The sequence below is a fragment of the Aulonocara sp. 'chitande type north' Nkhata Bay genome, linkage group LG7 (assembly GCF_057382095.1).
Source record: "Aulonocara sp. 'chitande type north' Nkhata Bay isolate Kocher_YH1m ecotype deep benthic linkage group LG7, A_spYH_male_GT1.1, whole genome shotgun sequence".
In the NCBI taxonomy this organism is placed as follows: Eukaryota; Metazoa; Chordata; class Actinopteri; order Cichliformes; family Cichlidae; genus Aulonocara; species Aulonocara sp. 'chitande type north' Nkhata Bay.
Genome location: NC_141350.1, coordinates 7,071,420 through 7,143,508, shown reverse-complemented (window position 1 = coordinate 7,143,508; position 72,089 = coordinate 7,071,420). Strand labels below are relative to the sequence as shown.

At 38.7% G+C, this 72,089-nt stretch overlaps 1 protein-coding gene across 1 annotated transcript; it reads right to left on the bottom strand.

Annotated features, from left to right (window-relative positions):
- Positions 1-15,611: 15,611 nt before the first annotated feature.
- lrrc4ca (leucine rich repeat containing 4C, genome duplicate a) lies at positions 15,612-65,462 on the bottom strand. Its single transcript, XM_086298224.1, has 3 exons — positions 63,849-65,462; positions 31,872-31,944; positions 15,612-21,091 (listed from the first exon to the last, which is right to left on the bottom strand). Exon 3 carries the CDS (start codon positions 21,038-21,040, stop codon positions 19,097-19,099), a length of 1,944 nt encoding a protein of 647 aa, XP_086154350.1. The 5' UTR covers positions 21,041-21,091; positions 31,872-31,944; positions 63,849-65,462; the 3' UTR covers positions 15,612-19,096.
- Positions 65,463-72,089: the final 6,627 nt, after the last annotated feature.

The following is a 72,089-nucleotide window of genomic DNA, read 5'->3' as shown; positions in this document are numbered from 1 at the left end:
ATCAGAGTCTGCAGTAAATCTGCCGCAGATGCGACAAATATTGGAAGTAAATCCACAGGTGTTGTAGTCCTGTAGTTAAGAAGCTCTTCTCTGGTGTAAGAATATCCAGAGGAGTGCCCAGACACAGAAGTTATGCACAAAAACAAAACAGAAGTAACGCACTGAAGCACCAGGGCATCCACACGCGGTGCCATCTTGGATGGCCGTAGATCTGATCATACGATCACACAATCAAGCATGTCCCTTCTTCGGGGTGTGCCTGATGGATTAAGGCTCACCACCAGATGCTCGCCATTGGACACCCTCCCCAGGCCTTGATCCAGGGCAGGGAGAAAACACAACATATATATCATGACTGGTTGTTTGCTTCTGTGTATGTATGTGTGTTTTTTTGAGCCAGATGCACATCCTTGTTTTATTTATTCTCCCTCTCTCGCCTCTGCTCTCTCTTTCTCTCTCGCTCTCTCCCGCTCTCTCTTTCTCCTGCCGGGGCAGAGCTCAGTGTGGGCTCCCGCCCCTGGCCCACGCACCTGGGGATGATCAGCACACCTACCGCTGATTATGAATTAGAGTGCTACTTAAGATGGCGGACCTGCTCAAGTAGTTGCTGGATCGTTGAGCCATCAGCGTCAGTTGTCCTGCAATCTGCAAAGTTTAAGTCGTGAGTATGCCTGAACCTGGAGACTAACGGTTTATCTGTATGTGTGTAGATTCCCCCATGGACCCGTTCCCTGTGCACTGTGACTGAGTGTGAGCCAGAGTGGTGGTGGAGAGAAGAGGAGCTGTTGGTGTTTAAGAAAGCTGTGTGGAAATCTTCCCTTCCTGGACTCCTGCCCCTTTCACTCCCAGACCCTGGAACCCCGGCCCCTTTTCCCAAACACCTTTGTGTATATATTTCACTGTGGAGAGCACTGTAAATAAATTCACTCTTGTTTGAAGGAGTTTGTGGTCTGTGCCTGAGTCTGCTTCACTAGTCGTGACAGAATGTGTGCATGAGAATGTTAGGTAAAAAGCACTTACATTTCAAAAAATGAAATAAAAAAGATTGTGTGTGTGACTGGTGTCAGGCATATTTATGTGGTTTTGCGATGCACTCGCACAGCCCTCCTCAACGCTGTCTACTGTCTCACTCACTTACTGAGAGGACAGACACATGCTCCACTTGACTGTTGCGTCTCTCACCCTCTCTGTTTTTCACATAATGATATTATCCTATATCCTCGCATGTGATTGGGCACAATATGGGGGGATTGGAGCACAGCTGAGCCACTGTGTGAGAGCTGAGCAGCGAAAGGAAATTAAGTGAGGAGCCAGCTTTCACTCAATGGGTGTCGACTCTTCTGATTCACTACAAAGCAGTCTCTAAGCACGGCAGAAATTACTGAAAGATTTATTAGGCTGTGTTTTGAGTTTTGTTCAAAAAAGAATGACTTCATATAGGAAAAAATATATATATATATCACATATGCAGGACACCTTAAAGTAGTTTTTTAATTAAGCAGCAAGGCAGAACAAAATCAGGGCTGTATCTAGACACAAGGACTAAACCCCAATTCAACCAGACCCAGAACTGATCGGGAATTAAAACAGGACTACAAGAGTTCAAAATCAGTTCAAAACTTAACCAAGACAGAACCAGAATCAAAATTAGATGATAGTAGCACTAAAATTCATCATAGACCTGCACTACACTTATTTTTTAATTCTACCAAAGTACACTATTTAGATTCAGAAAAGTTTATATAATTATTTAGCCTTGTTGCGCAAACAAGCCTGCAAAACTTAATAAATATAGAATTTGAAAAGTAACAAATGGTATCTAAAAAGATACACTAGGTACTAGATACATGTTCTGATGAGTTTTGGCAAACAACCGTTTGACTAACATGTGTGTCTCACCTGGCTCTTGTTCCATCTCTGTTCTGTCCTCATTCTCCTCTCCATCTCCCACTCTGTTCCTCTCTCTCCCTCTTTGTGCTGACAAGCAAGCCAAACACCAACATCATCAAATATACAGTTGAAACCAGATATTTACATACTCTTCAGATAAAAACACAAACACTTTTTTAATAGTAACATCAAATCAGACTAAATGTTTATTTTTTTAGATTGATAAATAAAAAAAGACATATTTGTTAAATTTAAGAGTAAAGAGAGACATTGTATGTATTTCTTAATTGCAAATGGCACCCAAATTGTATTCAAAATTGAGCCACACTTATGGAGGTTTTGGTTGATATCTTTAGATTTTCAAATGTCAAAGAAACAGACTCTGTGTTTTGGGGGTGCCTTATATGCATCCACAGGTGTGCCACCAGTTTACTCAAATTGACTCTACTAGTCTAACCTATCAGAGGCTTCTTAAGCTCAGAATGGAATCGTCTGGAGTTTTATTATTACTTAACAATAAACTTAGTGTATATGTACTCCTAAATTTGATGAAAGTGATAAAAAATAGACAGCCCTCTCTCTCTTTATTCTGACATTTGACTAATTCAAAAGATATTTCAATATCTGTTTATCTAAAACAAAAAAGTTTACTCTAAATTGATGTTTAACAGTAAAAAAAAATGTTTTTATGTTTTTTCCCTAAAGTGTATGTGTATGAGTTTTTTCTGTGAAAGAAGCCCCTTATGTCAAAGGAGCTTGCAAAGAAAAGCGTCTGGACTTCTTTAAGTTACTTGAAGACGTTTCACCTCTCATCCGAGAAGCTTCTTCAGTTCTAAGGTCAAATGGTGGAGAGTCCCAAATATAAACCTAGTGGGAGTATCCCCCCACAGAGGGACAGACCTCTACATTGGAGAGACCAAACAGCCACTTCACAAGCGCATGGCACAACACAGAAGAGCCACCTCCACAGGACAAGACTCAGCAGTCCATCTGCATCTTAAGGATAAAGGACTATGGGCTCAAAATGTGGTCATAAATATTTTGTACTTGTAAAAAAGATTTGTATGTGTAAAAAAGATTTGTGTGTGCGTAAAAAAGATTTGTATGTGTAAAAAGAATTTGTGTATGTGTAAAAAAGATTTGTGTGTGTGTAAAAAAGATTTGTATGTGTAAAAAAGATTTGTATGTGTAAAAAAGATTTGTGTGTGCGTAAAAAAGATTTGTATGTGTAAAAAAGATTTGTGTGTGCGTAAAAAAGATTTGTGTGTGGACTTAGAAAAAAAAACCCTGCAAGTTACAAGTACGGATTTTTGACCCTATTTTTCTTCCCTTCATCTGATTGGTCAATGTCATGTCAATCACAAATGTAACAATCCAATCAGAGAACAGATGGGTTTGGCTGTCGGAGGGGCGCTTTTTTGAACTGCAGGTCCTTGAAGGGTGATACCGTTTGAAGCTGGAGGATCGCTATATAAATATCCGATAGCAGCTAGGTCCCCTAACTTTCAGTAGCTGTTGAAAGGAAAAGGTTGTGGTATATCAGTGGTTAGAAATAACATTATTGCTTTAGGATTAGTTTAAAAAAAAGTCAGGGCTGACCCAGGACCATTGCTGTGAGTCACAGTGCACAGCATAAAAGTCCTTTCACATCGGACGCAGGATGTGCTGCTAATGCTAACTGCTAACTAAAAGCAAAGGATCCAGAATTTGTTACGCTGGCTGCTGGGCTCTGTGGGTTTTTGCAGCAGCTCTACCTGTACTAGATGGACCTGCTCCTTGTCGTTTTTATCTCTGACTTTATGTCCTCTACAAGAGTTTGTTTTTTTTGCTAGTTCTTCAAATGTTCAATAAAAACATGTATGCTAATTCATAACGAAGAAAGCTTTGTAATAAAGACTGTCATTTCCAAAACACTGCCCGCCCCCACCCCGCGGTCCGCAGCGCTGTTGAAAAGGCTGTGGAAGTCCCTGTATTAAACACATAGACCTGTGACATAAAAATCACCAAACTCGGACGACCACAGACTGTTTTCCTTCGTGGTGATGAAGGAAAACGCTGGGTTGGCATGTAAAAGGGCATTTATTCCCTTCAAAGACCTGCAGTTCAAAAAAAGCGCCCCTCGACAGCCAAACCCATCTGTTCTCTGATTGGATTGTTACATTTGTGATTGACATGACATTGACCAATCAGATGAAGGGAAGAAAAATAGGGTCAAAAATCCGTACTTGTAACTTGCAGGGTTTTTTTTTCTAAGTCCACACACAAATCTTTTTTACGCACACACAAATCTTTTTTACGCACACACAAATTCTTTTTACACATACAAATATTTTTTACACATACAAATCTTTTTTACGCACACACAAATCTTTTTTACACATACAAATCTTTTTTACAAGTACAAAATATTTATGACCACATTTTGAGCCCATATAGGACACTCTTTCGAGGATGCCAATGTTCACATTTTGGACAGAGAGGACAGATGGTTTGAAAGAGGAGTGAAAGAAGCCATCTATGTCCACTGTGAGCGACCATCTTTGAACAGAGGCGGGGGTTTACGACACCAACTCTCTGCCATCTATAATCCAGTTTTGAGATCCCTTCCCAGACGCCTTAATGCCCACTCACATCCTGGGCCATCTGATCTCAGGAATTCGCATGATAAGGTGGGGCCAGGTTTCACAATGAACTCACCCGAAACTCTGGCTGATTGGGACCCACACCCAATTTCACACCTTGGCTCAGGCGATTAGAGGATCATCAGGGGGTCCTTTTGTCCCTCTGTGGGGGGTTACTCCCAATAGGCTTATATGTGGGACTCTCCACCATTTGACCTTAGAACTGAAGAAGCTTCTCGGATGAGAGGTGAAACGTCTTCAAGCAACTTAAAGAAGTCCAGACGCTTTTCTTTGCAAGCTCCTTTGACTACGATGACCTGGATGACTGAGAACCTTCACAGACAAGCCCCTTATGTCCATTGTTGTGTTCATCAGTACATAACTGAAACCGATTAAGAGTGCTTTGTTTAGCCGTGGAGGGTAACAACTGAAAATATGAAATAAACACATGCCCTGGCCTGTAAATGGCCTGTATTTATATAGCGCTTTACTAGTCCCTAAGGACCCCAAAGCGCTTTACATATCCAGTCATCCACCCATTCACACACATGTAAGCTAAGACTCTTTAAAAAAACAACATTGTTATTCGGCTTTTCATTCCATTTGTTGTGATCAGTTTGATATCAATCTTTTGTGATACACCGTCATATTTACATTATTTGTACAGTATGAAAGATTTGCTTTGGTACCTGGTCAAACTTAAGCCCTCCTCTGTCTGCCTGGCTGCGCTTCTCCTACAGCAAACTCGCAGGCGCTCACATGCGTATGTGCTGTGCTCAGTCGCCTAGTGCCTGAGCTCAGATTATACCAAAATTAGGGGGGATTTACGACTGTGCGCTATGTGCATCAAATATTGTGTGTAGTTTTTGTTTTATACAGTTGTCAGTCAGGCATCTAACTATAAAACAAATTACACTCCAGAAGTCCCCGGGCTTCTGATAAAATGACCCGAGCTTAAGCCCAGTAAACCCCTGCCGATGGTTGACTCCAAATCTCCCGAACACTATGTCAATCTGAGAAAGCAAGACTGAGGGATCCGAGACCAAGGCAAGACCAAGACCACGTAAATGTCTCGAGACATCCAACTCTATCAAATAGAAGGAAACACAAAGGATAGATAGATTGATGATATGTATGCTACTTGTCTTTCTTTGCTGGTATTATATATTTTAATCTGAATTTTATGAGATTAATTTGTGTCTTCTGTCAAAGTCTCAAAGAAAGATGAATTGGTATGTCTGGTTTAAAATGTTTTAAAGTGTCCCAGTTTGTAAGCATTGCACACTTTCTCCAACGTTCTTACTTCAGAGTCAGGGTCTTCTGACTCAACAAAATTGAAAAAGAAAAGGGTGAGATGGCACAAAGGTCTATTATATGTTAAAACACCACAACAATATTTCATTTAAAACTGACAATTAAGATCATACATAACCAGATTTCCACCATACACTCATTACATACTTGTTAGTTCCATGTCTGCTTCAGTGTAATTCTTCATATGCCATGTCTTACTATTTGGGCTGTTTCTGTTTGTTATTTTTTATAGTGCTTATTATTAATTAATTGATGTCATGTGTTCTACCCATGCTTTTGGCTTCTTCAGAAAAATCTGTGTATCAAGCATCGTTAAAACACTACAATATAAATCTGAAAAAAAATTACCTGGTCTAGTATCACAAATTAAATTCATAAAAAGAGCTAGAGCTTTACTTCTGTGTAATTTCATGCCTTTGGGGGAGCAAAAGCCTTTGATCTGGACATTCATCATCCAAATACATTTTGTTCCTGCATTGAGCTTTAGATTAATGAATTGGCACAGTTAGGAGGATTTTTCCCTCTTAAGACCTGACCTTCAAATATGTGCTTGCAGCAAGCTCACTTTTATAAAACAGGAGTTTATAAAAGTAGGTTGTTTGTAATTTAGAGATGTAATTTATATGTACAAATTTAGAGCGTTTAGTGATAAACTGAACAATGCACAATGATAAGCACCCCTATTAGTCAACAAGCAGAACATTAGAAAATGCAGCAAAATTACAAAATATCAAATGGAGATTAATATGTGATTTGTTAGCTGTGGTGAGAATACAAGAATGGTAAGAGTAAAGGATCTTTAATGAGGAAAGATCATGTTTAAAGTGCAGGCCAGATGTTTTTCTCAGCAATAGCAGAGATCAAAACTAAGGTAAAAGTACGATTTTCATAAGCTCCACCAATTCAGGTAGCCAGAAGTGTTAAAGCAGTATTATGCAGTCACTCGTATTAACTACTATTATATGGTAACTACCTGTTACTTTAATGCATTGCTTTACTTACCCAGCAAATAGTCTTGCAAGAGGAACATTCTGTCCCTGGCCAAAAATGATTGTGGTTTGACAAGTAAGGCAGCAATGTGTTTTCGAAGCAGATGGCCTACAGGGCTCCTTTCTCTATTAGTATGTTGGGTATGTTAGCTTAGTGGAATAAAATTAAATGGCTGACAGCACAAGGCTGTTTCATTACACCTCACATTGAAAACTATTTTTCATTTTCTCTTTCCATATCCTTGAATTTATTTATTTTAACTACCAAGGCGCTGGAAAGATTTTTAGAGATGTTGGTCCATACTGTTGTGATAGCATCACACAGTTCCTGCAGATTTTATTTAAATGTCCTGTTCTGGGACATCCCAAAGCTGCTGCTCTATTGCAGCGGTCCCCAATCGAGTCATTTGGTACCAGGCCACGAGAGTTGAAGCTCCGGTTTCCCTGGGTCTTTTCCCATGTTGTAGTTGTGTGTCTTATTTTGAAAGAAATGTTTACGCTCTACCATAGCGACCAGAGAAGCTCTTCTGCATACCTTGGCTGGTAATTATTTTAGGTTACTCCCTATTAGCTCAAAGCTATCTGGTCATTCTCCTCTGACCACTGACATTAGCAAGGTGTTTTTCACCTAGACAACTGACACTCATTGGATAGATCATCTTTTTCAGGACATTCTCTATAAAACCCTAGAAATGGTTGTGCACAAAAATCCCAGAAGATCTGTTAGCCCGTCTGGCAACAAACACTATGCCACATTCTAAGTTACTTAAATGACTTTCTCCATTCTGATGTTTGAAGTGTAGCGGGTGGCGATAATGTTGTCATGTAAATATAGTTGCTGCCATGTGATTGTCTGATTAGGCCAATAACCAAGGTGTATGCATGTAACTAAAAGATGAAGGTACAGTATCATCAGTAAATGTGAAGAATAAAAGAAAAAGTTCAATTATTTTTCATAAAAGCTTGACACTGGTGACAAACATGCCCAAAACTGATAGTTGCCCCTGAGGGCTGTAAGCAGACAAGTCAGTGAGTTGGTCAGTAATGCAAAACATAACCACTTGCTATAATACCATACAACCAATAGCAAATTGCTTTCCCCCCCCCAAAAAAACTACAAAATGTATAACAGAAAAGCATGTTATTAATTATTTATTTAATTTTTATATTGTATGTAATGTATATGACAGAATAAAGGAGCTAGCTGCAAACGTTCAATCACATAATAATAATACAATTATCAATTGACTTTAAGTGTGATATAGATGACCAACAACTTTTTAATTTTACTCCCTACATTTTAAAACACATTTATGTAGCTTCTACGCCTTTCATTTTGAGAACAGACTCATTACTTTAGGTTCATGTATCGTTTATAATCTAGGGTTAAATTAAGCTGAAGGAGTGCAGGTGTCCGCAAGTTGTAGTTGCAGTAATTCAGAATCTAGGTAGCGTGACAGAAGAAGAGGAAGCATGAAGAGAGCAATGTTTTGTTTTGGGTTTTTCTGGTTATTTTAAGTGGCAGGTAATTTCAAATTCAATGTTTCTAGCAGCTCAACAAACATCAGCAAACACACAAACTGTTTGTGTGCAGTTTGTCACATAGTGTGTTGTTAGCTAAAGGTTCAGATGCTGTATTTCACAGGGAGAGAAAAGAGTGTGAGATAAATTCACTCAGTTAAAAATGTAAGAAAAGACAGGACATGTTGAGAAGAGAAGTTAGATTTAAAGGTAAGGATGCTCAGTGATGCCTGATAAACTTTAAAAAATGTAAACCTTAAATGTGATGTGATGTCATAATTTTAATCATATATTAGATATTCCTGCAAAAACAAACTAAGGTATACTAACTTTGTGTTATTCAAATATTACCAGAAAATACTTTGTAGTTTGTATGGGATGCAAAGGTTAGCTTGTCACACCTTTATACCAACTGTATACAGTCTAATATAAAGACAGTATACAGTATTGTGGCAGTGTAGAGGATGGTATCAGCCAAAAAACATGTGAAAAATCTGCCGACATCTTGAATTCATTTGTGCAAATCCACAAAGAGGAGCGGGTCAGCTGATCATATCATGTATACCAAGAAAACCTACTCATGTAAAAATGATTGTGACTTGTGATTATTGTGCATAGCTATCTTTTGACATGCTAAAGAGGGTCAGTCATTCAGTGCATCCTACTATCACAGTTTCCACGGGAACACAGACGGAGAATACTGCATCAGGCAACACCACCTCCTGTGATCACCCACACAGAAAGAAGCTTTACCATTATTCCATCTGTGGTTAATGCATATATATGGTTTTAAGAGAAAAAAGAGAGAAAGGCAGAGAGAATGAGTTTGGCTGGTCACATGGCAGGTCACCTGTGTTTGCTGTACTGTATATGCAACTGGGCAGTTGGTTTACTGCATTGTTAGTTAGATGAAGCATAGTAAACCCCCTCTCCTGAAATAATTTTGCCATAATGGCTGTCAGTTTGCTTTAGTTTCTCTCTTTCCTCCAAGTCAATTATCCTCCATGCACTTTTCTCCCATTTGGGTGAAGCTTTGGATTTCACGTTCTTCAGCTGTGCACACCTAATTATCATCTTCTTTGTCAATGTCAGTAAAAGAAGACCAGCTGTGTTGTGCAGGTTCCCCCAGATAACCTGGTAAACAGGCCAAACCTAGGGCGCATTCAAAAAAGTACCTCCTATCTCCTATTCCTGGCCTCATCGAGGTCAATGAAGAGTGGGTAGGAGTATTGCTAAGGACTTTAGAAGGACCATGCGCTCAGAACTGGAACAGCATTACATTTGTCTCTCCTTAACAATGTGACGCCAGCTGTCCACCCTGCTGAAACTACAGTCATTACATTACAATCAGCGACAGAAGATGGACTACAAAATGTGCATATTACTTTGCCACGATGTGTTCTAACCCCATTGTTTTACAGAGGACACATAAACGAGAAGAGTCTGTGAAAATTTTTTCTTCATTACAAATGATGGAATTTGTTAATAAGAAAATTGTACTTAGTAGTCAGTATAATCTTTTAATGATATACAGTAAGTTTGCATATGGTAGAATGCTGCATGTAATCATTTGTGTGTAGAAGTATATAGTTGGTGGCATATTGAAAGAATGTCTCATCCTAGGAGGTCTGTAACATTCTAGGGTGTTCACCCCCACATCCTAGGAGCATGAGAGAGGTCGTACCTTGTCTTATTGTTTTACGGTAGGATTAACGTAGCTATGTTAGTTTTAGTCTAAGTGCTTTTTTACATATAGATGAACTGTTGGATTTTCCAGACCAGCAGGTTAAGGGAAGTCGGTTATGGGGCCACACTCTGAACACACACTCTGAACACACACACACACACACACACACACACACACACACACACACACACACACACACACACACACACACACCTCCACATTCCAATGTAAGGAACAAACACTCACTGAAGTATAAATAAAGACCAGGGCAGTTTCTTAGTGCGAGTCTCAGTCTGGAGGCTGCCCTTGCTAGCAAGAAGTTCTGAGTCTTTACTGAAGAAGTGTTTTAGAGTATATTTCTTAACAGAATTTGATAAAAAAGAAGGAACTTTTAGGGCCAGTTTTACTAATGTCAGCAGCCAAAAACCTTCTCTTGACATAAGAAAAAAAATTACTGGATTACTGGATTGCACCTTAGAACACACATGCATCAACACTACAATGAGCGGGTGGAGTGAGGTTTGGAGTCTTCTCCCACCCCCGTTCTCTGCGGCCTGCTGGAGCGGGATGGCTAGGAGGAGTTGGCCGTCCGACTGCGGTCTGGGGTGTGGGGCCTCCCTGCTGCTACGGAGTCGGGGTGGTCTGCCTCTCCCCACCGCAGGGAAAAGGGTAACACCACCTGGGTCTGGGTGCAGTTCCCCCCTCCAGGGGCAAGGGTACCTAGACCCGGTTTGTAGAGTACCCTTGGGGAGTGTGATCGTGTGTACAGCGTCTCTTTATGTCTGTCTCCACGTTGGTTGAGTGTGGAGTGAGTGCATATGAGAGCATGGGGGGGGGGGGGGATGGATGTTTGTGTCTGTGTGTGCCTGTATGTCTGTGTCTATATGTCAGGTTGGGTATCAGACGCCACCTCTCTGGGGACACCTCAGGCCCTCCAAGGTTTGGAGGCCTATCTCCGCCCACCACCACTTCCCCTGCCAGTGGCGGACTCCCTCAGGTGTCGGTGCGTTGGTGGTTCTTTGTGTCTGGGGGTGGGCGTCCAGGTACACACCGGCTCACTCCTTGGCAGCCGCTTATCGGGGCCTGGAGCCTGGGGCTCGCTTGGGCCCCTTCGGAGGTGGGGTGCCCCCGGCCTCTCGGCCTGGGGCTCGGTCACTCAGGCACAGCTGGGGGCTGGCGGAGCTCATGGGCGCGTCACTGCAACTCCCCCTGGCTTCTGCTCCGCGGCTGCTGAGTGAACCCTCATCTGGGACTCTCCTCAGCTCTTACTGGAACAGTGGCGCGGCTGCCCCTCTGTTGGTCTTCCATGGTCTCTTGTGTTCTGGGGGCCTCTGGATGTCTGGAGTTTTGATCTCCTCCATACCCGCTTCACACCCCGGAGGACGGGGCTGTGGCCCCCCCACACTCCCTAGCAGATTGTTACATGGAGAAACCTTTGGAATACAAGCGCGCTGATCCACACAGGTATGCACACGGGTGTTCACTGCTCGTAGACCCAAATTACACCTTTCTTGACTGCTACTCCGAAGCACATCTGTCCTGCGTGCTGCACAACAACATTGAATATTTAGTATTTACTGCTGTTTACACTTAGCTAGATTAATGCGATGGTGTTGCGTTTAGTATGTTGCTTTGGTTTTTTTTTTGCTTGTTTTCTATTCTTCTCTCAACAGGTGATCCAGGAGATTTTTATTTTTTTTCTCACTGTCCCTCTCCCTTTCTGTTTTTCCTTTCCTTCCTCTTTCTTTCTCCCTTTCCTATCCCTCACTCATGTCTGTCCCGTCTGTAACATCTGAAAATAAAAAATAATAAATAATAAAAACAAAAATCGACCAAATGGACCAATACGGCAATGCCACGATGATCCATTTGGCAAAGTAAATCCATTGGGTATCCTTGTTGGTCTTCAGACAACAATTCTGATGGCTAAAGAACCAAATGGGACAGGCAAAAAAAAAAAAAAAAGAGTATATTTCTTAACAGAATTTGATAAAAAAGAAGGAACTTTTAGGGCCAGTTTTACTAATGTCAGCAGCCGAAAACACAATGGAACACAATTTACTGCAAATTGCAAAAACTAATGTTGAAAAAAGCACAGATTATCCCTGCTGCGGTTGTGACAGTCGGTACAAGGAGAATTTATTTTCAGGAGAGAGATGTTGTCAGAACGTGTTTGTAATTGGCAAGTTATTTCAGTGCTAAAACTTTGGCTGTGTCATAAAACTCTTCATTTAGTCCTCATGCTGTGTGTTTAGAGACAAGCCTCACTTATTGTTCCTCAGCAACACTGGTTTCATGAAACAGAGCAGAAATTAACTGAAATTAGCTTCTTTTTCGCAGCAATTTGCACACTGCAAGCAACTTCTCTCTGTTGAATCTGTAACAAATAAAAGTTAGTGTGTTAGTTAATGCCTGAATATTCCAATGTTCTATTAATATTAAAAACTGATGCGCATATACATGCATGTGGTACAATAACATAGTAACTGGGATGGCTTGTGACCTGAAAGTGAACAATGTTTTTTGTCCTTCTGCATATTCAGCTGTTCTATAGAGACTTCAGGTTTATATAGAGAACACCCCAACAACAAATATATGGACACTTTGTTACTGATTAGTAGTTCATCTTATAAAATGTATGTGCTACAGTCTAGAAAAGTCTGTAGCATAACATGTCTCACATATACAGACATTGTGACTAAAACACTAAAGCCACCAGTGTGTCTCTCAGTTATCATGTAATGACTGTAATATTTAGTGAACAGAAATGTCCCATCTGGATAACATTTGTACACAAACATAAAGGGAATGACTGGAGAAAATGCCAGTTTATTTGTCATGGCAATTTCCATACTGGCAAGAGGAGTTGGGTGGTGCTAAGCTTTGGGGGATCTTAAAGACACAGAAAATGAAGCAGCTTGTTTTGAATTGTGGAAACACCCAGGGACTGCATCAGGATCCAGAATAAAATATTGTCATTATTATTATTTTTTTATGCTGTGAATCATGAACAACTACTTGTGTAGAGTCCAAGAACATAAATACTGAGCTGAAAATGAGCATAATAGGTCCTCTTTAAACATTTCTTGTAGTGACATATTTTTCTTCACAGTTTTATATGAATGCTGACATATTACATTATAAAAAAAACAAAACAAAAACAAAACAAACAAAAAAATGCCAGTAACATACCAAGCAATGCACTGTCAGAAAGCATCCATTAATTCATCTGAGCCTTAGGAACAGAATAAATAAGAAAAAGAGGAGTTTAATGGTGCATTAGTAAGGAGCCAGTGGAAAAGGCCCTGGGTTATGTTTTCAATAGGCAACCATTATGAAAACCAATTTATCACACACTTTCCAGAGAAGATCACTTGGCACTACAATTGAAATGGTTCCTCAAGAAGAAGACTTTGGGCTTTAGCTTGTTACTGATAAGAAAGTTCCACAGAAGTGGAAAGGTTGTATATTCAACCTTTAAAATAAATAAAAAGTATCCATCCATCCATCTTCATCCGGGGCCGGATCGTGGGGGCAGCAGCCTAAGCAGAGAAGCCCAGACCTCCCTCTCCCCAGCCACCTCCTCCAGCTTATCTGGGGGAACACCAAGGCGTTCCCAGGCCAGCCGAGAGATATAATCTCTCCAGCGTGTCCTGGGTCTGCCCCGGGGCCTCCTCCCGGTGGGACATGCCCGGAACACCAACCCCAGGAGGCATCCTTGTCAGATGCCCGAACCACCTCAGCTGGCTCCTTTCGATGTGGAGTAGCAGCGGCTCTACTCTGAGCCCCTCCCGGATGGCCGAACTTATATCTCTAAGGGAGAGGCCAGCCAGAAGCTCATTTCCGCTGCTTGTATCCGCGATCTCGTTCTTTCGGTCACTACCCACAGCTCGTGGCCATAGGTGAGGGTAGGGACGTAGCTCAACCGGTAAATTGAGAGCTTCGCTTTTACACTCAGCTCCCTCTTCACCACGACGGACCGGTGCAGCGTCCGCATCCCTGCAGCCACCGCACCAATCCGTCTGTCGATCTCCGGCTCCCTTCTCCCATCACTCGCGAACAAGACCCCGAGATACTTGAACTCCTCCACTTGGGGCAGGAACTCATCCCCGACCCAGAGTGTGCACTCCACCCTTTTCCGGCTGAGAACCATGGCCTCAGCTTTGGAGGTGCTGATCCTCATTCCTGCTGCTTCACACTCGGCCGTTCCAGTGCGAGCTGGAGGCCTTCACCCGATGAAGGCAACAGAACCACATCATCCGTGAAAAGCAGACTCATAAATAAAAAGTAAATAAATTGAAATATGTTATTTTTGAGAATAATGCAACAACCACATTTTCACTTTGGGGTAAAAACATGTTTTGGAACAATTCCATTTAGCAGTTTCCAATTATGATTACAGATTTATTTTAAAGGTTCAGATTGATAGTTTTCATGCAGTTTAGTTGCTTATTTCTCATATATTAATTTAAATAGATTTGGACTTCCACAGGACACAGACGTTTTCATTTTTCTATTAAGTTGGAAGTCTTGGGTGCAAATAGCAAATATTTTTAATGACATTATGCCATTACTGCATTATGTAAATTCTTCAATTATTGTGAATCTTCCATTTTTTTGTCTGCTTTTTTGACTGCCAATTTGTGGTTCCTTTACTCATACCTGGCTGGAATCTATTGTGCTATTTATATCTTAGAATCAAAAAACATTCCTCTAAGTTATCGTTTGTTTTTACGGCCACACATTTCAGTTGGGCCTGATCCTTACCATGGAAGTTTGGGGTTGAATCTAGCCCAGGTCCTTCACTGTAATCAATCAGCGGCATCTTCATCTATCCAAAAATAGCAAGCAAGAGTCTGATGCATTTATTTATTTTTTTTATTTTTTTATTTTTTAAATAACATTGGATGTTCTTGTTCTCAGCAAAACTGCTCGAAAGCCCCAGCTTGATGTTGTAGCTATTTCATTTGTTAACAATTTATGACTATTAGTTTTCACTTCCTCATATGACTTTCCATCAGTCATATCAAGATTCAGAATCTGACTTTACTTGGCTGATTATCAACTGGAACAATGTCCCGTGGATGCAGATAATGGAGAATTAAATTAGAAAAATACAATCATCGTGTTTGCCTTGTGCTTTGCTTTAGATAAGATATTTTTTCACTAATATGGTTTTATTAGTTCTCCATTTGTTTAGTTTGTAATGTTAAGCTACTAAGTAATCCAGTGCCAAATCAATTATATAAATTTAATTATCAATCCTGTTTATGTAGCATGCAAGCTAGTACCATGGCTGAGAACTAACTAGGACTAAAGAACACTGATATTTACCAAAAGTTTGTTTGCTTTGTCTTTGAAATTCCTTTTTTCCCTCAGACATTACTGACAGGATGTGAGAAATTTTATATATGATTTTGTATATTTAGCCCTGTGAGTTTTTCCTGGACAACTATGTATGCATAATTTTTTTTTCCTGATGACGAAAAAAGGTAAATATTCACATCAACTATGATATCTGTAATAAATTCAGAGGTTGAAAACAAGGATCAGACAATACAGAAAAACAACAATAGTTTATTTGAACCATATTTTGTGTATGAACTACAAACTGGTCTCTATAATCGATCTCCGTATCTTTTAAAGGTCATGAAAGAATGCTTACATGAAAATCGATCTCTTATTCTTTTACAACATATTTATCTTTTTTTTTTTTTTCAATTTTTGAACAGATTGTTGGCACATGTAAAATCAAAATTTAAAAATTTTTGTTTTTGTTATATTTTATTCTCAAAATGTATTTTATATAAATCTACCACTAGAACAGCATTCCTTCTCAGAAAAAGAAAAGGATGTGAAAAAAAGGAATATTGACAAAAATATTTTAGATATCTTACACACATGAGACAGCTTGACTAAAATGCAACAAAGTTACCATTGAAATTTTCAGACAGTTTACCTCCAACTAAAGGCAGAAGGGAAAGATGGTTACACTCTCAACATAAACTGAGGAGAATCGTGATCCCCTGCCTGCCAGTATGAACTGAAACAGAGAATGACACACACACACACACACACACACACACACACACACACACACACACACACACACACAATATGGTTTACAAATGTGCCAGTCTCCACATAAGGGCAATTATGGGGTGAATCCTGTCCAGTTGTTGAAAAAAAATTAAGGGGAATCATTCATTAAATCTGGACTAATATTACCCGGTGACCTCATTTTATTTAGGAATCTACAGTATTCCCCACGTCTGTGCTGTACACAGCACATCAGAACTTCTGATTTCAGAACGTCATTCAGAACGTCTTGGTTATCAAAACACCTTGAAACACTACATGCAATAACCACTTGCATCTCAAATGGCGCTCATCTTAAACCTCCATAATTCCTTATCTGGCAGAGAAAAAAAGCTGTGAAAATAAAATGACTTTAATAGAATTAATATTCTTAAATATACTCTGCATTATAGGGTGTGTGTGAGTTTGTGTGGAGTGCTGGAGTGTGTGTGTGTGTGTTTTTTTACACTACAGATTATGAATTAATTAAAATATATAATCTGTGCAACTGTAATACATATATCAGGTATCCCAGGTAATAAAAACTCGGTGTGAATCAAGCATAGATCATATTGTTCTGAGGCAAACTAACACTGTATCTCATTTAATCTCCATACTCTATGCATTAAGCTAAGGGGTGCAGCATTTTATTCTTTTTTTCAATTTAAGCTAAAATCTGTATTGGCTGTAAAAGGTTTGCACTTATGTCTGGTTAAAGCCGTTTTGTTAATTTGCCTTTATTCATAGTGACACATAACCACTTGAATGAGAGTGAATTCTTTTAAAACTTCTGTAAAAATTGGTTTATTTTGCTTGGCTTTGTGGAAGTTTTGAATGAGGCTTGTATAGTATACAAACTTGTATAGTAGACAGTGGGATCTTTTTGTTTGATTGTTACCTGTGGTAGCCCATGTGTTTGTGAAACAGGTGGTGTAACGTGCAGACCTATAGACATTGCTGCTTGTTATCTTGACAGGAAAACTGTGTTTTTTGCTATATTTTCTGTAAAATATGTAAATGATTTTGAAGAAAAGCCCACAGAAAATCTTTCACTTCTTAAATCATTATTCTGAATAGCTTTCAGAACTTAAAACACCTATTGCCACCATTCATCTAAAAGTGACCACAGCAGTGGACTGTTTTCATGTATTTTTTTCCAGACATGTTTTGAACTAATAGAGGACAATGTTTCAAATTCTCAGTGGAGTACCAGCTTTTACTTAAATAATATGCGTGGTGAATCCACAGAAAGCACATGACATCATCTTTAATAAAGGCATTCCTTTCTGGATTGCATTACTGCAAGTGTAAAAAACAAAACAAAAAAAACCCCCAAACCGAATTAAGAATTTGAGTGGCCTAACTTTTTTTTTGCAAATTTTTCTGTTGAATAAAAACCACAGTTAACTTGCTAAAAATAAACCTGTGCCATCTCAAATGTCTGCATAACCACTGCATTTATGGTGCTTGGCACCATTCATTACATTTGGGACTTTGAAATGCTTTCCAGGGTATGGATGGCAGCAGAGCTGTGCCCATCCAAAGCCCACAGGCACATCAATTAAAATGTAAATTGTGTTGTCACTAACGATGGAGAGAGTCAGGTGCAACCCAAACATCTGGTTGATGCCCGATCCCACACATTCACCCCATAAGCCTCTTGCAGCTAAGCCTTGCCACTCAGGGACAAGTTCTGTGGTTGGCGGGAGCAGGGTGTGAATCTGGGACTGCCAGGCACTGCCCATGTGGAAATATGGCACAAAGATGACAGGCAATGTGCTCAGACAGCTGTATAAAGGGTTTAAGCTCTTTCTTCCGCTCATCAGTCTACTTCTGACAGCACTCCTGCAGTACTGCAGATGAGGTAAGGGGTCCCAGCATGAAAATGGGGCTTCAAAGCAATCATCTTCATATGCAACACTACACAGCACTGCAAGGTAAAGGTGAAGCCATGATACACTGGAAATATTCTGAGGCAGTGGGTGTTTGCCAGAATTTGAGGTCATGTACATCTGTACAAGCATTATTCCCATCCTCTCCAGTCATAATTATGTTCTTTCTAAAGTACGTGTTAATGCTGCTTCTGTAGCATGACCTTCAGAATTTCAATGGTTCTTAATGCAATTTATTATATGCTTTCTATAATAATGCGATTTGTCAAGACAAATTTGAGATCAGGGATCATTTTAAATTTTACATATACAATAGAAACACAAAGACATATAGATCAACAGTATTTAATTTAACAAAACTGTCCTTCTAGCAGTGAGCTTCAACTTTTACAGTAGCAGAAATGGATGCATTTCCCTCTTTTCAGGTCCTCAGCCTATTGATGACAGCGCAGAGTGGCTAATGTATGTGACAGATAATTAAACGGTGAATAATGATCAGATTCCATCACTGACAGTTCTGTCACTCACTCCAAAATGATGAACAAGTGTTTAATTCATCTCAGTTAGAGATGGTCACAAAAGATTTCATCAATTAATCCACAGCTGAGAAAATCACTAATGTGCTCTAGGATTCCTTGATAAATGGGGAAAATGAGGTTACTGTGTCATCTGATCGAAAATCGGCAGCTATACCAAAAAAAGAACAATAAAGGAACAATACTTTGTTTCATGTTTTTTGACACATCTTTGAAAGAAGTTGAAAGTATATTAGTAAACCAATTTTGTGATATGCGAGGAAAAAAGAAGAAAAAAACCCACATGAATTAAGTGTTGAAAAAATAATTGCAGAATACAGTTTTCGTGATTTAACCACAACATTTTTTTCTTAAATAAATAACTTCTGCTTTGTAAAGACACTTTTTGAAACAGTAGACATACTCTAATTCCGAAAGTCACTGAATTAACATTGCTAGTCGCTGATTTGCCAAACACAAGTCTGTTATTCCGAGCGTCAGCCGCAGTCCTCGCAACCAAAGGTCAGTAATGTTCTGTCAATAATGCCTGTAAGTAATTTCATCAGTTTTAAAATGTCTCACAAAAGTATTAGATTTGGGTCTCTTGTACATTGTCTTTTGAGCTGGCCCGGATTAGCAAAGGTTCGTGCGCTGAGCTGTGTATAGAATTGATTGTGGAGGCATGGTTGTATGCAGTCTTATAGGTGTTATAGTGGTTGAGGTGCTCGTGCTCAAGAGGAGGCAGAGTAAGGTGGCCCTCCATGCCTGGGCCTCCAGTTACACAATCCTCGTCCACATTGATGATCTCAATAGTGCGTGTGGGTGCATGGTGATTCTGCTGGTGGTGTTGTTTGCGCATCTTATAGAAGATAATAAGCATGACAGCTGCCATGAGTGTGATTGCAACAAAGCAGCCAATGATGATCTTGGTTGTCTTCATTACCTCATCCAAGCCATTCTGCAATCCCTCACCACCCACCTCTGTGACGGGAATTGTATAAGTCTTCTCTGTGGCACGTGTGGAGAGTGCGGTTCGGACGGTGGTGGTTGTTGTAGAGGTTGGTGAGATAGACTCCCATGTACCAGCAGAGGGTGTGGGGCCAACCTTCTGTTGGACAGTAGTGGTGAAGCCTTCATTATGCGGGGTTTCTATTGTCTCCACTGTCACTGTAGTAAAGTAGCTGAAACTGCTTTCCGTAGAGGAAACATTGAGTGTGGCAGACGCTGTTGTGTTACCTGCAGAATTACTCACCATGCACGTATATGTACCTGTGTCCTGCATGGTAACGTTGGTAAAGTTCAGTGTGCCATCATTCAGCACAGAGATTCTGACCTTGTATGCACCGTGTGTCATGATGGAACCATTGGGTGTAATCCAGCTCACTGAGGTTAAAGAGCTGGCTCTGCATTTCAACTCTGCAGCACTTCCCTCTGTTACATTTAGGTCTGTGGGAGGCTCCACAATAACAGGAGCATAACAGTGAAAGTAATTCTGGTCCAGCTCACCAATGTAGCGTCCCTTATGGTGAGGAGGTGAACTGCAGCGGGCACAGCAGCTGGTGTTTGCAGGTACCATCTCCTTAAGCCACCAGCTTAGCCAGAGGATGTCACAGTTACAATTCCAAGGGTTGTGGTGTAAGTGCACTCTCTCCAGGTGATGTAGAGGAGTGAATAGATCATGGGGCAAGAGGGTAAGGTTATTGTGGGCCAGATTGAGTTCCACAAGTGATTGCAGGTCATCAAAAGCATTCCTTTCTATGGTCTGGATCTGGGCATGCATCATCCACAGCTTTTGTAAGTGTATAAGCCCTTTAAATGAACCAGGCCGGATGACAGATAGCTGATTTCCTGACATTTCCAGTTCATCCAGCTTCACTAGGGGAATAAGATTGGGAATTTCCTTCAGATTGCACATTCCCAGATTTAAGTAGCGCAGATTGCTCAGCCCTTCAAAGGCCCCATCAGATATGTAGTTGAGCCGTTTGAGCTCCCCAAGGTCCAGCCTTCGTAATGAGGGCACTCTGTTGAAAGCATAGGAGGTAATGCTCTCTATGGGGTTATTCCTTAGCCAAAGCTCTTTTAGTTTGGACAAGTACTCAAAAGCCCCGTTTGGGATGGTGGTGAGGCGGTTATCAAATAGCTCCAAGGTATTGAGGCTGGCCAGTCCATTGAAGGCCCCAAGCTCAATTTTGCGTATGTGGTTTTTGCTCAGCTGTAGTATCTCTAGATGTCTTAGGTGTTTGAAGCTGTCCACTTTTATGACTTGAATAAGATTTTCTTGCAGATTCAGGTAGCGTGTGTTGGTAGAGATGCCATCAGGAACATCCCGCAAGCCTCTGCGGGTGCAGATGACTTTGCTGAACTGGTTACTGCACGAACAGACAGAGGGACACGTCTGAGCGCGAACCAGTCCTGCGACCACTAGCAGCTGGAGGGCCAGGAGCAGAACAAACAAAGGGTCGGACAAGGCCCGGTTCCACCTAGGACCTCGCATCATCTGCTGCTGCTGAGAGGAGGTCATCTTGTTTAACATTCATAATTCATTGACTGGTCTTTCACTCTCTTAAAAGAGGATTTTGGCCCACTGGAATGAAATGAGAAAGAGAAAAGAGAAGACACCCATTAGGTAAGTGTGTGAACAAGTCTAATGCATACTAAAGTTTATCCCATGCCATTTCGAATTATTAGCACAAGGATAGCCTTAAAAAAAGGTATACTGTCTTGTGGCAACCATTAACCACATCCACACACAAACTGGGAACTTATATAGAAATGCGTTTTCAGGCACAATGTCCTTGTATCTCAGTCACATAATCCAAATTCCTGAAAAAACAAATGATTTCTGTGCTGTTTGTTTGCAGAAGAAGGGAACGAGTGAAAAAAAGTGAAAAAAAGCAGCCATGACTGCTGCGTTGTGATTTATATTTCAGTGTGGAGGAGCATAAAAAAATAATAAGCTCAACACCCACTAGTCCTTCAATCGAGTCAAGATATCTAGAAACCTCTGATTACAACTCACAAATCAGCAAACAAAAAGCATGAAAGCAAGTGAAAATATATATCTATATATATATATCTATATATATCTATATATATCTATATATAGATATATATACACATATAATATGTGTGTGTATATCGATTTAGAGAACGTGCAATGAGTTCAACACTACAACAGTGGCCTCTCCATTTGGGTTTATTTTCTTTATTTTTTTTTATAAATCACAAATTAAAAGCTCTGTTTAAATTTACAACTTCCTTAAAAAGATTAAGGTTAAGATTTTCTCTTTTCATGTTAACTGGAAAAGCACTGTGAGTTAAGGCAGGAACATTAAGCAGCTGAAATGTAGACTAGCAGTGAGGTCAACACTACAACAGTGGCCTCTCTTTATTTGCTTTCTGCTGAATATACACTTTACATTTTTTTTCTTTTTTTTTTAATAAACTTTACTCAAGGAACTTGAGTATTCCCAGGGCCCAAGTTGGCTTTTAAAGTCTGAGACATTTTACCTTAAACCATTAGACCATTCAAAATATTTTTTCTTTTTTACTAAGCACTTCATACATTTTTTCTTACATGTTTTATACAATATGGGTATTCAGCTACTTAATAAGTGAAAGATCAGTACAGTTAAATGCCATAAATGCCACTGATGCTCTGATGTCCTTCATTGTCAAATATCTCAGCCAAGTGTGTCTGTCACACAAAAAAAAAAAAAAACCCTGTTGGTTTTCTATAATCAATGTATGTGTGTGTTTTAGTGTTAAACATAATCATATCCATTCTGTGGAATAATAAACCCACTGAAAGACACATCGCTGACATATTGATTAATTTCATGTTCAGTATAACATCTCTGGACTTTACCGGCTTATTATTAATGACTACATTGCAACACCATTGTTCAAAAACGAATTCAAATACAATAATTACAACACTCTTATTATGTTGAGTCATACAACTTTCTCATTGCTTTGCTTATTATACAGTTCATTAGTATATGTTTTTTTTTATTGTCATTTTTTTCCTCACTACTATCTAAGTGAAAAACAGGGAACCACTCTGGGCAGGTCGGAAGTGAGTCACAGAGCTAGCACAGATAAAGGGAAACATTTATAGAGCCTCTAATCTACCTGACCTGAATGTTTTTGAATGTGGGAGGAAACTGGAGCATGTTCAGAAAATCAATGTGAACATGAAGAAAAAGATGTAAACTATACTGTTAGATTTTCAACCTCCAGTGAAATGTCAGCGATAAATACTGAACCACTGTGGAATATGTGTTGTTCGGCTATGAATAGCTCAGGAAATGTGAAACATTTTTGTAACGGAACACAATGTCTTTCACACAACAAGGTTCAATCTTTCAACAATAACAGAAAGAGCTCTCTGAGATAAGAGTTATCTTGAGATGTGTTATATATTAATTAAGTAAAATATCTTTTATATTTAAAGAAACTAATCACAAATGAACAGCTCTGTTAGTTGTCACTGAGTCAACATCAAAATTTAGAAAGAATATTAACAAATTACAGTGTTCAAAAATGTTTTATGCAAGACAATTTGTCTATTTAGAAGGAAAAGCACAATTTCCTTGTAAAAAAAAAACCCAGAAGATTTTCTCTTGTTGTGTTAATTGGAAAAGCACTGCGAATGAAGACATGCAGTAACATTGCAGTGTTGTTGGGATGCAATATTCATAGTTTCTGTAGGCATACAGTGTGTTCAACACACAGCCTAATCTCCAATAGAAAGCTCTTCACTTAAGAATGGGGAGGCTATTACTGTAACTACTGATTAATTGCTTGATTACTGACTCCATTAATTCTTCAATTGCAAAATTTAAATTCCAAGCAGCCAAAGCCTGGGGGTGGAAAAAGAATTTGTTTTCATACAGGGGGACTGAGCAAATGTGACAGAGCTCACACACCAGGCTGAAAATCACATTCCACTGTTGCAGTTTTAATTTGTTCGAAATTAAAACCTTGCACAAAACAACAGGGTTTAGTGCAGCACATGGTTTAATACAAGATTTATGCTTGGATGTTCTATTGACACTGCAAGAAGAAAATATTAATATATGAAGCTGAATTTTTGTATACACATCTTTATTATACACATCTTTTTAGGTGAAAACAATGTCTTTTCAATGCCATGAATGAATATAATGACCTACTAAAAACATGCTTCAGTTAAGACTTCTGAAAACTTCCTCACTCCCTGTATCTCCGCTATTTACTCATCCTCCTTTTCAACAGATCAAACCTTGATAAAAAGATAAACAATGAATCAGCAGAACAGAATCCAAACTGTGGCAGTAGAAAAGATCAAGTTGATTTACAGAGCAAAACAATATATCTGCACACTGACAATGAAAGCAGCAAAATTGGATTTACATAGTGCTGTGATGGAATTAGATGAAAAGAGATAAGGAAAATAGGATTAAGAAAAGAAAGCATTTTCAACTTTTGTCCTAACAGATTATGAACTGCCAGCTGTCTCTTTGTCTTGCAGACATACTGAAGCGCGACCCTGCTTAACAGAAGTGGAGACAATTAAACAGCCAGACCTGCAATATTTGTGAATTCATTTCTTGCTTTTACAGAAACTGTTATGTGGAGTTGTGAATATTTTCTTTTGTGCCCCTGTTGTCCACACAGGCTCTTCTTAGGGCTGCTTCTGCAGTATTTGCTCCAAATTATTGCCTCATCAAGCAGCCAATAATGAAAGATGAAAAAGTTTTTGCAGCATCCACCTGTGGAGTGGTTACTAGACCGCTTATTTCCCACTGGACTTTCACCCCGAGTCTAATGCTTGCTTCCATGCTCTCAGACTGGCACTCCCTCTGCAGTCTACTTGCTCCATTCTAGTCCTGTGCTCGCTTGGAGGAACTGCATCATTGAGCAGAAACCTTTGTCTAAGGCAGACAGTGATGGTACCTCTGTTACAAGTAGTATAAGCAATCATGAGACCTGATTTGACAAATGATGCTTGCCATCCATACTCTGACAGTAAAGCAGTCCAGATGTGCAAATAATGTTTGTCTACCTGCCTGTGTGATTCAATTGCACAAAAGCCTACAGTGCAGGATCAACAGAGCCTTTGCAGGACTAACTCCTAACTGCTAACTTCACAAGCACTTTAAATTCAGCCCTCATCAGAGGGATGGAGATACATCAGCCTCTTGGGCCTCTCCATGCCGCTTCATACATTTCTATTTGCGCATGTTTTGGAGTCCTCCCTGACTCAATCAGTTTTAAGTGTGCTAGACAGCCAATGACGTGTTGGGACTTTTATGCACATGCCAAGAGGTATTCCTCTAATCCCATCAAGGATTAGTGATCTGCATGGTGTGTAACATTACTAACATCCCACTCCTCTGCTGTAGAACTGTTTTTTCTATCACAAGGCAAGAGATGTTAAATGACCAAAATACAGCTTTTCTCACAGCGTTATTGCACGTTCTATTCATGGGTCATAACCTGGTGTACCATACTGTCACAATAGGGCAATGGCCAATGTAAGCTGAGATACCATTAGTATATTTATAGTCGTCAAAATGATGGACACCACTGGAATAAAAAAAAGAAAAAAGAAGAAAAGAGCCTGCAAAAATCAGGTCAGTGTAATTAAATGATGCTGAGGTGGAGTTAATGGGCCTGTTTGGAGCACAAGGGCATAAAGGAAAATCTTCAAGACTAGAACAACCAGTTCTTTACTGTATTGCTCACAGGCCCTGCCATCACTACATATACATGAACTGTAACAAATTTATTTAATATACAGATAATGAATGAAGTTATGTAATAAATTAACAAATAAAAATGCACAATGTCCTCAAAGATCAGAGAAAAAATATATAAAAATGTTTAAATAAAAATAATTATGACAAGAGAAAAAGGGGTATAAAAATCAGGGTCAGTATTTTAGATTAACTGCCAGCCGTAAAATGGTATATTTTGTTTATTTAAAAAACATGTCTCCAATAGATAGGATGGGACATTCGTAGTGGTAGTGGTAGTTTCCACATGGTCTTAAGTCTAGCCCTTCTTATGACTACTGTAATTCTGAAGTCTGTCATATTTTTACATTATAAATTGGGTAGAAAAGGCTGAATTATTTAGTTACACTGCAGGAAATTCAAGTGGGGCTAAAGCCCCCCAAAATAAGTCTGTGACTAGTTGGCACAAGCCACTGAGTTATTTTATTCTGCTTTCTTATTATGGACAGCATGAACTTCCTGTATTCATTCCTTACAAATGCATTAATTCCTTTGAAAGGTGGGGAAAATAGAGTGGACTCCTCTGACGCTTTCTACACTCAGTTAATGCTCGAGTACTTGCTGATTGTGAACTTTTCTGTAAAGAGTGACTGACAGAAGCTTTAGCTTTCACATTGCATGGAAGAGAAAAGATGATGAAAGATTGCAGAGTGTGAGGCATCTGTGAGAGAGGAATGTTGGTATGTATGCTAGAGAAAGAGAGAAAGGAGAAAGTGCAAGAGAGAAAAAGAGAAGGAGGGATTAATGAGATATAAATCAAATCAGGCCACTTCTTGATAATGCCAGCAACAGCTCCAAATATAAATCAGAATCCTTTAAGGATTCCAGTGTGGGAGGGATACCCACCACATGCATCACAAGCCTTCTTTTTTCCTTCTCTCGAGCCAGCACAATAAACCGATTAGATGTCTTTATATTTTCATCATGTGATCATAGTTTTGATATAGAGTCACATTTTCCCAGTGGTCTTTCATCACATTTAATCACACACATTATATTAGAGCCTAACTGGGGTAAAGACAGGGCAGCTTTGTCCCTGATGCTGTCACTGAACTCCATAAGAATTGTTTTTGATTTGATTCATTTTGTTTAATTACAAAAGGTTTCAATAGGTGTGTGTGTGTGTTTGTGAAGGGATGCCAAATGCTATCATTTTTCTGTAAAGCAAATTTACATATGGATATAAATAACGTAACCTTAACCAAATTTAGATTTAATTTCAGTTAAATAACAGCAATATCTGGAATATTTAGAATTATTAGGATGGCATAGGGGTGGCTAACACCATTGCCTGCCAACAGCAAGGTTTCTGGTTTGAATCTTAGCTGGGCATTTCTTTGCCAAGCTGGCATGTGCACCTTGTGCCTGCGCTGGTTATGGGTACTCTGGGTTTCTCCCACAGTGAACATGTTAGGTTAACTGAAGATTACAAATTGGCCAGAGATGTGAAACAGATAAAGTACTTGAAGTGCTGTATGAATGCTTTTTAACAATGTGACTCGTGGTCTAAAGTACTTTGTGTGTCAGTAAGGCAAGAAAAGGGCTTTTTAAATGCCAGTAGGTTACATGCATAATTATTTTATCCTACATTGTGCGAGCTGTTGGACTATAGAGTGTATAACAGGATGGATTTTAATTTATAATACTGATATATGCTACATGTATATAGCGACATTTATGATTTCATATGCACTATTACTGTGCCTTGTATTTCTGCAGTTAAGGGCACTTTAAGCTACTTTAAAATGTAATGTTGAGGGATGCTGGCTCCCCCCCCAAAAAACAAAAAAAAAAACAAAACAAAAAACAAGAAAATGGTCACACTGCAGCTCTTTTTCAGTGTCTTTCTTTTAACCACTCAAGTGAAACAGACAAGCCAAATACTTTGAATTGGTGCTAACTAGCCAAGTGAGACAAACTGGCAGCTGCTCCCATGCCCACAGCCTTACATTCTTTCACTCACAGCTTGTCTGTGTCATCTATAACAAGATGGTGAAATGAATCTGATGCATGTAACAAAAACTGAGTAACCCAGCATGCTCTTATAAATAAGCTTATCAAATGTGTTCAGTACACAAATAATGTTAATGTTAAAATGCTTAAAAATACTTAAAATACTTAAAAATGAAAACATACATATGAAAATGATCTAAGATACGCTAAAAAAGATAATTCCATCATACTAAGACTATTACTAAGACCAAGAATAATGCTTATGTATTGCAATTATAAAATTTTAACCTTAACCACGAGCAAACCTTTTTAAACACACTATGCATTTTGCAGTTCTTATCATAAAACCACATGTGCATTGAGAAAGACTTTAGAAATAGTTTGATATAACAAAGAATTTACATTAAAAATGTACATGTTTCCATGATTTTTCTTTCTGACGACACCAAAACATGTTTAAATAGAAATGGAGAGGGCAAAGAGGTTGCTGCCCGTCTGAGGAGAGCTGTATGTGTGATCATATGAATATTAACATTATCTCAACAGTATTTTGAGTGTCACAGACACACACACACACACACACACACATATATAGAACAAGAGAGAAAGATGGAGAGTAAAGACTTCTCTTTTCCAAGATTTGACAGCAGAGAAAAAGAAGTGACATTTTGACATTTTAAGTATATAGGCAACTGGGGACCTCAGATGTTAATAAATGGGATCCCTTCCAGACATTTCTTAAGACATATAAGTTAACTTGTCAAAAACTTACTTCTTTCTTTACTAAAAAAAACCTGGGTCTATAAATATGCTAATATTGTTCATTTCCACAGTTTAACTACTAGGCAAAAGATGTCTTCTGTTGAAAAGACAATTGTACATGCACTGTTGGTTTCACATAATAGGCTGTCTCACGTTAGTTGCATACTTCAGCTTCAAATTTTCCACATTCTTTATGAGATTGTGCACAATGAAAATTGAACATCTGAGGGAACTAAATTTTTTTTTTTTGCGATTAAAGATGGATAATGTACCACAGAGTTCAGACATTCTTCTGTCTGATTCTATCTAAAGTAACAGCTTATCTGTCAGTTTGTATCTTACAAAAACTATTAAAAAGGTCACAGAAGATGTTTTTTTTTCTTTTCTAGACAATTTTGAATGTTGTGTCTGTCTAATGTTCAGACAAAGGTCTTTATTGCTGCATTGAAAAAGCCAACTGTAGAATTTGGTTCATCGGGTCTTGCAAAAATTGGTGCTGAAGAAACAGACGGTTGCCTCGCTTAAGTCAAAAATTGCAGCCTTGCAATGATACAGCTCCCACTGTGATTCTGGCTGTGGCCATGGCCGTGCTTTGGTTATTGGATTCTTGTTGTAACACATAAATATTGACTTCATGCGGTCGTGTGGGTGCAGTCATTGTTCTGCTGGCTCTGTATCAAAACACCAGTGGTGTGTTGGTAATATATAGCTGATAGATTCAGTCCAGGTTCAACTAGTAGGACACCTGGACATATTCATATTAAAATGGATTTAACCACAGACGCAGGTGAAGTCATAATAACAACAACTGTATCCCGCCCCATCTTCACATGGATCAGTCAGGCAGAGTAGCTGCAGCTGTGTTCACAGCCAGGAGCTGTGGACTCTTGGAAATAAGCTTCACATCATGGAAAGCATTACATTTTCTCCCCTTTTACATTGTTAAAGGCAAACGTTATTGTAAGGTAAACATTCCCCACTTGTGACTTTTTAGAGGTCAGGTACTTCTTAAAGTCCACTCAACACCAAAGCGTGGTGTGTGATGTGGCATTATTACATCATAGTTGGACATGCAGGTGTGGGTCAGCTTAACATAAATGCAGAGCAAATGCAAAGGCACCAGCATCCCTCTCTGTCAGAGGATGACCCTTGGACTGTTTCCTGATGAATGAAACACACTCATTTTCTAGCCTCATTGGCTACAAGTGCCAAGGGCCTCATTTAGGTCTGCTGGCATTGAAAACGCATACATACACAACTATTGCACTCACTCATAACTAATGCACACTCAAGTAAAGATGTGCACATTTTGACTCAAATTAAAACATAAAAAACCTCTGCATATTTTCACACACAAGCTGTGTACGTGTGCAACTGTGGGTCTTTAATGTGTGCTCTTAGCATTTGCAGATTTTCACAAACTGGGTGACAGCTTTCTTGTTTCACAGTAAGGGCTGTGTCGGCAGTAGGGGCTCACGGGTGACAAGAGATATTGATAAAATCATTTGTCACCCTGTGAACATTTCAGAGAGGCTGTGGGCAGAAAATAGCTGCTAACTAGTTTTCAAGGATGTCGAATGAAGGAGTCAGTCTGTATACTGCTGTCACTCTAGTGTCTGGTTGAGGTCAGGGTGAGCATGCATCACTTTGAGTCTGTCCGAGCTGTGGAGAGGTCGTACTGAGGCTGTGAACCTGGTGATGCAGGCAGTATGGTCTCCCTGTAATTGAGTTTGGGATGGAGAGAACATGAGAGATAAGCGGGAGCACACTGATGGTATCTAAAAACAGAAGACAGTGCTAGAAGCTGCAATGTCAGAAAATATATTCAAATAAGACCGGAATTTGAGAATTAATTTATTGAGCTTTCGGATTAATCGTTACACACTTATAATCCAGTTGGACTAAGATCATTATGTATGATTATCCACTGACAAAATAAAAAGTGTTGTAGGCAGTCTAAAATGCTTGAACACACACACACTCCTGAACATGTGACTTACTTTAATATCATTTCAGTGTTAACATGTCCAAGGGCACAGTCTTGTAATGTCCCCTTGATTGATGTGTCACTACCTTTTTAACATCAGCTAGTCTGAAGGTCAGTTAGGCAAAGAATCAGCTAAAAGAAGCTTAGCTAGAAGGTACAGATGTCAAATAAAGGCAATGTGGCACAGATTAAACTGTTTTTAGAATAGTTACACTGAGGAAGAACCTCTAATGGTTTGAAAGTAAATTCAAAAGAACAATTCATGATTTTTTTTTTTACTTTAAGTAGCTTTCAACCTTTTCCTCACATGTGGTTTTGTAAATATTCACAAAGTGACAACATCCTCACTTTCTGGAGTAATATAAAAGCATGCACTTTTAAAATTAAGCTGCCTTTATCCTAATTTGTTGCGATCCATCGGGTTGTTTGCTAATTAAATGACACCAGAGACAGATTCTGAAAACACAGAGGGCTTCTTTGGAAAGGCATATTGTACATTTGCACTTGTTCTGTAATGAGACTAATTACAATATTTTTCATTCAATAACACAAAATCACTTGTGACTGCACACGTTTGGGAACATGTATGTAACCTGCTGTTTTTCTGATACTTGGCACCAAAGGCAAAGGGTGCATTTTAGAGGAAATAAAAACATGTCAATTGATTCCATTGCACAAATTCAATATCATTTCCATGAAGACTTTCAATCTCCTACCCCACAGGGATGGATATAAAGAGAAAATAAGAGAAATACCACATGAAAAGAAGCTTTGAAGTAAGTGAATCACAAAAGCAACTATTCATGCGAGTCATATCAAATAAGTTGAATGCCATGTAGCTTTTAAAAAGGTCTGACAGACAGCACTTTTATTAGTGAGCTTTTAAGACATCACTAGGGTTTCAAAGTTTCAAAGATGCCAAAGAGTCAGCGCCGGGTTCATGGTTGCATTGGTCAAAAAAAAAAACAACAACTCCAGGATGATTTATTGTGACAGGGATAATAGACGTATTAAATTATGACAACATATTGCCAATGCAGGGAAACAGTATCATCAGCCTAGAGGAATAGTGTTTGCCAGTAAAAGCTTTCTGACACTGCGACAGCAGTTCACACCAAATGTAGAACAGACATGTAGTAGAAGTTACATGCATGAGTTGAGCTGTTCACCCCAGAGGCATATATCTGTGTGCAGTCCAACAACGCTCTTAGATACAAAAAGAAAAAAGGAAAAAAAAAAAAAAAAACGCCTGACACAAAGGTAAAACGTCTAGTGAAAATAGACTTTTTGTGAACATAGGCACCAGCATAGAATAACTACTGAGAGTCATAAGCTTCTTTTTAGTTTTACACTTCAATAGTTCTAGCTCCTTTTTCAACTATATCCACAGCCTAAAATCAAGTCATTTCTCATTTCACTGTGATGGGGTAAAGTCTACAGGAGTATCAAGTTTCTCTCTGTCCATCTCCATCAATGAGGTTATTAACTGACCAGTTTATTTGCCAATGTGTTAACTGGACTTAATTCCACACATTTAGATGTGTTCTGATGCCAAACCTTGAAAAATTTATCAAAAGTGTTCTTTGATTTAAAAAAAAAACCAAAAAAAAAACCAGGCAAATTATCAGAATTTTCTCTGAACCAAAAAGATGTTTTCTTGATAATGTCCTTGTTTTCAATGGGTTTAGCGGTTTAGACATAGGTGTGAAATTATACATTATTTCATATCAATGAAATATGCATGACAAGCAAAACAAATAATTTTTTACACATTTCTATGTGTGCATCTTTTTCTCTGAAAGCATCAGACAAACCATGCATATCTCTTTGACCAGGAAAGAAAATCACCAAGGTTGAGCCAAGCTCTGCCTAAGTCTTACCTGCCAGCTCAGTCAAGATCCAAGGGGTTTTAATCATCCACATATTAGCTTTCAATCCACCAAAATGCTGGACCTGCAAATAAAAGAGGATAAATGTAAGCAACCTTTAAAATAGATTTGTAGCAATACAGTTTCTGTCCACTCCATTCCCCGGGCTCCATGGAATAGAGTCTATGAATAATGCACATTTTTGGAAAGATCATGATGCATCTACTCAGCTACCAAAAATGCAATTTTTTTAAACCCCCAGGATAGAGTACACCTAATTCAAAATTCTCTTTACTGTTTCTAAATAATCATTGAGTCATCTTGTTAGTTTTCCTTTCAACTACTTCCTCAGCACTCTCTGCTGATGCTGATATTTTAGTACCTCTGAGACCCTCCATCTAACAAGAGGGACTTTATAGTATGCTACTGTATGTCGGAAGAGCTCATTCCTCAGGGACGACGGGACAGTCAAAGCCATAAAACTTCACAAACACACTGCAAAACACATATGCACACAGCACACACAAAAACACTCAGAGCCTGAACACACAAACACGGACACACAGAGGACAGACCCTGTTGAATAAATTATGGGGGACAAAAGCAAATGGAGATAAAGCTCTCCATCCTGCATGGCATCCATTAGTATAGTGCAGGAACCCTGAATCTAAATAAGTGTATGTTTGATCAAGTGGGTTGTTACTACAGTAACAGGCAATCATAACAGCCATTCCTGATTAAAGATTTCTCATTTACACAAAATTGCCAGTAAGTATGGTCTCTGTATTACGGTTACATTGAATCCAAAGACATACCAGTTAATAGCCACAAAACACTGCAAACATAGATATGTCTTTCTCATATTTAATGCAAAGTTAAACTGAAAAGACTAGAGCGGAATAGAATGGACATCAATGAGTTATATACAGTTTAATACAATTGAATACATTTAATAATTATAACAGCAATAATAATAATAATTTCCCCCACTAGCCCCAGAGCTTTTTGACAACTGGCAATTGGCACAGATTTGGTGATCTTTGGTGAGTTGGTCTATTTATAGCAGATGTAGTTGACTCAAAATAAACTCATCGAAAGGAGGGGAGAGGTGACTTTGCACAACAGTGTAGCTCACGGAAGAAAAAAGGAACCTGAATAGTTTAGCACTCATGAACATGTCATGAATCTTGATGATATGTAGGAATATAAATAGAATATCATTTATCATCAATAATAAAAGTATACCTCAATCCAAGTCTATAGCTGTAAATAACACATACGTGTTTAAAATTGGTAAGCAATGACAAGATCCCTTACTGGAATAAGTAAGTTTATCAATAAATATTGTAACACAATTAGTTGAGGGAGAAGTATTCAGTGCTATCTGTCTTAAACTTTGCTAAAAATGACCAATTATGTCGACAAAGTAGATGATAGAGATGATGGATATGGACTATGTGCTATAATCATTATCACTGTTGTTATTATCAACAACATCAATATTGTAACCACCCTTCCACCCCCACCTTCTATCCTCCAAAGAGAGCACAGAAAACGCCTTCTGACTTTCCTCTTCCTCTGACAAAGATCTACATTATTACATTTTTAAAAAGCATGTTTCGATCCTGTATTTTAAAAGACGTATGTGTTTTTTTCTAATTAAGAAAAAAGTCTGGTCTGTCAGAGACAGCTGCGACTTTGATGGTGTTTGGACATTTGTAGGATAAGAAAGTATGATGTGTTTCTTCAGTCAGTATGCTATATTTTGTAATTTAACTACAAGGTAAGAAATAGCAACCCATGGATGATCTAGAATAATAGAATAAATGCCAAGCCTTGAAAATGTATCCCCAATGTTATCAAAATTATACATTGTTATTTTCTAAACATCGTTATGCAGTGTGTTATTTAAAAAAATGGTCTAAACAGGTAAGGATAGTGACAGTTTGCAAATAAAAAATAGCTAATAAGAAAAAAAAACAAGATAAAAATGTAGTCTAATACAGACAAGCAGCACTAAGGTGTTGTAGTTAAATTAAAAGGAACAACACTTATTTGTACCAGATTAAACCCATACTCAGCCTTAAAAAAAAAGAAAACAAGCCATGTAGCCTAACAAAGTCTTACTTCACTGTTTTCTGTCCAGGATCTCAGCATATTTTGACCAGCAGGTCACACTACATTACCCACTAGAAAAGACCAGAAAGGCATGTCAGGATGATTCAACTGACTACACATCCACTCGTTCAATTAAGGTCTTTGGTGGGGCTGGCCCGTGTGGTTTACAGTGTGGTAAATGCATCTCCCAAAGGAGCAGTAAGTGCTGAAATCAGCTCAGCTGAGCCTTCCATTTGTCATTATCTAATGGTAAATCCATGTGTGTCTAGTAGAAGGCTCTCACCAACCAGTAAGTGACACTAAGAGAAAAAAAGGAAAAAAAGAAACACGTTGTATACACAATAAACACCTTTGTTAAAAATTTAATGTCTATAGACATGTTAGAGCAAATGTGTGCATACTGTTCCTCTTTTATATTGTATTTTACTACTAAAAGCGGTATGATTATATCAAGAGCTTTAAAAGATCCATGAAATCTCTCAACTTTGCTTTGATGTGTTGTACAAGCACACATGGATTCCAAGCTATATTTTCTACTAAAAACAACAGAATGAGGAAGATAATGATGACGAGATAAAACAAATTAACAGACTTAAAAGTAGGCATTTAGATAGAATACAATTATCTGGAACAAAGAAAGCCATTTCATAATTCTCTCAATTACATGATCTGGGACTTAATTAAATTAGAATGTGACCAAATCTATGTTATTAATTAATACATGCCTCAGCTATGTGCACAGTTTGTTGGTAGACAATATAAGGGCTTACAGGCTTTTCTGGAAAATTCTGATTTTTTTCTCCATGTGTGTGTGTGTCAGTGTGTGTGTGCGTGCCTGTGTATGTTTGAATGCCTGTATGTGCTAGTACAGTTGATCATCACGCCTACTGACAACCAGACTTGCTTGAAATATGGTGTCTGATGGTATGATGTCATACTGCCAGATCTTCTTATCTGCAATTCAGAAACCGGTGCAGGATGAGGTCTGTCTATTGTAACAGAATAGTTTCATCTGTAGTGTTTTAGAGTGATGCAAAACATAGCTATTTTCAAGTCCAATAGAATTGGAAGCCCTGCAGGGCTGAAGGCTAAGAGAAAAATGGGATACATCACAGACTACAGCATGTAGCATTGTCCTCAACATATTATCCCTACAAAAGATTCACTGTAAAAGCATTATAATTTGCTGTTTAAAAGAAACACTTTTACAGACCTTGGTTAGCACAACAGTTTGAAATGCTGCTGAACCGAGGATGCCGCACAGGAACTCGTTGCAGAGTGGAATTAGTGCAATCAGGGGAGATATGGAATTAATATGTCTGATTAAGTGCCTGACTAAATTAGCATTTGGAGTCCAAAGAGATTTCAAACACGAGGGGAGGGATGAGATATGTTCTGAGAAGAAGAAAGGCTGACAGATTGCACTATAGAGGATAATAGAGTAGCTAAAACAACAAGACGGAGGGAAATGATAGAAGGAACAGTTATGACTCTTGGTTTTACTCAGATCAGTCGTTAAATAATTTTAACAAATAAAAAAACAACAACAGAATTTTGTTTTCTCCTGATCTGCTTGCGGAATGGATTCACACTCGCTGCCTTATCTTAGATTTTCACCAATACAGAAAGCAGCTGTCAGTTGTTCATGATGTGAGAGGTAATTGGTTTGGCCCCATCAAAAAAGTTAGTGCCTTCAAAGACACTATGATCTGTTTTCATGTAGACCCAGTAATTAGGAACTGAATGACTACATGGAGATGGTTATACTTAGAGAACAAAGACATTAAGAATTAAAAAATGTGACAAGTATTTAGAGACAGGCAAATAAGGACACAATACCAACACTTATGAAAAAAAAAGGTGATGAAAAACAGAGGGAAAAAGTAGTACGAGGAGATGAATGGAAGATGAAAGAGGAAACATGACTCGCCCCTCGGAGAGAGAGAGAAATAAGTTATCAATATGGTGTTTCTTCCTTAAAATGTCTAACTTGAAATTCTGGTGAAAGCCGGAGAAAAAGGCATGAGAACAGATGACGTCTTGATTAACAGAGGAGGCACAGAACAGTAAGCAAAACAGCATATGCAATGCAAATCTATTTGATCTGACACTGAAATTGAATCTGTGCGCGGTCCCTCTTAATTAACAAAAAAAAAAGAGAGCAAAAGTGAAAGAGAATAAAAAGAGGACAAGATTACTCTTAAAAGAACAGCAACTGTACAAGAAAAGCGATCAAGGTAAAAAGCGCAGCCAAGGAATAAAATGCAAGGTAAGACAGAGAAATGAAAACCTTCGAGCAGGAGAAAAGGTGAATACAAATTAAGAAGAAAAGGCAAAGTGGTATGTGGATTACTTTGGGCAAATGAGTGATATATGAGCAAAGAGGGTGAGAGACACATGGGGAAAGAGAAGAGTGGAGAGCAGTAGAATTCTTATTATTTATTTCATTTTGTGGTGTGATGGCTGTTGAGAGAAGTTTGCTTTCATGACTTTGCACCAGAAAGGCTTTCTAAAAGAAAGCTTTCAATTCTTTTATATTCGATTCAGTTTTCTCTTACAGTTTGAATAGGTTTAGTCAACAAAACTCTGGTTAGGTGTAGGGAAGAATAATATCCACCCATTGTCTTAAACTGCTTGTCCAGCTAAGGGTAAAGGTATGCCGGAGCCCGTCCGAGCTGTCATAGGGGGAAAGGTGGTGTGCACCAGTTTATTGCACATCTAACACATAGAGACAACCGTTCGTGCTCACATGAACACCTGGGCAATTTAGCATCACCAATCAGCCTAGCATGCATGTCTGTGGGAAGAAGCCAGAGTACCCAGAGAGAACATGCAAACTCCACACAAAAAGGCCCAAGCAGGTTAATGGACATGTTTGTTTCAGTATATTTCCAGTCAGTGGGTTTAAACCAGGAATTCTCTTGCTGTGACAGCGTAACCACTGCTCCTACGGGCATCGTGCCAGAAAAGAGTCAATGTTAAAATCCAAATTTTCAGCAACATAAATCACATCTTAGTGAGTCTACTTGGCAGAAAACCCTGAAAGCAAACTTTACTCGTGGCACATGTGATGGTAATTCACCGCATGTGAAATGTACACCATACTTTTTGAGAACTAAACTTGAGCAGTTGTTGAAGTGAATAACATGCTCCGTGGCAAACTGACAAGTTGGAGTAATTTCCTCCATCTGTTCTTTTTCAAAAATTAAAAAGTGGACTTCAATTGGTGTCTCATTTGGTAGAAAAACAGACTTATCGGTACAGTCTAATTAAGCTATTTTATGATAGAATGATCCTGCTTGCTCTATCATTTTCGTTACACTGAAGATATGAAACTCTGAGTTTTAAATTTCCAAAGGCACTGACTTGTCTAATGTAATCTTGTTTATATGATCAAGGTCCCTAGAGTATGAGTTCTGTTCTTGGGTCTCTTTTATTGACTGATCTGACTATGATTGCACACATTGAAGTTGTTTAGCTGGTGTTTTCTGCTGCGGTGAGACAACCATTTCTACCTCCACACAGGAAATATTAATTTCAAATAATCAGACTCCATCACCAATTAGTTAGCATATTTTTTACTGACCTTGCAGCTTTTTATGCATATTTCTCCTAACAAGAAACCATAATCTGTGAGGCATATTGCACTGTATTTTGTTAAATATATTGTTGTTTCCAGGGAGACAAGTCCATTTAATTTAACCACCCCAATGATATTTTCTGTTATGTTACTCTCAAAACAACCTTTACATTAAGCTACTGTTTTCATCATCAAGTACTTTAAAGCTGCGTGGTGTTGTGGACTTCTCTAGAGAAGTGTGAAGGCTTTGGTATGTGTCCATGTGCAGAATTTTGTATTTCCCTTGACTTTTCAGCCATGTAAGAAAGATCCCAGATTCCGGTCCACAGGTTAGTATAACAATCTGTAAATGCATGCATCTCTGTTTCCACATACTAAGACAATTTTTCACCCACCTGTCTGAAAATCCACGTGGACACATTTTCACACAAAAGACTTGATATTAGACTACAGCTATAACCCATGCAACAGAGTGAGGATGCAGAAGTGTAGCTACCCTTCCCTGGTGGGCTCAGCGCTAGGCATGCTAAGCGGATTTACAGTACAATATCTACACCAAGCAGAGCATTCATTACAGGTATCAAGAGTTGAAGTTGATAACACAGTTAAGAAAGGAAATGCTGACATAGTATCAAAGAAAGGATGTAATATGAGTGCCAGATTATGATGTTGAACATTTTCATTGTAGACGGAGGCGGTGAAAGAGGAATAAGAGAAGAAGTGAGGATCTATAGATTAGAATATGACTTAATTTGTGTCTTCCTGAAGCCAAGTAAAGTGAGTGCATGAATCACCAGAATATGGTATTATGTTGTAAATGTATGTATATGCAATATAAGTGTCCATACAATATGTAAATGAAATTTACCACAAAATATTATTTACAAAATCCGCATCATACTATGTAAGTAAATGGTAAAGAAAAGAAACGCCTGGAGAAAAATGTTATAACCAATTAGGTTATAATTGGTTATGTTACTGACATGCTGCTAATTACTTATATTACAGGTCAGTAACATAACGTAATATGAAAAGAATGTCTTTAAAAGGCAGTTTTGCAGAAATATAGATGGGAAGAAGTTCAGCAGTCTGCAAAGAACAAAAACAAAATAAAAAAAATCTGTGTGTCTACATATTGTGGAACACTTCCAGAATAATGTTCGCTAACATTGTCAAGAGAGTCAGAGAATTTGGAGAAAATTCAAAAATTATGATCAAAGTATAGGTTTAGGACCCTTGCAAATCATTGCATTCTATTTGTATTAACAATTTTACATAGTGCCACAGCATTTTCAGAATTAGAGTTGCACCTTAACACATGCCATGAAACTGGATTGTGGAGTTTTATTATGCATGTAATACTTGAGAGAGTGCTTAAGTGGCAAGAAATGAAGGCAAAAATTAAATGTGGTCACTTTGTTAGTAATACAAGTTACTTTTGGGTGATGAACAAACTTATAAGTGAGATTATTTAACATCTGGTGCATTATTGCATTGATTTGTAATGGGGAACTGTTTCTGCCCACAAAGAATCGACATGGTATGAACAGCATGTTAGGTCTCCAGAAGAGGTTTTCCAACACAGCTGGAGTGTGTTGTGATTCCTCCATCTTTTGGAAGTGCACAAAGCCAACACAAAAATCATTGTAGTTACTGTATTTGCATACACAACATACAACCATAATGTAACATAATTCCTAAACTAAGACTAAGACTAAAAAATAAAAATAACTATGGTTTCTTACTGTGTGTCCACAGATTGGGTGAATTGGTACATCATGCCATGTCCATGTGTGTGTTTTGATGTCTTATTGTAAATATTTTATCAAAGTTTTCCATACCTATGCTGTGGTCATGTAAAACTATGTTAGACTGAAATCACTGACATGCATGTCTGGTAGTGTGTGTGAAAAAAAAAGACTGAGTTAAAGAGGGGTGACAGGGCGATAACTGTATGGAAAGTGAACACAGTTCTTGGGAACCCTCTCTCTCTCTCTCTCAGCAGAGAGGGAGGCCGTCTGAGGTTATTTATGTTTCATCTGGAGATGGAAGCTGAAGAGCAGAGGGGAGACCCCCCAGTGGAATTACTGACTGGAGATATACCCTCCCAGGGCTACAGTCTCTCTCTTCTCCCTCTTTCTCCCACTCCTGCTCACTTTCCATCTCCCACCTTTCTGATCTTCACCAGAGAGCTGCCACTGTCTCTCTGGGAGAAGGGGGAAGAGAAGAAGAAAAAGGGAAATTGCTCATTCTCAATGCCATCTTTTCCTGCCTCACAGTCAAACTCTATTCATCCCACACGCCTGTGGTCTGCAGAGCTTTGCTTGGCTTTGCTTTGCTCTAGAAGCACCAAGAAAGCTGAACTGAGTTGTTCTTAAGGCTCCTCCCAGGTTTGTCTCCCTCTACGTGGGAAGCATAGCTTCTTATCCCAGCCCTCCTCATTAACAGCATTCCCATCACACACCACAGTCATTAAAAGAGCCACTTGTCCTCCTCCATCCCCCTTGATATTCTCCTTTCATCATTCAATTTCTGTTTGGATGAACTAGTAGTGTGAATGGCTGACACCTTTACTCCACCAGGACCAGAGTGAATTATTGGGAGGCAGAGAACTGCGGTTACATAAGCATCATAAAGCTACCTCTCCATGACCCGTTCCAGACATTCTGGTGTTACCATGGGAGGCAATGAAAAGATGCTTTTTTGTTCCCAATTTCTCTTAATGAACAAAGGTGTCAAATGCGATCTCATATTCAGGTCATTTGGGAGGTTCTCCATAGCTGCAAGAAGTCAGGATGCTAAAAATACAAGTGCAGCAGAAAGTATGCATGGCAGCTTATACTTTGAGAGTGATTTGAGACAACCCCTTCCCCTTTCTATCATCCAGGGAAGGTTTCAGCCTTTATACAGTGCAAGTTTTGAGCAACTACATAATTAAGTTGACATTGTTGCTACAGCAAAGTGCTCCTTAGCAGTGACGCTCCCCTGTAGGAATTCTCACCTGGCGCTGGTGTGTGACCCCAGGAGTTTGCTATTTCCGTGTGATGCTTTTCTCTCTGTCGTGGCACAACACAATCCCCATCTACTGTCAGATTTCATAAGCTGGATGAAAACATGATGAGGAATGACGAACCATCAAATGCTTCTACATTTCTATGGAGAGAGAGACGACGGGTGTGAGGGACGGGGGAGATGAATAAGGGACCTGCTGCAAGAGTGGGGCTTGTATAGAAAGAGAGACTGTTCATTATTCCTCAAATAGAAACAAGCCCAGTCTCTGCTAATCTCCCTCACGACTGTAACAAGAAAATGGACTCTGCTTTCACTGCCTCTCAAAGCCACAAGCTAACAATGGGTGTAGAAGAAATCAAATTTGCACCCCCCAACCACCCACCCCCACCTGTTAACCTTCTTATTTTCTTATTTCTTTCCTCGTCTAGCCTTCTCTATGACTTCCTCCTTCTCCTGTAACTCTCCCCTGCACTCCATCCTCTGCCTAGTTAACTTCATTGGTCGAGGAGGAAGAATGCTGAGAAGGCAAGACTAAGAAGAAACGAGCATCAATTAGACTCTAAAGTGCACTTTATTTTTTGTCCCCGTATGCCAAATTAAATTACACTATAAATAAAAAAAGCGCAATGGAAAAGCAATGAACTTTAATTATCGAAGCAGAACCTCAGCATGGGTCATTGCTCACTACACTCCACATAACTGTGTGCTCCTACACTACACACGTTCTGGCTTAGAGCCACTGTTTGGATCTTCTCAGGGATGTAAATTCTGCAAAATGAGTCTTATTTTATAATCAAACCCGCTTGGTCACATATCACTGCTAGTCCATCATATACTGTCTTTCATACATCTGTTCATTAATTCAAAAATATAACCAGCTATTAACATGACAACAAGTCATTTTGGTGTGTAGACAAGGTCAAGAAAACCTGCTAAAGTCTAAACCCTGCATCAAAACAGGGAATAAAGATGATTTAAGTGACTTTGAGTGCCAGCGGGCTGAGTATTTCAGAAATTGCTGATCTGCTGAAACTTTCTAATAAAACTATCTCTAGGGTTTACAGAGAATGGGCCAAAAAAGCTAAAATATCCAGTAATCAGCAGTCCTCTGGGTAAAAATACCTTGTTAATTCCAAAGGTCAGAGGAGAATAGCCAAACTGCTTTGAGCTGATAGGAAGCACTCTCAAATAACCACTCTTTGCTTCTACAGTAAGCAGGAGAGCATCTTTGCATGCCTTGCATACAACACATCAACCCTTGAAGCAGATGGACTACAGTGTCCAAAGATTGGGTGCCACTCCTGTCAGCTGCAAAAAGAAACTGAGGCTACAATTCACTCTGGCTCACCAAAATTGGAAAGCAAAGTTTCGGACTGATCAGTTTCAATATCAGCTCTGAGATTATGATGGGAGGGTCTGACAGCATAAAAATAACATTAAAAAAAAGAGTTCTGTAGGCAAAAGCAGGTGCAACCCGGTACTAGCAAGGTGTGACCAATGAACTGGCCGGATGATATTCTATGTCCATGTTGCTCCAGACAACCTTTAATTGTTCACACTATTCATGAAAGAAGTCATATGTAATTAACAGGTAAGTTACATTAAAATGTATGAAATAATAGGTATAATAATAATAATAATAATAATAATAATAATAATAATATTAAAATGTTACACTGAAAACCCCATGGCATTATTTTTTTTAAATAATCTTCTACTTATATTATATACATGACTTAATCTTCTTACCTACTGTGTCAAGACATGAGATCACTATGATAATTCATTCAGGAACGCTGGGAATGCAGAGGAAAACAAATTAAACATAACTAAAATGGTGCTTTCCACAACGTGGCTTGGATGGATGGGGTAATGTGTGTCTGTGGGGGAGCAAGACACAGAGAGTGGAGAGAACGTGCGAGACAGCAGCTGTGATTCCCCTCTATTTCAGTTTTGGGAGGGGTGCCAGGTCAGATGGCACTGCACAGCAAGACCTGCCAATGTTTTATCTTTATCTTTTTAAGTGAGCATTGTTGATTGTGTACCATCAACATATGACCTCGATGGAAAGTCAGCTTTTCATTTATATTTAAGCGGATTCTTTGCTGTGGTAAAATATCAGGAATAATCTAATTTAATAATCTAAAAATGGCAGCTTGTCAAGTCATCAGAAAAAAGAAAATGAACGTTCACCAGTCATATTCTGATTTTTTTAAAAAGTATTTAATTAAGTATAATTCATTTCAAAATGGCTGCTAAATAACAGGCTTGTGCACCAAATATCAAGGTAATGATGCGGGATTTTAGATTATTAATCTAGATACTCCATTATTAAAGTAATTTGGCTTCATCACTATGGAGCCCTTGAGGATATCAAGGACATCAACCAAATAAGAGCAAGAGAATTAAGGTAAGAGTAAGATGAAAGGATAAAATAGGCCATCAGTGTTGCACGTCAACAGATAAGATGAGAGGAGCCATTTCATTCCAGTTATTTTTTCAGTAAGGACCAAAATGCCTGAGATTCAGTAAGGGTTATTTTCATATTATTTTTTAATGAATAGATATAATATGACTTGAAAGGTAAAATAAAGCTGTCTATTCAAATCTGAAAAACCATTAAAATGATGATATTGTCATGGCCCAAGGACTGTGTGCTGTCCCTGATATTTGACATTTAATGTTGATGTGTATCTGAGTTGGTTTTGATTCATATGTTTTGCAGGTTAAGTTTAAAAGGAGACTAGCAATGCTCAGACTCAGTTTTTTTGTACGATATAATAACTATTTGAAGATGGTTTACTATTCTATGCCTAGTTTTGAGGTCTTGGTCTTTTTTTTTTTAGCTTCAGGATCATCTTCCTCCAGTATTCCACTGTCTCAGTTGTCATGTCTGTTAAAAGTCTTATCTTTTAGTATGTGTTTTTCGATAAATCCTTTTAGTGCATTGTGTCGGTTCAGCCCAGCCTCCCAACAGTTCGTGATATTGTCATAACTTTAAATCTATTCATTTTTGTTGCTGGACATGAATTTACAATTTTTTGGAACTGTTTTTTTACTATGTTCCTCAACACAAACTTTGTATATTATGTCCCTGAATACAAGTCTTCATTTGGCTATTACACATTATTTATTAAGAATATATGACAAAAAAGTGGCAAAAACTACTTGATTACACCATTTCTTTTAAAACTATGCTTTTTTACAACTGGTTGACAAACTTTCCTATTTCCAGTATTTTAGGGAGGATTTCAGAAGGAAGTGTTGAATTTTCAGCACAAAAGTTGTTTTCTCTGAAGATGTTGCCGCCGATCTTAATGGTGCTTCATTCACCTTTGTCCATAATTATTCCAAAATAAGGCACTTCTACTTGGCAAAACAATGATTAGCCAAATGGTTGCCCTTACATTCTTCAAAAAAAAAAAAAAAAAATTGAATACATATGAATAGACCTCTTTGTAATCATCAACATTTTTGATTAATAATTGTAATTTATTAAGAGACAGTGAGACTATACTTTAAAGATTATACTTAAAATTAGTGTTTTTTTGATGAAGCTCATAGTTACGGTTAGATCAGGTGACCCTGAACCATCCCTCAGTATTTAGGTTTAAGTTGCTAGGGAACGTCTACACTAAGATGATACACTAAGTCTCTCACCCTTTTTCACTCCTTGCTGCATATCATTTAATTTTGTCTTCTCTCTCCAGAGCCTGGATCTTCCTGTCAAAAGGGATTTTATTCTTCCCACCATCACCTAATGCTTGCTCATAGGGGATTGTCTGACTGCTGGGATTTTCTCTCTAATATTTTTGTAGAATATTACTGTATAAAATGCCTTGGGGGAACTGTTGTGCTTTTGCTTTATATAAATAAACTTGAATTGAACTTGAATTTGTATGTTGCATATTTACTGAGATGTATTTTAACTAAAGTTGATCCTGTTGTGTCTGGCAGCTGTGTATAGCTCGGTGTATTTGTGTGTCAGGGAGTTATTGGCTGTTCCAATACCTTTCATTTTTGTTCATGCAGTTTGTTCTTACAGGTTTTGTAATAGTTGATATTTTTTCTTTCATAAATATTCCACCCATTGTCTGTCAGAGGAGGTATGCCATTATGATTTACTAAACTACGGTCTGAGCTATAACCCAAATGGCTAGGTCATGCTTGATTTGAGAATGTAGCAACAAAATAAATGTCATCTACTAGTAGTAGTGGCTGTAAGATACACAAAAGGTGGGTCTTCAATTGTGATTAGGATGCTAAAGGCTAATTTTCCTGAGGTTAAAAGTAGTGTTCAAAGTCTTGTATTTTAATGTTCATTTTGTCTTTTGGGAACCGGTTGATCGGTTATTTCTTGTTTTGATATGGTAACCATTTGCAAGATGCATCAACAGAGTATTTATTAATTACAGGAATAAGTCAAACATCGTGCTAAACAGGATGACTGCCTGTGGCATTTTTACTTGATTGATAAATGACTCGAGCTCATTTGTAAAAATAAATAAAACTAAGATTCTCTTTATTAAAATTAAAATAATACAAAAAATTAAATAAGATTAATAAATAAAAGCACTGTGGTAATTCAGAAATATTTTTATTACAGATTTGCTAACATAGGTAGGTCTAGCTATAAACCACTTCTTTACAAAAGGAAGTTTTAGTTTTGATGAATTCAAACTTTTTCAGTTTATAAAATAATAGACTGGCACATTTGTCTATCAAAAGTTAAATAATCTGGCTTTGAAGTGATATTATCAACCACTGCTTTACAGTATTAACCAGATTTTGATTGGCTCTTACAAACTAATTGTAATAGCCAGTACTTAAGAACTAGTGCTATATAATACAAACTGAAAACCTTTTTTTTGCCAAAGAATGTATGACACAATTTTGAGTTCGTCAGATACAGTTCAACCACCAACCACTTCTAGGCACTTAATTACACATGAAGATCAAAGTCCTGAAAGAAACAGTTGAAGTAAAACTAGAAATCAATCAAATGACGCAGCCACCTCCTTACATATTCTCCCTCACATACATTGCTCATGATTCCTTGAATTAGGCCCGTTACACAATTGAACTGTGGTGAATCATTATGCGTTAGTGATGTCTGTTCATGGTTTACATAACCAGGATTTAATAATAAAACAAGTGTGTGAATGCTCTCCCACAATACTACTGCTGCTCCTTGTCTAAGAAGCAGTACTTGGGTTTGTAGAGCTATTCTGAGTCAGGCAGAGACCTGTAGAAATACAGAATGAGAGAAAGAGAGAGCATAGAGAGATGAAATGAACCGAAGAAGTACATGGCTCCTGCCACATGCCTTCCTTTTACCCTGCAGAGTCTCAGGCATTTTGGTCACTGAGGTTTTACAGATGTAGAAATCTTTCAAGGGCTTGTGCATTCAATTTGGCATCAAAAAGCATGGATCAAAACAAGAGCGTATACAGTTTGTTTCAGATCTGCAAACAAGACAAGGTGAACCCTTTCAGTAGATACTGAAAAAGTATGCTGTACACAAAATTCAGAACCAAACAATCTTTAGCCTGTTTTTCTTTTTTCTTTTGTTTTTCATATTACATGACTGAAATATATCCTCGTATCACAGCAAGAGGAATTATAGGGAATGAACGTATCAGCAAGTATATTAAACAAAGACTTCATTTTCAATTATTGTCAGTTATTAACCCAACTGTCTAACAAGCCATGAATACAAAAGAGGAACAAATTAATGGAGAACCTGAATGCTTGACCCTCACAGTGAGGGGATCCGGTGATTCTTGTTGACAGCTGGGGGTATTTTACTGGCCCGTTCACAGGATCACAGAAAATCACCGATCGCTCAGAACAATCACTTTGTTCTGAGCGATCACGTTCATCTAGCGATAAAACATTTCTGTGATGGGAGTATTTTCTTCCAGGATGAGAATGCTCACATCCAAGGGGTTATAAAGCTCACAAAATGGTTTGATGAAAATGATGTCAATCACATTCCAGGGCATTTGCTGTGGGGGCTGTTATTGGCTGAAGTGTTACTTTCCTCCATCATCTTCAAAATACCAAATCAGGGAATATCTTTTTAAAGGGGGATGTTCCATCTTTCCAATAAAGTTATGGAAGCTTGAGGAATGAATGATGAGATACAAGTATAAGGTACAAAATTCAAGGCACTCTGGGAGCACACACCTTACTAAGGGACTTAATGTCAATTTCTCTTAACTTATCACTTGTGTGTATGTTAACAATGAACATAATATTGTTAATTGACAACACATTTTCCCCTACAGAATATTTCAATTCCCAGTTTTTCTGCCGTTTGCTACTACAGGATTAATTTTGGTTATGCTGCTGCTAAGAATCATGATCTAGATGTGATGTGTATATTTACATTAAACCAAACTCACAGTCTATCTATAATCCCCAAAAGTGCTTTTGTTTTCTAAACCTTAGAATGACAAATGGCCATCTGGATAAGAATCTCAGTGGATCTGTGGTTCAAGGTTTTTACAGTGGAATTAATTAAACCCAGTTCCTTCCCAAAATTACCCCAACAAACATCTTACTATGACAATAATGCTTGGGAGGGCAATTTAGCAATGCATGAACTAAAGAAATGACAGAAATCATTGCACACAGACAGCGTACACACCTATACACCCATAAAGTAGACAGTGTTTAGAAGTGAAGCCTGTAAGAGCAGATGCTTGCACACACACAGGCTCACTCTCTATGTTAAAAAGCAAAAAATATTAATTGAAAATCTCAGCTGTGTATTTTTATATTTTATATAACTTCTGACAAACTTGGCATCCCTAGGCCTTCGTTCCTGACAAATTACTGGCGGACAAATTACAGAGCTTCAGCTGGAAATGAACAAAAGCCCAACTGAGGGACACGCTCAGCTGGCAGACATTTAACTTTAGCTGGAGAACCCCCGAGTGTGTGTATGTGTGTGTGTCTGTGTGTGTTTATGTATGTGTGTGTGCGTAAAGAAGAGAGAGAGACTTCATGTTAGCAGTCACATCACATCACAGTTTGCAACCACATTGATTAAGAGAGTTACCATGCAGACTAATTTGGACATGGAGCAGACTAAACGGTTACTGGCAACCTCTGATTTTATGTGAGGACATTAGAACACTTTAATTATCTCACATCACCATAAATATTTTTTTTCCCCTTTCTGTGCAGCTTTTATTTTTACTTTTTTAGTCATATGTCTAGGCATTAGTGAATAATGGATTATAAGCACATGTAATTTTTTAAATAAAGAAACAGCTATTGTGTGTATGTGTGTACATAGATCTAGTTATAGCCGTGGAATTGCTTGTCGGCATGTTTTGTACCACTGCATGCATGTGGAGCTTTTATTTGTTTCACTTTATTTGAGGATGTGGCCCTTTGGGACACTGAAAACAAATTCTATGTAAACTGTGAACTGCTGAGGGATTACAAGAGCCAAAGCCATCCATCAGAGCTGGACGTATCCTCCATATGCAAGCAAATGAATCAGAGCACGTGCCCTCCCACCGGATCCATGAGCAGAATAGGGTGCAAGGGTGTTAGGTGAGGTGAAGAAATGCCCTATAATAAGATGGAGATTAGAAAACCCTCTTGTGATGCTAGAGTAAAAGTTCAGGCAAATATAAGAATAAATGACAAATAAGGTCAATTAAATTGGCTCTGTGACAAAGCAAAGACAGCATTAAAACCCATCACGTCTTTTGAAGTGTATAGTGCTAAGCACAGTGTGGCTGTAAGATATCTAGTTATCCCTGAAAGGGTCTGTAATCACTGGAAGTAGTTGCACAAGACCCCACTCCACACAGCTGTGTATCCCTTTTTTTGCAGCACTGTGGTACTGTCGTCCTCTAGGAATGATTAACCCAGAAGAGCTTAATATAGAAGGAGAGGAAGAAATAGATGGGATAGAAGGATGAGAGGGAAAGAGTGAGAGAGTGAGCAGGGCAAAGAGGACATTACTGAATTCCTTGGAGAGTCTACTCTTTACCTCTGCACATCATACCATGTTCACCACCGTTTAGCAATCTGTCTGCTAATTAATCATGCACTGTAATCAGTCAGATAGGTAGTGAAAAATAGTCTGTGTTCATATGTATTAGGAAACAGGTACACAGAATAAAAGATACAGACTGAATGCCATTTGCTGTTTCAGTAATCTCATCTATAATTGCAATGTTAATGAAATCAGGCTTTGGCATTTACTTAGCTAGGTTCAAGTTGCAAAAATACAGTGCAGACTTCACTTTTTGCTTGGCACCTATGAGTTGTCTTTTGATGATGTACTGTGAGTTTTTTAGACTTAAAGAAATCAGACCAGTGAACAATGGCCAAGTAAATCTTTGATTCTGGAGTTTTATCATCTACTAGATGGGATTGGGTGCACTATTCATTATGCTGATAGTGATCTCCAGAGTGGTGGTATCACAGTCACTGGAGATGGATTGACTGCATTGCCATCAGGGCAAGAAATCATGTCTGCAGCTTTTTAGACTAATTTTGACATGGTGGCAAAAGCAGCAGGGGTGGGCTGGGTTAGCATCCGACTCAGAACACCAGCCAAGCCTGCTAGCTCCCATACAGCCATCAGTGCTAATCTCCTGCTAAGTGCTAACAATAGCACTGATGTGCTTGCTTTATGGAGGAACAGTGCACCCCACAAGTCTGCCTTGTTTGCACGATGCTCCAGCAACCAACCATCTTTAACTTTCCCATTACCAAGGGAACAGTAGAGCTGAAATCAGCTCGGGTATTGTTGCTCTCCTGGAATAGCTGTGTGATTGAAGGCACACAGGTTACTGGATCTGCCATCACAGGCACCAGGAAATGAGGAAAATGTGGATAAACAGTTCTCAAAACCAGCTCCTTTGCATAAAGCACAATGAGATTAGTGAAAGAGAAAATGTGGAGCAGGATAGCGACGATAAGAGGGGAAGATATAACACTTAGTGTTTAGGGTATTTAGACTGGCAATAGAAGAAGAGAGTTTGGAAGAGTTCAACAAGAGTGGAAATGAATAGATTCCCTTAGACGAAATGAAAGAAGCACATTCCAAAATAATAAATCTATAAAGTAAAAAAAAACATACTGGGACATTTTGAATTGAATTATACCGATCATACATCGCATGGCTGTTTGTCAAGTATATGAAGTCAAAAGCACAGATTCTTTTTGATGTTTTCACTGAGAGACAGACATGTACCTGCTCTCATTGGTTGTTCACTTCATATTTCAGTAGAAGTTTGTCATGTTCACATTCTTGTTCATACAGTGAGACAATGCTCAGCTATCTGCCTGAGAAGCCTCACTACAGGGTAATAGAAATACTGCCTAAAGCATACTTTAATTGACAATTCACTATAAGTAACCTGGTTTTCTAAAAGAGGGTGACTGGTTTAAATAGACCTTCAGTGACTTTCTTTGTCCTCACACATCAGTCTGGGATCCTCCTGTAAATCCAAGCTACTACTACTGCATAACATAACGATGCCTTAGTAGGATTAGGCCTTGCAAATCTTGCAGTATTATTTCCATTTTATACGAAATACAGTGTGCTGTTACTTATAGCAGCAACTCGGTTGAATACTAACTATATACTATAACCTAATAATGTGTTTCCCTGATATTTATATCTGCAGTTTAATGTCTTTGTGGGACACCTCTTTATTTACCTTCTCTAATTAGGACAATTACTGTATATTTATGCTAACCAGGATATGCCCCTCTCAAACACTCAGTAATCTTTCATATGTAAGCATATGTGGTCCACCACATTTCATAAAGACTTTAATCCTGTAACAGCTCTGGGCATTGAGTTTGAAACATGGTAAATCACTGTGGACCCTAGCTGCACTGAAAAGGCAAGAGCTTTACCGTGGTATATCAAAGTGCAGTTCTCCATTTTAACACACTCTCTGAAGCTTTCTTTCTTTCTTTTTTCCATTTGTATTTCCTTTTCCCACATCTTTAGGGTTTTCATAGACATAATATCAACTAATGTGTGAGATGTATGGCCTTATGTATATTTCTTTTAGAAATTGCAATTAAACTGTCATTTTAATGCAAATTTACTGCATAATCCAGAAGCATCATTATTTCTGTGACTTCCTTGATTGGGTAGAGAAGGAGAGAAGGTTTGCCTGATCTTGCTAAATTGAATGACAACCAAAGACACAGCTAGAGAAGGAGGGACAGCAATGTCAAACACAACACCAAGTTAGCCAGGCATCTGGTGAGTGGAATTAACTTGCTGTCTGAGTTCACAAGCAGGTCTGACACACCAAAAGCTACAGCAACCACACTCAGCACACATGACATGTGGAGTGAACAGCAGTCTTCTTGGCCAGTTACCCATTTTCAAGGTGAGGCATTAAACTAAATGTGTGATATATTTTACGGTCAAATAAAATAGATAATGCTTTGTCCCGTGGACATTTTATCCAGACATTATGCCAAAGTACAATATACTGACCAATTTGTATTAAAGTATGCATTCAATCACTACTGATTGGGTTCTACGTTAACATATTTTCCTATATCCAGTCAAGCAGTTTTAGTGCCTAAAGCCAAATTCTAACCAATTAGAAAAAAGCAACAACATTTTTTTTAATTAAATTATTTGTGTGAGTGCAGGTTGAACATTCCCATAATAATGGACCTCATATACTGTAATATACCATTAGATATACGTGTTCAACCTTTGTAACTTCATGGGTTAAATTTATAATATAAATATGGAATTACATATTTCCCACAATGACACTAACACTCTTATGGAGTGTTCTTCCCAGTGAACTTGTCATTTATAGTGTAAATTCAAAAGAAAATGTGATAATATTTCCACTGGATCTATAAAATTCAGATCCTCAAAATCTAGTCAAAATCTGTCATCTGAGAAGCAAGGTTGAAATTTCAACAATCAATGAAACTGTTATTATGTGTAGTATTTTTTTGTTTTGTTTTTTAGGTTAAGGTTATTATAAACCTTTACCACTAGGTACCAGGTCTTAGCCCCATCATCCAGATGGTGAAGGGATCCACCGAGCCAAAGAAGGAGTCCCACTGGGCTTGGTTAGCTTGTGGGACTCCGTAGGCAGCTGACAGGTACTAGCAGGTAGCTCTGGGAGTAGGTGAGGCAAAAACTCAAATGTGGGAGGGGTTTGATGGAACAAGACTTTCAGTCAGCCTCAAAGCGATTCTGGCAAACTATCAGGTGAAAGTGGTACTCGACACACCCGGTTTACAGTGTGGGTGGGGTGCTTCTGACTTCACTGAGGATATGTTCATGGAGTGGAAGCATTACTTTAAGGCAATCTGCAATCACACTGATGCATGGAGCAGGCATCCAACCAGAATTTCTAGGTGGCGCTAAGGGGCAGGAAGCTTCCACCTTGGTGGCCTCAGAATCTTGTCTCTGTTTTTTGGAGAGATGACATGGTTGTTTTGGCAGGATTAAAAATGAGTCTCTCCAAGTCTGAGCCCAGATCAGGGATGAGTGGCTGTCCCAAGTGGAAGAGTTTAAGTATAGGGGCCTTTATGAGTGAGGGGAGAGGAAAGCATGATATTGAAACATGGATTGGTATAGCACCTGTATCAATGGGGACTATTTATCATTCTGCAGTTGTAGTTTGTAGTTGTCGATTTACCCACCTATGGTCACAAGTGAAAGAAAAAGACCATGGGTACAAGTGGCTAAAATGAGTTTTCTCTCAGGACACGGTGGAGAGATTATGTGTACCCCGGGTGAGCTGGAGGAAGTGGCTAGGGAGAGTGAGGTCTGGGCTTCCTTGCTTAGGGTGTCCCTGTGATTCAGACCCAGATAAGCAGTAGAAAATGGTCTGATGATGAGGTTTTACCAAACAGCTGTTTCCACTGCTGCACACTACTGTTTGCCATCGATGAACAAGCAAGCAAATGCCCACTTGGAATTAGCAATAATAAATCTACCAGTAAATATACATACTGATATGTGTTTTCAGTCGTTATCAAACTATATTTTCTTTTTGTTATACATTGAATTCATAAGGAGAGACCCAGTGTCCCACTTCATGTTACTGTACCTCTGTAGCACTAAAAAGGGTGAAAACAAGACACTTGATATGAAGAAAGAAATTAAAATGTTCCTGACGTACAGTCGCTTGACAACACTGGATAAAAAATGCTTAATTTAATTCTAAAAGTTTATGCAGAACTTTCTTATTGAAGCATTCAAAACAATATAGTCCTTGTTACCATATTCCGTCGGTTAATTTGGATTAAGGTCCACTTCACAGAGGCTGTAATCACAATGCAGCTGATCCTTTGATTTTGTTACAAATGAGTACAAAAATGGCAGAACAGTGTTATGAAGATTTGTTCTCCTATTTCACTAGTGAGAACACTGTATCTCCCCTAAGTCAATGAATCTCGTTTTCTTCAGCATGATGAAATCCTCCATTGTCACGTTAAATGAGAGGATCGAGTATCCGAGCTTTTTGGGTTGAAAAAAGACTTTCTCCTGTTTGCCCAGCCATCCATTGAAGACTATTTGCATTTTTGACATTTATGGGTGTCCTTCCAACACTTGCAGTATAATTGATGTGACTTATACAGCTCATTTACAGATTGATAGCTGCCATTCTTAACTGGATATAATGAATACCTCATCACTGCACAAAAGTTACTGTGCTCTGACTTTATGCCAGAGACTCCACAGAGCCACTTTCATTCTTCATTAAAACCTAATTTGTCTTTAGAAGACAGAAGCCTTTTTAACACCCCCTGTTTTTATGCATCACTTTAGTCAGTACAAGGAAACACAATTTGCCATTAAGGTTCATCATTCAAAAATGAACACTGAAATGAAACTAAAGAAAGAATTCCAATTAAGAGAGAGTCACGTAGGGCAGGGTGCTGTGAAGTTTGAGGTTGATTGTCCACAGTACAGACAGTGATAAGGAAATAGCAAGACAGCAGTTCATGACTTATACATTCTGCATTTACGGAACTGCTTTGTCCTTCAAAAGACCTTGTCCTGTTATAGCAGTCAACCAGGCATGTCTGCTGTGATCTTATCCAGAGTACAATAGGAAGAGCTTGTTTCTATTCCACTTCCTTACTGAAGGGTTTTAACCTTTTTCGCTGTAAGGGGCACCTAACATTCATATGACCTCTTTTAACTACAAAACTCCACATTCCAATTCAAGCATTGCAAAATGAAATAGAATAGCAGAACTGTGCCTTGGAGCAAAAAAAAAAAAAGCAATATGATGGCCTGGACATGATAGGGCCCTTATAGATTAAAGAAAGAGGTAGAGATGAAGCTAATGAAAACAGAAAGAAACTGACTCGCTTTTATGCTCATGCATGCTTAGTGTTATGCAAATCCAGACCATATCAGTGGGGGTGGGGAAGAGGAATGATTGCATGCCAGTGACCATAGGCGTCCCACCTGTTTCATCAAGCACAGAATATTCTTTTAACCTGTCCACACTGTCCTAAAAACAGTAAGTCTCCCGAAGGGTTTTGTGAGCCTCTGCTAAAAAAAAGGTTTATTCTGGATTTTGTTTTGAAACGCATGGTTTAGCATAGTCCACCTGATTTCAAGTCTGTTTTTCCATCATCTTTTTCAGTAATTTTGCACAAAGAGACATACTTGTGGCTCAATATTTGTTTGCAAGTCAGGTGGAGATTTGAATCCCTATCACTTTTTCCTAAAAATAAAGTTGCAAAGGAGGAAACCCAAATCAGTGAAGCAAGGATAGTGCTTTCCAGAAACACAAAATGATCAAGTGAAGAAGAGCCGTACGCAGTGATCGACCTTTGTTTCCAACACCCACGCTTGCATCAACACAGACATACAAACACCATCGTTTACACACACAAACAGACACACACTCATAAACCTCTGTACTATGCAGCCCCAGAGAGAAAAGGCAATCCTCACACCTAATGAATATTACAATGAGCTGGATCTGGGTCATTAATATGACACAGTCGTTACACTGGAGCCCAATTAGCAGTCAACATAGAGCCTGGAACGTTCCCCTGTTACTATACATAATCACTATATCACTGCGACAGACTTGGAGCAGGGAAGGATCAAACCACAGTCACATACAAGGAATATCAGAGACTCTTCTATGGATAGCGCGACTCGATGAGGAGGTCACAGCTGTTTCATAATATTCAAACAAACTAGAAAACTAGAAATATTACACCTGAGTTCCACATGACACAAAATCCTCCATTATAAATAATATCACATATTATGCAACATCGTATGCTGTAAAATGAGTATCACCATTAAAACGTGATGATGTTTGACAGTAGATTACTTATGATTCAGCCCAGTGTGGGAGTTAGTAGCTTAGAAGTGTAAAGAAAAATCTAAAGTTTAAAGGAAGAAATATAATCCTTAAGCTATTTCACAGAGATCTGAGACAAAATTCCTGAGATCCAACCCACTTTTGTGCAGTTATGCTAAGTGGCAATTCAGTAGCAATAAAAATATGACAAACACTTAACAAGAACTTTGTTGTCTTCTGTTATGTGATTCCTAATAGGCTTCCCATCTGCAAGCACTGACACAAAACAGTTGGGTGTATTACTGCTGGGAATTATGTCTTAGTTTCTGTTATGTGGACACAAGTACAATTTTTCAGTCTGAGTGCCCAAAAGGAAAATTACATTCCCTAATATTTCCAGATTTCGCTGTAGCAATGTGATTTATCAACCTGTCTATAACCACCTCACGTGATGCATTTAAAACTGGCAGATATTTTTTTCAGATTGGCAGCTGCCAAATGGCTCTTTAACAAACATTTCTTTTTTTTAAAAACAGCTCAAAGAAAAACTCTGTGCAAGGAGTTTTGCTTTTGGCTTTTCTCTCTATGACTGCTTAGACCAATCAGTTTAATTTTGTGTTTTTATCCATTAGAATTACACCCTGATGTACAGATAAACATGAGTCATTCATAGAGAACTTTGTTGTTGTTATGTGTTGCTTTTTGGTTTGTTTGTTTTTTACAGCTTTCCAATTATCTTTATTGATGATTTGTAACCAGGAAGAAAATAATTGTCTCCCAGTCTTAATTCCTGACAAACTGACAGTTTGAATGTTTAAGGGTTTCATATGTTTAGAATTAAACATACTACTTGTAAATGGTAAATGGCCTGTATTTGTATAGCGCTTTACCAGTGTTGGGAAGGTTACTTTTAAAATGTATTACAGTTACAGTTACTCATATTTTGTATTTTAATATGTAACGGCGGTACATGTATTCCGTTACTCCCCAACACTGCGCTTTACACATCCACATCTGACAGAGGCGAGGCTGCCGGACACTGGTGCCACCGGACCCTCTGACCACCACCAGCAGGCAACGGGCAGTGTTGGGGAGTAACGGAATACATGTACCGCCGTTACGTATTTAAATGACAAAATATGAGTAACTGTATTCCGTTACAGTTACCGTTTAAAAAGGTGATATTTAGAATACAGTTACTTTGTTGAAATAAATGGATTACACTGCGGTACTTTCCTGTTTCATATTGTGGCGGGTCAGGACTGTTTCGGTTTTGTTTGACAGCTACGTTCTGTTGTTCCAGGCGGCAGCGTTATGGTTGCCATGGTTACAGGGTGACGCTCTCTCTCTGCGTGTTTCCTGGGTGAGAGAGGCCTTTTTGTTGTTGTTGTGCTAAGCTAATAGGCAGAATGCTACAGGTATACCTCTAAAGAATGTAGCATCATAGGCAGTGTAGTCCGTGCTGCAGGGAGAATGGACTGCCATACCCGTTATGTGTCTGTGAGCGCGAGGAGGGAGAAAAAGGAAAAGTACGAGCTGTCATCAAGCAAAAAAGGGAGCTGGAAGCATGTAAATATAATAATAACCACTGCAGCCAAGAAGAGTGCCTGACGAGCCCAGTTGTAAGTAAGCTATTAAGACTCGACTGTACACCGTGTTCGTATTTTCCTCCAAAAACAATAAGTTAAGTTGGAGCAGCCTTTCAACGCCTCTCTCTGTCTCTCGCAAGCAAAGTTGACCCAGACAACAAAGTAAAGCTAGTTTTCGGCTACGAGCCCGACACAGAACCCACCGTATTAGCCAGAGGTCCCTTTACTACGGTTCGGAGCCGCGGACCTTCAGTAACCATAATAAATCACAACAATAGCACATTCATGTAGTTGTAAACAGCATGATAATATATTAAGTAATCCAAAGTATTCAGAATACGTTACTCTCATTGAGTAACGTAACGGAATACGTTACAGAATACATTTTGGGGCATGTATTCTGTAATCTGTAATCTGTAATCCCCACTGCTGTCAGACTCCACAACAAAGACTTTAACTGAACAAACACACACATCCACACATGTGCAATAACACTAAGTGCAATAATCTTTTCTGGCATCGTTGTATTTTTACTCAGTTGTATATAGCATTCGTATTCTATTTTTATCTTATTGTATATTTTTATTCTATTTTATTCTACTGTATATAGTATATTATTTTATTCTATTCTGTACAGCTGTGTACTGTATTTATTCTTATTGTATTCTAATTTTTGCGTCATAACTTTTGCACTGTCCACTTCCTGCTGTGACAAAACAAATTTCCCACGTGTGGGACTAATAAAGGTTATCTTATCTTATCTTATCTGTAATGGAATACATTTTAAAAGTAACCTTCCCAACACTGGCAACAGGTGAAGTGTCTTGCCCAAGGACAAAACGACCGAGACTGTTCGAGCCGGGGCTCGAACCGTCAACCTTCCAATTACAAAGCGAACTCGCAACTCTTGAGCCCCATTGTTGTCTATGAGGGAGATGAGCCATTAGCCAGGCATGCATGAGTTCTCTTATTTCCATCCAGCATTTTCGGCAGCTTTTATTTCTTTTCACACATGCAGTTGCAGAGCGGACTGACAGCCGCTGTCACAAGGCCTTGACCTAAGCGGCGAAACAGACTGGTACCACAGAAGACTCTATAGAGACAACTTGGATTAAATCAAGTGTAAGTCAATTCTTGTCAGATCAAAACTATCATAGTAGGGCAGCCTTGCCTACATGCAGGTGCTAGGATGAGTGACACATTAAGGTCAGAGTCTAACAGGGTGAGTGGGTAGTGAGAGAAAAGCAACAAAAAAAGATACTGAGACTCACTGATACACTGATGCACAAATCAAAAATATATCATTTATTTAAAAAATAAAAACACGATTCTGCGTGCATGCACATGTACCTGAATGAAAACGCATGATAAGAGTATAAGAGTATCTTTAAAGGTGCTAGAGTTGTCAGCAACACATGTTATATATATAGCTTGTTTTTGAATGATCAAAGATGCAATGTCTGTATAACTTGAAAGTCTAACAATGAGACGACTAACTGGTGTGTGACCATGCTGTGTTGTATTGTGGGGCTTTGACTGATGACCAGACTGATTGCCAGCCCGACTGAGCTTATGAGTTAAAAAGCTGATCTGAGAGACAGACGGCAAAGCTAGACCCAGATGTCCAGATCCCAGGCACTCTTTCTGCACTCTTGGGTCTGCAGAAGACACTAGTTTTGAAAGGCACCTGCATGTGGTTTCACACACATACATATGCTAAGCAAAAATCTACAGAGAATCCATTTGATAATCAAAATTCACATGCATGGCCATTGAGGACAAATCAACCAGTTTAGATTTTGCATGTAATGGTGTGCAAACAGCTTATGCTTCAAAGAGCTTATTAAATGTTAAAAATATAACCTTTTATCAGTCAGTGAATCAACAGGCTTATGTTCAGTGGCCAGAATATGTTGTTGCTTGTTTGGGCACCGTGTTGTACTTTTTTGTTGTAGATTTTTTTTCTCTTCCATATAAGTCATTTATGTTCCAACAGCTGAATCTTTTTTTTCTTTTATTGTGTCATTGCTTTCTTTTTCCAGGTTTCCTATGCTTTGATGCTTTCACCTGGGGACTCCAAAAACTACAATAAGGGTAAAAATAAGGAACCCCTAGTTAAGTGCTATTTTTGCTGTCTTGGAGAGTGAGATACAAAATCTGTGCATCTACCCAGCAGATAAAGCTTGCTATTTCTAAGGACACAACACTATCCGGACAAAAAAATCCTCCTATCCGCAGAGAGCCGTCAAATAAATATATATTTTTTAATCTCAAAAACAGTATATGTTTAAAGCTAAACACTTGCAACCATATAGACATGGCTTTTCCACCATTCATCATCCTCTTTCAGATTGATTATGCTAACAGGATTCAGGCTGCATATTACAAAACCTTGTTAAGAAAGTGAAGAAAGACAGAATTGTGGTGTTTAATTTTAAAACATCCGACCGTATCAAATTTAGATTTTAGTTTTGTCACTAAAAGCTGGTGTCCACTGACAACCTGTGTTTTAGTTAACAGCTTAGAAGCTGCCTTGGGATGTGCTAGTCATGGATCTGTTGCTATGCGACCACTAAAAACCTGTTTGAAGGGCATATCTCCAGTTCAAATGTTTTTAACTTTGAGTGTTTAGAGCACAGGGTATGAAGCCCCCAGCACACAAAGCTCACTCTTAGATTCCACTGTCAACAGCAAAAGATTGAGGAAACAGCACTTGAGGGGAAATGTCTTCTTTTGTAACCTGCTGTCAATTTAATTTTTGTCTTTTTTTTTAAACAATACTTAGATATCCATACCTCCATAAGGCAGATTCTGGAGAAAAGTAAAATGAGGGAGAAAGAGATAGCCTGGCACCCATTCCCACCTCATTTAACCTTTTAATTTAAGAGCAAGAATTAATGTGGAGGCCAGGGCCAGTATCACTTTAAACAGACACTGCCCAGTTGCCCTGAAGACAGGAAGAATGACTCCTCTGTGGTGCATACATATTAATTTGCTGTGGAAGTGTGTGTATCTGTGCATGTGCACATGCATGTGTGTGACAGCGAAAGAAAGAGGGAAAGAATGTGTCTGTGTTTGCCCTGTACTTATTAAGCAAGATATTATTAACCGAGTCATCACATCATTCCTACCTCGGGTGCTGTCACTCTCATTTTAGTAGCATGTGACATTCCAGTGAGGTCAAGAAAAGAGAAACTGGCAGTGAAGAGGAAGGTGAGGATTACTAAGTCGAAAAGACACCATCATCATGACTGGTAAGGTGGGTGATGTAAGGCAAGCGGTGAGTAATGACGCATCCTGAATTCAGGTCAGTACTCTTAGCTGAATTTTACAAGGGAAGCAACGAATCAGAGCAATTGTGATGTAGTTGAAAGAATTCTTTATTAGCCATGAATCACAGTAGCAAAAATGTTTGAATCTATGTTGATTCAAAACACCAGCAAACACCGCACAATGTTGCCACACTGAGTACACTTATCTACATTTCATTCAGTCTACTAGTGTTCCCACGATGTGAGTGGGAGCCGGGACAGAAAAAAAGAAGCAATGCTCTCTGGCCTCTAGAATGATAGAATGGCACTTTTATGATGTCTCCCAGATTATTCGCTGAGATGGATGGGCTGAGCTGGATGGGCTGAGCTGGATGGGCTGAGCTGGAACACCAATTGATTAATCCATCGGATGGTGGAATGTGCTGTGGCCGTCCCCCTGCTCAGCTGTTCTTTCTTTTGGACAGAACATTCAGACAGACATGCAGGAAAGGATGACTAATGAGCAGGGCTGCTGCAGATACCATTCATGGTGCATGTGTGCTGTGCTGTGCCCAAGATGCTTGCTTGTGTCTAGTTGATAAAAAAGAAATCTCAGGTTCAGATGATCTTACACAGTGGTAGAGTACTGTAACGACTACATGAGGAAGCCACTGATATAGTGCACTTACAGTGACAAAACTGTGACAAATTCCCACATTTTACCACAGCACTCTCTTCAAAAGATTACATGCGTCATCCAGAAGAAGAAACTGAGGTTAGCTTCTTTATCACACTCACAATAGCTGCATAAGATGCAGATTTGCAACACTGTGTCAGTAGCCATCACATTAGTAGTAATCCACCGCTGGCTTATGAAAGCATCTTTCAGATGTTTCCTTTAAGGTGACTCTCTTCTCGCCTACCTCTTCAGCTATGCATGATTAATCAACATGTCACACCCACATGTCTAAAATCTGCAGTCATCAGCCATGACTGTGGATTTTAGACATGCACTTCCAACAGCTTCAAAATATATTTTTGCTGCTTCTGTCCTATTCTCGAGCTCCACACACTTACAAGTTTCTCTAATATAATATCTATGTGGATATAATATTGCCATAAACCCTGTGCCACTATGTATAGTTATGCTCAATGGGGTGTTTAATAAAAATACATTCACAATACTAAAATCCAAATGTACCGTAAGCTAAGAGCACAATTAATTATTACTGCAAGTATATGGTTTTAGCTTGAGTCCATTATTATTATAATTAATTATACCATATCTATCAACATCATCTTCGTATGAAGGCTCCTTTCACCTCCAGCAACGTCTTCCACCCCATGCAGCAGACTGTGACAGCACTGAGCAGCTCCTTCAGTGGGAGACTGCGGCACCCACGGTGTGGGACGGAGAGATTTCGCAGGTCTTTCCTCCCCACTGCTGTCAGACTCCACAACAAAGACTTTAACTGAACAAACACACACATCCACACATGTGCAATAACACTAAGTGCAATAATCTTTTCTGGCATCGTTGTATTTTTACTCAGTTGTATATAGCATTCGTATTCTATTTTTATCTTATTGTATATTTTTATTCTATTTTATTCTACTGTATATAGTATATTATTTTATTCTATTCTGTACAGTTGTGTACTGTATTTATTCTTATTGTATTCTAATTTTTGCGTCATAACTTTTGCACTGTCCACTTCCTGCTGTGACAAAACAAATTTCCCACGTGTGGGACTAATAAAGGTTATCTTATCTTATCTTATCTTATTATGGCTTTCAGCTCCTATCTAGCCTAGCACTCAAGACCCCCAGCATTGCACTGCTGGTTTCCAATACAAAAGGGAGTAGATAACGGATCACTGTAACTGTTCTCTTTCTCACTGAATGAAACCCCCTGAGAGATTTTATACCCAGAGAAGATGAAAAATGTAGGGGTAGTTCCATTATTGATACAAGTCCCCGGCAGTGAAAGAAATGAATGCTAATGGTGTCCTAAGCCAGGCTTTACAGAGATTAATCCGATTTGAAAAATGAACATTTTATTATAAGGCACACAGTGCTGGCCTTGATCTGAACTGAGTCACAAGCTGAGGAGGGGAAAAATGACAAAGGGAGTGTGGGGAGGGAACATGGGTATACAGCCTGTCGCTTTGCAAGACCCTGGCACCTTATTGCAATGGTGCCCTTTCCCAGATGACAAGTTCATTAATTTTCTGACGCGGCTGCTTGGAATGATTTTCAATAGATAAGTCAGACAACAATGGCTAGAGAAATTGGACATGAAACAGATGTCTATGGTAGAAACATCATCAGCCGAAGACTGGATTTGTGTGAGCAGCGGAAAGTCCCACTTGGTCCCTGAGTTGCACCTGCTCTAAGGCTATTTCCTACTGTTTAGAAGGACTAATAGGGACACACTGGAGATACAGTTGTTGTCCATCTAGTGTAGTGAAATAAACAAGCACTAATCCAGAGTGGCCCAGTGAATCAGTCAGTTTCAAACCCATTTGCTCCTTATTTTGGCTGGATCCTTACAACCCATAGCTACAACCCATTTCCCTCTCCAAGAAAATCTCCACGGGGATGAAAAAAAGGTTTGAGTAGTGTTAAATGGGGAGGAGGAAGAGTCTCTCTGCTTATTACTATGAATCACTCTGTACCAGCTGCCAACAAACATCAGCAAACTTGGGAAAATGTAGGGGGGATTTATCTTGCATAAGCCTCTGACAGGGCAAAAACATAAAATCAGCAGTCTAATTTGTCTCCCCAAGGTGATGCCACTCCATCATATGGAGGGCTTTCCTTTCAAGTGGGTGAATAATGTCTGCCATGTTTCTCACTTTCACAGGTGAGAGATGCAATTTATTCTTTGTCTCAAGAGTGACAGCCACCTCTATTTATGCTTTTACCACCAACACTGGTTTGTCACCTTCTTGACAAACATCTATTTTTAAGCCCACCACCAACATAACACACAACCAGTGGCACTTCATGTACTTATCTGCATATTTTATGAGTTGTGGGTGTGGTGTATGTATATGTGCTGGGGTTGATACTTTAATAAAATGTTTAATCTTTAATTCGAGGAGCAGGTAAAATGAGTCAGATTACAAAATGATTTACAAAACATGTTGTGCCACATGAAATGCTATGAACTTCGCCAATATCACATCTGTTGCTTAGTTGCACACAGTCAAGGATATTCTTCAGCCTTTTTAGTGGTTGTGATTCTTGAGCCATTATCTATAACATCTATGCCTTTTCCAGCTGAGTAGAGGATGAGTGACTGCCGCCACTTTTAATTTCAGCACCAGGAGAAAGGACAGCTCCCTCTCCGGCTACCACGGAGGGCGGTGAACAAGTGCTTTTTGTGTAAGGGACCCCGAGAAAAGAAGGGGGAGGGTGGAGAGGAAGAAAACACAATATTTGGTCATTAATCAATCGTCAGCTAGGTCATCCAAAGCTTGGATTTTCAAATCTAACTTGAACATGTTTTGGGTCATGTTAAGTATTTTTCGCGGTTGCTGTAGCGTACAAGAACACGTGCTAAAACATGGCAGACTTTCCTATACTGAAAGTAGGTTGAGCGCACAGAAGTACAGACTGGATGGATTGATAGGCGGGTGTAGGGATTGCAGGTGGCGTGTCCCCGTTTAGTCACGTTACAGTGTGAAAAACCAAAATCAGATGCTTTAAGTGCACTTCCATTCACAAAGATTCTTCTTTACCTGTTTAATTTAGAGGCTCAAATCGGTCTCTCCCTTTTTCTTTTAAGAGTTTAAGACATCTAATCTTGATACTGCGCACTCGAAGACGCGCAGTTAAAACAAGCACACCAATGCGAAAGCGCGCGTCATTCCATGATGCTCTGAATCACCCTACAATTAAATATCTCTTCGTTAGAGGTCGCAGTATAAGTAATATAAATGGCAAAACCTCGGGAGCGCTGCGTGCTGATTTTGTACATATCAATCATCAAACAGCGAAGATAAACTTCCGCATTTTGACATCCAACAGAGCGAAAGGGCTGAATAGGATAGTTATACTATAGAGAATAGTAAGACATTTAGAAATATGCTTTCCCTCCCAGTACATTATAAACAATAACTTACTTATTTACAGAGAAATGCCAAGGTCTGGAAGATCTCCGCCGGCGAAGAACAGCTCTTCTTCCGCTGCCTCCGCAAAAACTGCATCGGAAAAAAAAATCCGCAATACTCAGGCAGTTTTGGAGAATCCTTTGTTACCTTTGCTTTTCACACTCATTTTCTTCCACGTCTCAACACGACTTTGTATGTAATCCAAACATTAGTCCGGATGCAATGCAATTAACTCTCACAGTGATGATAATGCATCCGATATTTCCTCCCTTTTCAAGACGCACATTTCAGAAGGCACCCACAAGTGCCATTGTTGAAACAACTCGTGGCAAAGCGATGCCCACTGTGGTCCAAGATTTTCTCCAAGTGACGACTTTTTATTTTCTCTCTGATATCAATAATATGCTCTTAAAGCCTTTCATGTAGACCTTACGGTAGACCATCATCCACACGTTGAGCTGTTAAGGTGGGGTTATTTTAAGAACCCGACTGCTCGCCTACGTGTCAAATGTAACTTTTCATCAAGTCCCTATTGCTTCTTAGCTATCAGCCCTGATTAAATTTCACCGCACAGCCCAGTGCGGATTTCAAGATGCTTATTTCTCTTCCCCCTCCTGGTTTTACCGATAAAAAGAAGTTCCGCAGTACAGTGATTGAAAGGGTATCCTGTAGGTTGGAGAAGTGATAAAGTTGTCACGATTAGAGATAATCTCTCTCTTCAGATTGCTCCGTTCTCCATATTTAAGAGGGAAATTCGTTATTCTGGGATGCAGCATCGGAAGAAAAAATTCCAGGCGGTATCCTTCAGAAGCCTTTAAAACCCCATCACAAATTCAGGCAGCGGCTCCCAAGTGTGAAGAGCCTTCGTTATACACCAAAAGCTCTATTCTTACATGTTTTCCGAACGGAGCTTTGATCTCACCTTGTCTGGACGGGAGTTATGGTTCATCAAAGGCTGTCATCACTTCTGCGCCCCCGCTGTATATTTCGGATATTCGACCCTCGCCTCTCCATTGATGTGACACACACCGGGGTAAGGTTTTTTTTATTTAATGTTTAATTTTTTTTAGGGTTATTATCCACAAATGGGTGGTTGTCCAAGTCCAGGCTTCCTCTCTCTCTCTTGTAGACTGCCGTGTGTTTTAGACTGCTTCACAAAATAACCCGTTCCAAGACGTGCAAGCAGGCTGTATCCATCGGTGCGCTTTACTGTGCCTCAGTGCGCTCAGCATTTTCGTACCAAAATAAAACGCCGGGCGCAGCACGGACGGACGATGAATTGATAAGTTCAGGAGGGGGCATCATGTAGGTTACCTCCCACTGACAAGCTGCTTTCTCCAACTGAGACTGTTCCGCCAGTCACTGCTGGTGGATCGACTCTGCCGTCAACCGCAGGACTGGAGCAGCGAGGGCAGGAGATATTGTTTTCCCTCTCTTTCAGTCTTCATGGTGCTCTCTTTGAACTTATACAGCTTCTAAAATTTCACCGTGTGCGTTCATGTCGTCCTGAAGACTGGCATTCATTAACCGATTCTTTACCATCGCCCCTTTTATTCACTGGTCAGTTTAAAAAAGGGGGAAACAAACACAAATAGTTGTTTATTAGTGTGTGCGTGCGTGGCAGAAAACATCCAGCAGGCGAGCAAGCAAGCAAGCGACAGAGAGGAAGAAAGAGAGAGAGTGATTTAGCTTAAGTGCAGAGACAGACGGATTCCTCCCATGTGTATCTTGCAAATGGGACGCCACTGCCACCTACTGGTTCGCTTCTGCTGTTAGGTGTATGGTATTCTGATGATGGCCTCGGGCAGATTGTCGCATAGGACTGCTCTCCCATGACAGACTAGATTTTGTTTATATTGGGTTATTTATATCATGTCTATTTGTATTTTAAAATGCTGTAAGAATCATCAGGAGAGAGGGGCCTATGCTATACTGCAAATAAAACAAAGTACATGAGAATGAAAGATAAGAGAAGAAACACCTTTGACAATTCTGGAGGTCGATTAATATGTGTTATATTCCCTCACAGGCTTCAGCACCTTAGAACGTATTTATAAATGCTGGCTGAGTTGTACATGAATTATGAAATAGGCCTACACGATGCAGTTTTTTAACATGGCGGCTGACACCAAAGACTTCAGGTCTTCAGGAAGATTATTGCTTGTGAAGCGTTTATCTTAGGCAACCTGCTGTACTGCACATATGCTAAACTCAGGTATATTATACAGCATGTATAATAGAGCAAAGGGAAAAAAGCAAAGCATTTATTTACAGATAGGCCAGTTACAGTATGTCTTATCTTGTAGAGTGTATCCATTCATGAACCATGCAATAAGAGATGTGAGAAAACATTTGAATGCCAGACCAGGGATCTGTCGATCTAGCTGTCAACATCTGATCTCATTTCCCTCAGTGCTGAAGGCGTTGCATCATTCATCTGTCTTCATAACTGTCGACCTGCCTGTCTGTGTGTCAGGCATATGGTAGTAAAGAGCACCGCCCTCTTTGCTTTCCAGTTGAGGGAGACATCATTAAGTAAACCCCCCTTTTCAGTAAAATCTTCTTGCTACATATTTGCCTCAGAGCATGAATTAAACCTTTTAATGTATAAAATCGCTTGAGTATTCAAGCACGCCATTTGACATATTCTTAACTAAACCATCACAACGAACTGCAGCTATTTGCACAGTTACACAATTTATTTATTTAGTTTTGCTTTGGCACATTCAATTTTAAAAATGATACCACGTGAAAATGTCGAGTGTCTAAAAGCAGAAAGGTGTGGGAAATTCAATCAATTTAGTATAATTTAGCAAATATAATTTTTGCACATTTGATGTGAATTGCAAAAACAAAACTAAAGGCATTTGCCATTAATTCTTTGTTTAAGTAGAGAATATCATTTCACTCCTTTTGATCTTTCTAACGTTTTTTATTATTATAATACAAGTATGCAGGAACATTCTCTGTGGTCAAAGTTAGCTATAGTGTTTCATCATACAGCAGGACACCAGTGCTGCTTGAGTTGGAATATCTATGGCTGGACAAGCCAATCAGCTGTTCTCAAGCTGACCACTGGTAGACCACATATCAGAATCAGAATCAGAATACTTTATTGATCCCTGGGGGAAATTATTTATATCAGGCAAGAGGTGAAGGTGGCTTTAGTACAGAGTAAGACATGTGGGGCCAGTCATTCTCAGAGTGACAAGGGCAAGGAATGCTCCCTTACAGACTAATGGTCACCATTGGCATTGTAAAAATGATAATTGCCTAACAAGAACAATATGAATTACACACACACAAACACACAGTGGTGTTGCAGGCTTCAAAATGATTGCCCTTTATTTTATTTATTTTTCTTCCTTTTATTATCGCTTTGCAATGACGCCCTTGGAAAAAAGTTTTTGTTTTGTAAGAAGAGAGGGAAAAAGTAGTGCCAGTGGCAGCTTAACACAAACATCTCTTCCTTTCCATGACAATATTGCATTGTCAGGAGCTGAATAATTCATGTGTTGGGATGCAATTAGATAATGTTATAATCATGTTGGGTATTTCTTCGTGTCTCGTTCAGTCACTCAAAAGAAAATGTTTGTACATCCTGAACTTTTTCTCAGGCTGGACAAAATGTAGACATATGTAACTATAATATAATGTTGCCCAAACATTATGCATATGTTGGCAGCTGTATCATTTTATATAGATTATACACTCAGCAGCCAAAATATCAAAACCAGTGACCGGTGACAAAAGTTTTTCAACATTTTATCAGAATAAAATGCTTTGCTGGGACACTCTGAGCCCTGGCATTTTTGTAGCTGTTGGCTTCATTCCATAGCCCACCTAAACACAATTTCAGACCAGGCACAAAATGTGCTGTACCTCACCACCAAAAGTGCATAAGAACAACTTGACACAAAGTCCAGAATTTTTACTTTGCTCCCAAATTCCAAGATTTAAACTAAACAAGCACCAGAACAAGAAACAAGAATTCTCCTAATAACCCAGAGGACCCAAAGACGCTGCACAACCAGAGGCCAGGTGACTAAAAACACCCTCAGAGGTTGGTAGCCATATGTAATTCTGCAGCTCTAGCAACAAAAGCAAGAAATCATTTGACTGACTAAATTTTTTAAGTTGCGTCCTCATTCACCTCTTGACCACCTACTTCACGGTTGCACAAACAGCAAACCTCAGTTTCTTTTTCTGATCTAACCTTCATATTTAGAATGATCACTGGTCATGAGAACTGGGTACAACTCAGAACCCCCAAAAAAATCTTCAGTGAGATTCTTGTCGTTTTTGCGGATATTTACAGGATCATGCACTATAAATCTGTCCTCTGTGGACAGACAAAGAATAAATGGTGGGTGAAAATTGTGTTTGTGTGACCTAAAACGTTGAGTGTGCCATCTGCCCATTGAAAGCCCAGGAGTTTTTTGACCACTCCAACACACTCTTCACTCAACGTTCGCCCTACTTCTCCTCGCTCTAAAATTCCCATTTCTCCATTATTTGGTTTTGTTATTTTTCAGTTGCATTGCAGATTTGATGAAGTGCACAATACCCTTCCCATTGTTTAGTGTTCTTTGTGATTCTACATGCTCACATATTTAGTGAGAAAGGGGTGCTGTGGCACCTACAGCTGCCCCCTCTAAATGAGGCTCTGAATACATTAATAATGTGTGTTATTTATTTTGAGATCTTCCATTCATTATTCATAATGTTTTTGGAGGGTACGAGACATCACAAGTGATTTCCTGCAGGGCTCAGCAGCAATAAAATAATGTTGTAAGGTGTGCGAGAGATAGGACAGAAAGGCAAGACTGCAGGCCTGTGCATATTTCACTAGTTGATCACTTGTGTAATTGTCCACATCCATATTTACTCCTTTGCAGTCACAAATCGTTTTGAATTGGGTTAGCGTGTAGAGCCAATGGAAAATATTTTACTAACGCCACAGTAAAGTTGTTTCTGAAATCCAAAGCAATTCATCATATTTCACAGACTTGATAATTAGTGCATCAGTGTGTTTCTCATCCTATTTAATGTCCACTTTGATCCTCACTAATCTCTAACTGTACCGCTTATCAGTGGCTTCCTTTGGCCCATAAGGCTCATGTTAGAAGAATGAATTTGTAGTTTCCATCTTTAACCAGTTTTTGCTCAGTTTTTGATTCATTCATGTATCTGGAATTAAAACAAAAAAAATTAAAACCATGGTTTAAAATAATGAACTCTAAAATGTTCTAACTGTGATACTAGAGTGAAGGGACTGAATAACTGGCTTAGTTATTAAATCAGTTCATCATTAAATAACCAATATATTACAAATCATGTCTTGGAGCGTTGCCATGTGCAAATGGTACCTGTTAGCATGTGTACTGATATTAACAATGATAAAACATGAACATTTATCACACAAATTATATACACTCACTGTCCATTTTATTACCTTGCAAGAAGCAATTCCTTCTTTCATGCTTTCTTTGTCTCTCTTTTTTTTGGAAAGAAAGAAGCACTCTGTAGATCAGCAGTTTAAGAAACATCTGCCTGACTTACAACCATGATTTAAGTCACATTTCTTACTTTCTGCCCTTGGTTTGAACTTCAGCAGACAACCATTTAAACTTTTTGCCTCTATTATGGCTCAAGATGTGCTTTGAACATTGGTTGAACAGAAGTACTTATGGAATGAATGAATGGCTAAATAAATTAATGAGAGCCCTTATTCTCATTGCAGAGACACTACAAATTCTGAGTCAGTTGAGGTTAATGAAATCTGTAATGAGATCCCAATAAAAAGCATTTTACATAAAGTTATTAAATATTTCTAAGCGCTTCTGTCTTTTAAAAGATGCTAAACACTACATGCACACTGCATATCTATTCAACCATACTTCCAGTGAGGACAGCACACGTTTTCGCAGAGCTTCCTCAGACTATCTCTTTGATTTCAGGGAGGCTTGCAAAGAAAAGAAAGGAAAGGGATTTTAACCAACATATTATATAAATAATTTAAGCAGTGCCATATGTTATAGTGCCAAAAATTACATAAAAAAAATAAAATAAAGTCATATATTACATCCTTTGAAATACTGGATAAAACTGTCATGTGCCAAAATTTGTTTGAGAAGTTCAGAATATATTGAAGTCAATATGTTTTTTTGATAAGCAATGAACTCCTTTCGCAAAGAAGTAAACTTAAGCTACCTTCTATTTTTAGTTTAAATAATGTACAGTGGAAATGAGTAACTAACATCATTTTTGTGAATATTAACAAAATCATTTTTCATGTACAAAATTAGCCATTTTGACCTCCCCATACCCATCATGATTATGGCTCAAATAACTTATCAAAATCAAAGATTCATTCTTACTTTTTCAGTGTTTTCTCTTTGAGACCATTTTATAAGTGACAGCAGACGAGTTGTTGCCAACCATATTGCCAACTGACTCTCTGCCACTGTTTGGGCAGTAAAGTACAGCCCAAGCAAATATGGTCTGACAAACTTTCAGGGTTATGTGAGGTTTGGTTGCCAGAATGCGTGGGCATTAAGAAATTATGTATTCCTTTTAGCCAGTGTGTAACTTCTTTTGTGGATTATGGCTAAGTATCAGAATTTAGTGATGCAAAGATGATGTAGGCAGCTGAAATATGCTGTGTAAAATTTGAAAGGAAAAAAAGGTGATAAGGGAAAAAAACAGATTTATGTTATAGATGATATGTGATTTAGTCCATCCAAATTATGCATCTGAAAGTCACATTCTTTAGCAAGTTTGGTTGTGTTGATTTATTTCAAATAATGTTTTTCAAATCCTTAAAATAAAAACCATATTATTTACTGTACTTGGCAGATTATCATGCTGAATCCTGAGCTATCCCCACTACTTTAATGTCAGAAATTAAGCTTTAATTTATTAGTCATCAGTTTCCCCAATCACCCATTATAATTTTGATATCCCCTAATGAATAAATATTTTTTATGCCCTCATCACAAAACGTGAAGTGCCTCTGGCACAATCATACATTACTTTTTTTTAATAGCGGATAGTGTTAATAGTGTTAATAGTGACACTGTAGACTGTCACATTAAGATGATCACTGAAAAAAAATTAACAATAATTTTTCCATACAGACCTTAATGTGAGTGTTGAAGGCATTTCATGTTGTAATTATGGTAAGAGAGCTATCGCTGCATTAGTGCAACAGTGTGTCTTTGGAATAAAATACAGTGTACAATGTAGAATCTTCATCAAATTACCCAAAACGAGCACAATTTGAGTCATAACCATGAAACCAGTTACATGACAATAGGTTATCATCAGTGTTGGTCAAGTTACTTGAAAATGTAATCAGTAACTAATTACTGATTACTTCCCCTGAAAAGTAATCTGCTACTTTACTGATTACTTATTTTCAAAAGTAATTAGTTACTTAGTTACTTAGTTACTTTTTTTAAAAAATGATTTACAACCTGAATAGGTAATAAAGCAATAGATCTTTCAGCCCAGTTCTATTTTTTCTGCATAATCCATCATATAAAATGTAATCAAATGAAAAAGTCTATTTTTGAAACTAGTTTTATTAGTTTTAATCCATTAACTTTACGCATCAAGCAAATATTAAATTATATGCAACATTCTCTGACTGGAAGAAATTTGTTTAACATTTAAACCTAATTTCTGCATATTCCAGCATATAAAATAAAATAGTTTTTTGTGTTTACAGCAGAAAATGAATAAAATCAAAGAGTCAGCGCTCCTGTTGCTCTATTTTCACCTGTATAGCAGGAGTGGGGCAGGCGGAGGTTTGCCCTGGTGCAGGTGTGTCGTAGCGGTTAGTGGAAGGATCTGGGAGTTTCACATTCCCGTGGCAGTGTACTGTCGGTGCTTGCTTGGAAGTTTAGGGGGATTTTTTTTGCTGTAAAAAGAAGTTTTCTTCCCAAGCAGTGAGCAGCGGACGCTAATGTTTTTGTCACTTTTTACAGAATCAAATTCAAAGTAAGGTCAGTACTTCCACGCTTTAAACACTGCACAGGCATACTCTCTGCCGCACTCCTTATATCATCCATTGTTGATCTGTACACAGCTGTTGTCACGAACGTCTCACTCGCTTACATCATTGTCATGAGACACTCTTGCAAAAAAATCACGGTTTTAGTAACGCAGCGTGCTTACGGGAAAGTAACAGTAATCTAATTACCTTTTTTGCAATAGTAATCCCTTACTTTACTCGTTACTTGAAAAAAG

Coding starts and splice junctions, on each gene's coding strand:
- lrrc4ca (XM_086298224.1), bottom strand. CDS start 21,040: ATGTTAAACAAGATGACCTCCTCTCAGCAGCAGCAGATGATGCGAGGT.